Source organism: Pimephales promelas, chromosome 18, assembly GCF_988280905.1.
Source record: "Pimephales promelas chromosome 18, fPimPro1.hap1.1, whole genome shotgun sequence".
Lineage (NCBI taxonomy): Eukaryota > Metazoa > Chordata > Actinopteri > Cypriniformes > Leuciscidae > Pimephales > Pimephales promelas.
Window position 1 is genome coordinate 10,443,604 of NC_142786.1, and position 72,089 is coordinate 10,515,692.

A 72,089-nucleotide genomic window follows, 5' to 3' on the forward strand; every position below is an offset into this window, starting at 1 on the left:
TCCACGTTTACATTTTGATTTAATTTAATCATGTTACCCTCTCCCCTATGGAGGAAAGGTGTTTTATATCATTATTCTTGGCGAGAGGTGTGTGCGTTTGGCAAATGCAACAATGTTGCACTGTTCCTCGGCAACCTGTAGCCAGTCATCTTGTAGAAGAGGATCAAAATGAAACATCTAATCAATGAGTCTCTTAATTATACCTCAGTCTCATTAACAATGTACTCTGAGTGCATGTGAAAGCTGAGTGTCTTTTTTAATGCAGAAACCAATGGAACAAAGATACATTTATGGGTGTTGGATTGCTTCAATATATTAAAATATTGAATTATAATTATCTGAATAAAGCTGTCACAACTATTTAGTGTTACTTATAATTTACTTTAGCAATTTACAAGCAGCAAAGTACAGATGCAAATACGTAAACGGACATTCATAAAACATCTCCCATCAGCTGTTGTTTTTACAGGGTTCATCAGTCTAAAGCAGTGTAATCTGTGTTCGTTACACTTTCTTTTGAGTCTTCTATTTCAAGCATGTAGTCATGGACTTGAGTCCTGTGAGAGAAATCAAATAAAGAAATTTGTGTTATACAGAGAAATGTGTGCTATCTATCTATCTATCTATCTATCTATCTATCTATCTATCTATCTATCTATCTATCTATCTATCTATCTATCTATCTATCTATCTATCTATCTATCTATCTATCTATCTATCTATCTACTGGTGGGTGTTGTTTAATATTTCAGTTGAGAAATATCGAGCTTCTATACCTTTCTTTTGGAAATGGGTATTCAGGTGTGCGTGTGTACAGAGTCAAGGCGCGAAAAGGGTCTAAAGCGAAGATTTTCCTCCTCCCAAACTTTTGCGTGATTGTGGCTGAGGGTGCATTCTCTGAGCGCACACACATGGTGCAGGACCGGCCGAAACGCTGAGGGAGGTTGATGGTGGACTTGGGAGCACGGTCACCTGTGCCCGCCTGCTCATCCCGCCCGAACCGAAGCGGCAGGTTGGCATGGAGGTGTGCTGGTTTTGCTATTATGGGGTGAAGTCGCAGGATGGTGGGAGAGCTCACACGACCGCTGGTTGGAGCTACATCAAGAGCGAAGTCCTCTATATTCAGACTCCGGGGAATCAAAGCATTCTTTGACAACATGAATGTAGAAGAAGAGGAAATGGTACAGTTATTGGTGTACTACACTGATGTCAATTTCAAACTATTACAGTTTTTCTCAGTCGCTTTGGTGCATTTCTCACATCACTATTTACATTTGCACAACAGTTAGTTCCACCTCCACAACATTTAGACATTTGTGCACATCATAGTAGAAGTTTCTCATTCATTCCAACAAATTGCAAATGATTTTGGACATGCATCAATTGCTTTCATACAATTCACTGCTGTTTTATAACATAATCATTTGCTTATGTCATGTCAGTCAAAATTAACTATACTTGTGAATGCTGAATAGTCATTATAAAACTAATAGTCATTATTTCATTGCTTGAGTCATTCCATACAAAAATGTTGAACTAGTTGTCAAAATCTGTCAATTACATAAATTTTACACGTTTTTTAAAATCTTTTATTTCCCTGAACATGTCTCCTAAATTGAACAATTTCTCTCAGGTGAATCTCAGCTTTCAGACAGTGAGGAACGTCTGGATGTGCATGAATGATTACAGTACTATGTATGTTGTGTGTTCAGGTCCAACATGTCCTGCAATATTGTGTACGGTTGTGCACAGCTCGACCCAAAGGGAGTTTATGTGTGTTTTACAGTAAATGTATTTGTTCTTTTGCACAATGCTGTGAACAAATTAGAATTGCAAAGACCATATGCAGTAAAAATGTGAAACATGCAGTGTCTTGTACTCAGTTACCTCACTAAATACAGTAATGTGTAACTTTACTGTATTTTTCAAATGGCTGAGCAAATATAGTATATAGTTCTGTCTTGAGCATTTTCAGGTAGTGTCACCAATATCTGACTTTTTTGCATTGGAAAAAATGTACAGAGTAAACTGTCATAATGGAAACATGACAACGCCATTTGACTATCTTGTTCATAAACAACGGTGTCAGGACTTTTCATCTTGATGACATTGACACTTTCATTGACATGAATACTTGCTTTTGAGGAGTGAGCGATCCATTTTGAGCTAAATGTGTTGAGAACGCGTTGGAACTGCATGAACTGTTGTGCAAATGTAAATAGTGATGTGAGAAATGCACTAAAGCGACTGAGAAAAACTGTATTAAGATTTTACAGTATTTGAATAAAATCTATAGGCTATTTATAAAATATTAAAAATGGGAAAAGCATAAGTTAAGAAAGCTCTAACAGTCGCTGACCCATTCCTCACATTTCTTTACACTGTAGCAAGTGAAAATATGCATTGACACCTTACAGAAATATATCTGCCTGCCCTAACCATTAAAAAAATGTTTCTTGGTGCAATCTAATCAGGTTTATTCAATTATATTAGATATGAAGACAGGCAAAAAGGCATGATGATGATAATAATAATAATCAAAATAAAAGTAATGTATTATAAATTAATATCTTTTTTTTTCATTTTACATTTCAGGAAACTATTTTGACAGTGCATTAATTTGGCAAATTGTATATTCCAAACTAATTACTAATTACTACTATTTCAAGTAAAGGAAAATATAAAGCACTTACCTCTTGAAACTGTCCCCATGTAAATCTATTAGGATCACTGTCTATTGGAAGTGGCAATCTGAGAGCAGAAACCTCACTCAGCATGAAGCTGCTCAGGATACTGAGGGCTAAAAAGACAAGAGTGAAGTAGGACATCTTACAATCAATCACTGAAGTCCACGCACATCACATGGTTTTTATACATTTTGCCATGTGCAAATAAACATACTCACAAAGACATTCCTTATAATGTACTCAGCATACTTAATAAGCACCAACCTACATTCATTCAATAATGACCTTCAAATCAAGTGATGTTGCATCTCAACGAGATCCCAATTACCACCACATTTAGATTGTGGTAAGTAAGAATAATCTGGTAAAAGATGCATGACACATGAATAAGACGTTGACATGCTGGAAATGTTTGAATGAGTTGTTGTAGGCCCCAGAGCAGTTCTCATGAATGGTCTGGCATTTTGTTCCAAAGAATATTTACTAATTGCCATCACTGACATGCAGATGTCAGTGAAAAAAAAAAATGTTTCTTTAAATATATCTCAAGCTGCACATTAATGATCATAAGCTAATTAGTTGCAAATGCGCATAGCACATAATTTTGTAGGATCTTAGCAGCATGCTCACATAATAAGAAGTTTATTCAAGTGTGCCATTAGTATGCATCTTTTAAAGTAAAAATAAGTACATGTAAGTATATACTTCGCAGAAATATACTTACTCTAAGTATATTTGGACTGTACATGTATTCAATCTTTTGATCGAGATACTTAAAAGTATGATTAAATATTCTTGGCTTGTATTTGTGTTTAATGTTTTGACTGAATAGCCTATTAAATATATTTTTCATAGTTTTACATACTTATAAACTTACATTGTTTGGTTAATAGCTGCTTTTTTTCTTTGCATGATTGTGTTTATGGGGTGCAATATTACATGTATTCGTGGTTTTTCTTTTTTTAAAAGTCTTATTTTTCATAAACTTCACCTTTATTGTAAGCTGCTCTCTCCTCTATCCTCGAACGACCGGTTGACTTCCTGATTCTATGAAACCACTCCCTCAGAAACAGGCAGTGGGCTCAGATTGGTTAGTTTGGGCTGGTGTGTGGTGATTGGCTAAACTGTCGCTCACTGTTGTCCGGAAGGTTAACGCCCATTACCTTTACAGGCGAAACTTGCATGTCATGAGCAAGGGGGTAATCCATCAGCGGGAAGTTGAAGCTGCCTCCGGGGGTCGCCATTGTAGCGGGCTATCACCTGCTGTTAGCATCCCATTGACTCCCATTCATTTTGGCGTCACTTTGACAGCGAATAACTTTACATCTGAGGCGTCCAAAGACTCCATTTGTCCATTATTTATTTCTAAAGAAACACGACAATGTATAAAAGGCTCCATTACATTGTATGTTACGTTATGGCCCCGTTGAAGCGGTTTTTGTAAAAATAGGCTAAAAATTGCGTCATAACCACAGTAGAGAAGTTACCGTATAGACAGGAGAAGCTCGCACAGCCTCGCAGGCAATCTTTTACTGTCTAAAGTCACCCCATGGCATAAATAGAAGCAAAATGACAAAATAATTAATCAGAATACTTACCAAAAGTTGCTCGAGGCCGCGTTTCGCCATCTCTGTGCACGATTAAAATTTGTCATGGCACAGCTACTAAACGATTTACCACTGTCAGTCAGTTTGCTCACGTGACATCTAAGTCGTCAAGCTCAGTTTGAGCCTGCGCAGAACGCTTGGCTATCAGGAAGTGAGTGCCCATGTTGAGCTTCAACTCTCTCCGTTGAAATCAACGGGGTCGCTGTGTCCATTTCTTTTACTGTCTATGGTCATGAGCTCCGGTCCATTCATGTAAATAATGGTGTCGAACTGCAGTATGTTTGAGGCAGAATCAGACCCAGAAAACGGCGATGAATAGATTCAACCACACATAGCTCTTACTAATTGTTTCTGAATGATTTTTTAAACTTTTTTAAACTTTATACACGTTTGTTTAACACAATAGCATCTGACTGGCAACAACAGCAACTGACTGCTAATGTTATACTCAAACAGCGTTGGCATTAGTTCACGTTCTTGATCAAATCGAAAAATAACGTCATAAAGCATATTCACATGAAAAATATCTGGCTTAAAATATTAGCACTTATACAAAATTCAGGTCCATAATGTTTGTACACGTTTGTCATAGACACAAAATAGCATAACTAGTAGCCTAGTGGCTATAAAGCTAGCGCTGGCATTTGAAAAAAATAAAACACAAGGCTACATCTGGAATTATACATGCAAATACATTTAAAAAGATTAAGTCTTAGCCTACTTACAGGTTGTGGCCCAACAACTGCTGCCTCTGGTTTTAAAGTTGGAACTGCTTCATGTTTTAGTAACAGTTTCTTGTTGAATCCGGCATTGAACTCGTGGAGATTCTGGAAGCTGTCTTTCGTAAATGCGCAGCACAGAGAGCTAAATTACGATCGTCATTTTCAGGAACATAGTCAAACATAAATTGTATCCATTGTTGACGAAGTACAGCGTCCGTGGGAAGCTCGAACACAGCAGACCTGCAAATGTGTGGGTTAGTGACGACTAAAACCCAGCTGTAGTCCCAATCGAGTCATTTTTGTAGGCAATATACTTCCTGATTTTTAAAAGACGACATCTCTGCTTACACTGAACTTTCAGCGCTGCAACTTTGCAGATACTGTTCATGCACCAACAGCAACATTACACACTAATCATCGCAATTACCCCCCCCCCCCTCTTTAAAAAAGTAAATAGCAAACTACTAGTATATCAGCCCGTTCTCATCCCTAGGTGTCACCTGACTGACCAGGGTTTCTGCAGGTATCTTCAAATGAAATTTAATGCCTTTTTAATGCCTTTTTAATGCCATTTTTAAAAAAAATAATGCCATACACGACCCATGACCAACCACGGATATTTTATATATATATATATATATACACACAATTGTTTTTGTTTTTTTAAATAGACATGTCCCAAATTCTGAATAGCAACCATTTAGTTTGACGATGATACAATGATGAATCTATATCATTCTGAACTGAATTAGAAATGGCTCTTAAAACTGCTAAAAATGTCTATTTTATTTGGAGATATTTCAAAATTCGCAGGAACTCTACTTCTTTAAGTTGAGAGCCACAATTATTCAAAAAGCTTGCTTTTGTAAAAGAGTGTGCAAAACAACAAACCAGTAACTTTAACCAAAAACAAAAGTGCAATTATAACAAAATGTAAGCTCACTGCCACCTTAAGAGTTCAAAAACAGAATTATTTTATTTATAATTATTTTATAATCACAAAAACAGCTCTTCAATATGCTCAACTTTTTAAATGCTGAAACAATGTATTCAAAGTACATACATGTATGCAAGAGCTATAGAAATTGCATATAGAATTTACTGTGTAAACAAGTTAATTATGGCATGTGCCTTAATTTAGTCGATTTTAGTTCCAACTCTGACTCAACATTTTTTAATTCATCGCACTTTTCCTTGAATCTCCTCCTTAGAGTATTAGATTTTGTAATCATTTGAGCCATTAGTGCATTAGATTTGCCCTCAGCCTGCTCAGCTAGTTGATCAGCGTCCTTCTGAAGGCTGGCGCACACCACTGTCAACACCCCTCTTTTCTTTTTCAGTTCTTCCAGCTCATCTTCCAAAGCTTTTCTCTTTAATCCACGCATGGCACCCTCTCTCTTCCTCCTCTCCTCATCAAGGTAGATCCTGTATCTGGTCCTGGCGGAGGCTACAGAAGCCAGTAGTTCCTTTGTGAGGGGCACTTTGAGAACCCCCCCTAAAGCACGTACTTGGTCACAGACAAGTCTCTGGGCCTCAACAGTTTCTTCCTTTATGTTGCATGTCTCTACTTCCTTGTTCACGGAGAAGCCTCTCTCTACCGTAGCTTGCCCATGAGACAACAGCAGGAGGCGTTGAAGGAAACTTCGAAGCTCAGGATAAGATGCGTTGAGAGTTTGGTGAAGGAATGCATCAAGTCGTTGCTCCATGGGTTTGAAAGAGAGGAACTCCTCACTTTTCCCATGCAGAGAGAGAAAGCTATCAAACTGTTGCAAAACAGCATCACCTGCAATGGACAAACACAAATAATGAATCACATTAATGTAAATGGATGGTTATTTATATATACCTGGTACAGGATATTGATGTAAATATATTTATTTAATCTGAGTTTGAACATGAGAGGAAGACTAATGCATATAAAATATGTAACATGTATTTATTTACAAACTTAAAGTAATCTTCTAAATGTTCTTAAGATAAAAGTACTGAGAAGCATACAACGCTGTGTGAAACCTTTATTTCCCTATAATATTCCTACCAGCTGAAACTCCTCCTGTCAACTGCTTGTCCTGCAGAAATCTTTGAACTAGAGACTTCATCTTTCCCTTGCACCATTCTGGGTCTCTGCTCATGATGGAGGGGTCTAAGCATGCTATCTGCCTGACAGTGGGGTATTTCAAAGGGCTCTTTTCTTGCATTTTCTTAACGATTCTGGAGAGGCACGTTATGCAGTCCCTTCTAAATTCAAGGACAGTGAGGTCACCTACTCTGTTGCTTGATTTGCTCTGAAGAGCCTATCAAGGAGGGATAGCACACACACATCATGTTAGATCATGATATAATAATATATAAGGTATTAATGCAGTGTACTTTAAAGTTTATGTATACATATGAAACAGTAACAATGCATTACCTTAATGACAGAGTCAGCACCCAATCCAATGTCAGTGAGGCTTGCACTGACCCAGTTCTTCTGGTCATCAATGTCAAGTTTGGTCAGTTTAAAGGGAGTAATGTCCTGGAGTAGCTCCCTTTTGATGAAACGTCTCACCAGACTCTACAAAAAGGAAAAACAAATTTGTCTAATTATTTAGCATCCTGTTAACCAGCTTTTTTATTTAATTCTTTACTTTTCAAGAATTAATTAATTACTATTCAAGAAGAGTTATTCAATGTGGTATACCCACTTCAAAAGTAATCATGAAACAAAAAATAGCCATTGAAAAAAAGCTGAAATTAGATTATTACCATCATTAACTCTGTCAAGTCTCTGCACAGAAATGGCAAGACTGGCTCATCAGTCTGGTATTTCTTCAAGAATGGACAAAACGTTCTGGATAACGCCAAGAAAAACTGAAGTTTGGCTAAAATCAGGGGATCTTTACTTGCTGCTTCAATGGTATCAAATGAAGAGGTTCCAGGGTTTGGTAGTTCTTTTCTACGGACTGCTTCCACATATTCTTTCAGCTTTGGCCATACCTCAATGGCTCTCTCTGCAACAGGCAGATTTTCCACCCATCGGTGTCCACAGAATGAGAGCGGAAAAAGAGATGAGCCAGTGAGTTTTGTATAATCTTCCCTTCTTGCAGGGACATTGTGAAAAACAAAGTGCATTGCTCTCAGAAGTTTGTCAATATTCCATGTGGAAAAGCCAGTCTTGAATGAGTTGTGTACTGTGTGCAGTCCACAGCTCCCGACCGAAATTAGCTGCCGACCTCCATGTAGTTCACCATGTTCTTGCTGGAGATTATTGAGGAACTTTAAGTTCACGTTGGGCCCATCCATACTGATGGAAAGGAGATGTTTCAGGTCTAGAAGGTGCACAGATTTCTGAGAACAGAAATAAATAAATTATGAGTCACCAACAAAAAATGCTGAAAAGATGTTAGACATTATATTGTTATTTGCTTCAATAAAAAATTGATTGGAATTGAAAAATTGAAATAATTTTTTTTTATTTATTACTTGGACAACACTTACAAAAAATACAGCAAAAACAACTAGCCTAACTTAAAATAATTGCAAACATAATTACATTATAGACAATAAACATTCAATAATAATATAAACACAAATAAATAAAACTGAATAAACTGAACAAAAATGCAAATTAAAAAAAAGTGTTTCAAGGTCTTATAGGTTTGGAATGACATTAGGGTGAGTAATTAACGACTCATTTTGGGTGAACTAACCCTGTAGAGGTCATTATCTAAACTCCTAAACTTTTTACATATGGAGAACAAGTTATTCTGAGGAAACATGATTAATTTAATGGATTTCTGATGCTCTGTGCAGCAAATAATAAACCATCAAATAATAAAAAAAACAGCAAATAATAAACCATCAGACAACTGACAAAATTGAGGGTGCAATACTAAGGTTGTCCACTAGATGGTGGATAAGAAGCCTAATCTTTTTCCTTTTGGGTTTCAGTTATAATTACATAAATGCATGGATAAAAGAACTATACTTACTTTGAAATGGTGTAGTAGATCTTCACTCGTTGAATGTCCCATGAACTCTGATCCCAGATAACGCGACTGGACACAACCAGCTTCCCAAAATCGAACATGGACATCTAGTTGTTTATTTCTTGTTGATTGATTTAAACTCTCATCAAACATCAGCACAAACGGTCCTGCATTGTTAACTGCTGTAATCAATTGGTTTTTGAAATATGGGGCAAGTCCAAATTTTAACATATAGCTGGTTTTGTCCTTGCCACAAGAGAAAGACTTGGCGATTTCAGAATCAGGAAACATTGCCTGGAACAACTCAGAAACTCCCTCATTGGACGCGTAAGAGTGGTGATGGACCGTGGTGTTCAGACACCACAGCACCTCCGCCTGCAAAGTCGCATTCGAGCCAAACGCAGATCGAAGGTCGCTCGATTTTGCTCCACAAACGTTGGTGACTACAGCACCTGTTGTCGTCGTAACGTTACTTGTAGATTTGTCGGTCACTCCAAAGTAATTAGGCATCGTTGTTTGCTGTTTGACTCTTACCGCCGATTTGTGGCCGTCGCACTGCATGTGTGATTTTACGGCGCCGACGCCCATTGTCCCCAACTTAAATCCTTTTTTGCAAACGCGGCAAAATCCTTCATAATGTTTCCCAGCAACGGGCTGCAACCATGTCTTAAAATCTTCATTTTCCAGCCACTTCTGCTGAAATTTGCACTTTCCCATCTTTCGTACTTTCAGACCTGTCCACTACTGTGCAAAATGCCCGCGTCACCTCTGAATCACGGCAATTCTGCTCCGGCCGGAAGCAATTACCAAAATGGTTCCGCGTGTTTAGCATACTAACGTACATATTTTGCTACAAATTATTAATTATGAAGGCTATATTCAAATAAATTTGTATAACATTCTCTTCAAAACTATAAAAAAATTTAATGCCTGTAAGAATCAAATTTAATGCTTTTTAATGCCTTTTAAGGCCTTAATTTTCGTAAAATCCATTTAATGACTTTTAATGCTTTTTAATGCCCCGCGGAAACCCTGCTGACGCTTTTGACCATGCGTCTAAATCCGACGCACATGGCACCCTTTAGCGTCAATATGAGACGGGCCTCCTAGTGGTCTAACCCTAACCCCACCCCAGACCTAAACCTACCCGCGTCACCTGACTGATGCTAAAGGTTGCCATGTGCGTCGGATTTAGATGCATGGTCAAAAGCAGATGACACCCTAGGATAAACGTCATCTAACTGACGCTAAAGGTTGCCACGTGCGCCGGATTTAGACGCATGGTCAAAAGTGTCAGTTAGATGATGCCCTAGGATGAGAATGCGTTAGTATATTTATAAGTTCAGATGTACAGATGCAGTAAAAATGAGAAAAATATAGTTTTGGAATAGTTGTGCACTTAAAGTTTATAGTACACTTAAACATATTTTTATGTATGCTAAAAGTGGGCCAATTTAGTCTCAAGCAGTATTGAAATAGTACACTTACAAGTTTACGACTTGTACATTGACATTAGTATACTTAAGTATACTTAAAAATAAAATTAACAATTACTCAAGTATACTTCATAAAATTAAAGATTTGTCGTAAGGGTTAATGCATCATACAGTAATATAAAGTACAATAAATTAGGTATTTGATGATTTGGAACCATTAATGTCAATATTCTGAGAGAAGTTTTTCTTTTGTATTTTTTAAAATGATAGATTTTCTTTCCCTCTTAATTTGTAGCAGTTGCTTCAATTTGCTATACGGATATATAATACAAACATTTTGCCAAAGTGTTTTTAATTAATACATTTTAAACTGAATTTGTCTATTATTGTTATTATCTGAAATCCATCAATTAGACAGCTTTTCTGGGGAGCTCACTACACACCTAACCCAACAGGGGGCAGTGCAACATTATACAGTTTTTTTACAATCACTTTGTTATTATATTCATGATGTCATTTTCAAAACTCTAGACACAAAACTTACAACCAATGATCAAAATGCACATTTTTCAAAGCTCTAACCATTTTCTCAAATGCTTGGATACAATACACATACAACTTAGGTCATTTGTTCATTCAACAAAAATCATCTGTTCAATATGACACAACATCAAAGTACGACTATTTCAAAAGGCAACACATTATATTTCAAATGAGTGTTTATTCATTTCCTTACAATGATCTGACAATCAATTGATACAACTGCTCAAAATGATAACTGTCGTAGCACTCTTACAGTAATGCATAGACACACAATCTTCAATGTTCACAGTAATCATGAACGTTTCAAGATAACAAGATTCATTATCACCAATTAGCGTGGAGCATGAACCGATTAGACCACAATTAGACCATTGATGTAGCCTAATATTTTATATTTTTACTTTGATTCCAATGTTGTGATCGTATAATGTAGGCTAGTGTTTTGCATCAATATATTACACACTTTGTTCAATGATTCAACTATGTGTGTATTCTCTCTACTACTGAAGTGCTTTTACACAGATGTATTTACTGTGCCATAATGAAACACGGATCACCTATTTTTTTCTACAGTATTTAATGATCGTACAAACAATGACACAGTGTTACGTGAGTTTTATAATTAAATGTAATTTTTCATATTTACATAAATAAGTTATTAAAAGCAAATAAGTTATTGTAACAAATTAAAAGGGGAAAAAGTCAGTTACACTAATACAGTAATATAATAATATTGCAAATTATTATTATGTGGGGTATGACAAACTATCCTTACTATAGCCTGTGGGGAAAATGCTGTTTTCAGGAAGTAGCCTAAGCTTTATTTGTTTATAACTCTCAAATTATATAAAAACATTTACCAACGCATCCAGTGGCTTTGTTTTTCACCTCAATGTGTCATTCATCAGCTAATAAAGTTAAATTGAAGTTACTATTGATTTTTATAGTGATTTAAAAATAATAATGTGGTTGTTTTATTTAGATGGTTAGAGGATGTAAGCCAAAATGTCTTCAGCTAACCAGTCTGTCCCATTGTATTTGTTCCAATTCTGTCAGCTCCAGCCGATCAAAGACCTGAACAAACATCCACCCTTTACACTCAGACAAGAAGTGTAGATCCCTACTACACAACCTTAGGGTCGTCCAATCAGATGTCTGCCGAGGTCAGCATGTTTCGTCCAATTGGGAATGAAGCGGAAGGCTCTGATGAAGGATCAGGAAGCCAAGAAAATGGCCCCTAATGACAGAGGAGGGGTGTGTTTTCGCACATGTGTGTTTTTTACGCACATGCTATATGTGATTGCTTTATCTGACATTTCCTTCTGTAGCTTTGAACTTCAGGCCTCTGCAATCATGCAGGAGTGCAAGGGACATAAGGAACATAAAAACCAAAGGGACAAGGGTATAAGAGAGAGCGAGAGAGCGATGTTGTGACTCCGCCCACATGGGGTCTTGAACTTTGATCGCTAGTCTCCTCTCTCTGCAGATTCCTAAGATTTGGTTAATGGCAGTGATGGGGTCGAGGCCTGGATGATGGCTGGAGAAAAGTGCAGTCAGTGTGGGAGGATGACCTTTCACCGTTCTACGAAACTGAACTATGACCTCTAAGCTTTGCCTGACAGGGACAGCCTGAGCAACCCCTGCTGTTAAAACTGGACACGGCTTACAATGTTTTTTGCAATATAGTACACACACACACACACACACGGAATAATATTATTCTAGATAACTTTTCCGTATGTTGTTTAGTTTTAGGGCACATTTTTTTTGTATACTGTTAATTGTATATAAAGGCATAAAAAGAACGGTGTCTGGGAAAATATGATTACAAGAATGTGAGGCAAAAGTGGAGGGGATAACGCAGGGCCATTCAAGGCAACCGATACTTGATTAAAGTGCAGTTTGTCAGACAAACACAAGGCTGAGAATAAGCAGTATCAAGCAACCCAGACGTGCACATCATACACATTCATGCCATTTCCAGCAGACTGTATAAAAACAAGTGAGAGACAGACTGTGAGAGACACTTGACAATGGAGACGGAAACTATCCATGAACTTGAGCTGTAATTAAAACAGGCTGACTGATGACAGACAGAGCAGTTGCGAAACACATCACATCCTAAAGATTCGAATGTCTGTTTAAGACCATTCAATAACCTTATAATATCATATTGGCCAACTTTAAAATAATGCTAATAAAGAATTTTAATTTAATTAACTTTTTATTACATTAACTTGACTTATTTGTTTCAGTGTAAGCCTATTTGAATGCTGAGTGCCTTTACATGAGATATTTGTTCATATTTGATAAAAATTGTAATATAGGATTGTATTTACTGTAAAGGTACAATATGCAAGATTGTTTCGCCACCAGTGGTCGCTAACCTCTTACGATAACAAAAGCGTATGTTAATGACGTATATTCTGCATTAAGCATAATTATGGATCTTGTCGTCAAGCTGATGGATCTTTTATGGATGAGTGAATACATTGATGTTTTTAACATGACTGTGGTATGAAGCAGGGCGCGGTTGCTTGACGTATACCAGCGCCACACACAACACGAGTCCCGCGGATATAAAGGAATAAGGACATTGAATTCTACAGAACTACATGCTGAATTACTCACACAGGTCAGTTCATTAGAGGAATTAAACTTGAAGTAACGCAGCGCTACTTCACTTGCCCTAACAGCTTCACTATCACACTAAACGGCTTTTGTGTGTGTTGAATGTTGTTAGTTAGGTTGTTTGTTGGCTGTATGAGACTAAGTTAGATCAACATTAGAATACAGATCCGATTCTAACTTTTCTTCATATTGAACTACATTGCATTGATTAGTTTTATATACATTGATTTGCTCACCTGTTTGCTCAAGTAACATGCAACACATGTTACGCGTCTCTGTCAAGTCGAAGTCAATCGTGGACGTGGAGCTCTCGGCATCTCGAAAGATTTTGATCTTCGTTTTAGTCCTCTTTTTGTCTCAAAGTCTGCTTGCCATTGTTCATAATGTTTGAACAAAACCCTGCTAGGGACGCTCATGCTGTTGAGCATGCATAACGGGCATTACCGACCCAGTTGTCCACGTCCGTCGCCATGGTTACTATAGCAGTAACCTGGCGGAAACCGGGGGTAACGCGTATATGACGTCATTGACTGGCGACTCCTCACTCCTGCTCACACCCCGTTTCCTTGGTTAAAAATCGCAATTTTCTCACGATTTTTACAAATAGTTGGAAACATTTGGGATTTTTGGATATTTTACTGCAAAAATATGCTTATTGTACCTTTCATTATGTATAATAGGTTAATTATTATTTAGCACATGATTTATTTGTTTCAAATATTTTACTGCTGTGCCTTTACATGAGAGGAGGTAAGGAAAAACAGCTAAATCCTCGTTCCCATTCTTTCTCCCACACACACATCATTTTTGAGGTACGTCTGCACTCAAGTCTCTAATTCTCTGATCTCCTAAATTTCAAACACTAAGTCTCCACTGTTATTATTACATTTTGTTCGTGACAGCCAGACTTTCCAATCCTACATGCTCTACACCAGTAGACCAGACCTTTAAATCAAATCCCTGTAGAAGTATGTGTTTGCTAGGGCTGTGCAGTCAACTGTCTATGGCATTTTCCCACTGTGTAGTGATAACATCAAGGCGTTGAAAGGCACAATCTCAACTGCTGGCACCTGCCAAATGCTTGAACGAAAACCGCTCTGCTATGTGTTGAAAATAATTGGGACTGAGTGAGAAAAAGGATCTGAATAATAAACAGCTGAGACAAAAACTCTAATGCCGATTGACATTTTAAATCGGCTTAGACAAATAAAAATCAGTGAAAGAAACTCTTGCTTGATTGAAATTTTATGGATGGGTTGAGCAACCAATAGACATATACAGAATGTAAACCATGAAATGTCTGGTTAGGTCCCTTTAGGCTCAATTGGGTTTAAACCAGTGAGTGATATTGCAATGTTTTTTTCCTGTTTCAATTAGTCGGTGTTCATGTGAAAGTAGCTGTTGTTGTTTCTCAGTCTACAAAATACGAAATGTTATTGCCACAAACATTTATCTACTCTAGATTATCAGGCTGTCAATCATCCTGGCAATTTAGAACATCTGGAGCTGACTAGGAGATGAAAGTTTAGCAGATCTCGTAAAAGTAAGACAAATGGTCCATATGCATGCATTATCACCATCAATCATAAGCACATTACTTGCAACAGAAAACAAATGTGAGAAACGGTTGGCACAAAGAAATAATGTGGTTTTGAAAGAAATGTTAAATGTACAATAAGGTCTAACTTTAATTAAGGCAACTAACATGTTAAAGAATCAAACCTTTTTGTAAACTGTTACTGAAATGTTTATTTGTAATTGGCTAATGTAAGTGTCTCTAAGTTCTTTTGTGTTTCACCTCAGCTTCCAATAGCATAAATAGTTGGATTATTTGGATCTTGAGTTGGATTAGAACAACTAAATTTCCTTTCTTTCAGAGTAAGTCTTTGTCAAAATCCACTGAAATCCAGGGAGGAAAATCCATATCCAAAAGCATAATATATTTGTTGCCATGCATGCCATTAATTTACACTAGTTTAAAACAAACAAATAAGAAGTCAGAGAGATCACACAAAGCAACATGTATACAGAACATTTATTGTGCTGGAGAATCACATAACAAAACACTGGGGACTTAGAAGTCATGTGAGTGTGTGCATTTAAGTGGGAAGGAGAGAAATAAGCAAGAGACAGATAGAGAGAACGAATGAGAGAGAAAGAGCGGGAGGGATTTAGTTGCTGACAGGTATGACTGATGATATGTTGGGTCTACAGGCTGAAAGAGTAGATGGTATCAAGGAAAGTCAAGATTAAATCAGCCGGAACACACACACACACACACACACACACACACACACACACACACACACACACACACACACACACACACACACACACACACACACACACTTTCCATTTACCGTCGTTGACTGCTTCACTTTAATGTTGACTGTATCTCATTACATATCAAACATGCAAGATACCAAAGACTCATAGATTACATTCAGGTAAGCTAGGAGGGCGTTCATTAATAATGTGCTATTTCTTTACCTACATGGTCATCACACAAGCACACACATACAATTTTCCCAACAGACTCGTTAGACTTCTCACGCTTTCTACTAATTGGTCATTTTGAACACTGATGTCATTGTGCAAAAAATTGAGGTCACAATGATTGGTCTCTGAGAGAGGGCAAGAGAGACAGACAGGATGAGAGAGAGAGAGATAGAGGGAGAGAGGGGGGGGGGAGAAAGAGAGAGAGAGAGAGAAAGAGAGAGAGAGAGAAACAAAGAGGGCAGGGAATAAGAGAAAAAAGCAGCCAATTAAAGACACAAGAGAAAAGAAGAGAACCAGACTTAGGACAAAGAAAGCATACTCGGTTACTAACATATCCTCGGTTCTCTCTAGAAGAGCGAACGAGTACTGCGTAATACCTTAGGCTAGGGATAAAAAAACCTCTTTTCCACAAGATACTGAAGCCAAAAATGATCCTTAATTTTGAATTAATGTAAAAGCGCAACGCGTTCTCATCCCAAAGCGCCATATAGGACGCTTTTGCAAAAGCGTAAATATCCAACGCACATGGCACCCTTTAACGTCTAATGAGACGCTTCGGTTAGGGTTAAGTTTAGGTAAGGTGTAGGGTAAGGGTTAGACCACTAGGGGGCGCCTTCTGCCCAAATATATCTGCGTCCCATTTCACGTTAAAGGGTGCCATGTGCGTTGGATATTTACGCTTTTGCAAAAGCGTCCTATATGGCGCTTTGGGATGAGAACGGGCTCAAAAGCGTTGCGGCAGCATGCAGACATAGGCAAGATGGTTTGTGTGTCTATTGGCTGTCCTGCGGCAACTGCAGCAGCCTATCGAGAGACGCCCTTGGTGCCATCAGATCCAATGGGGGCGCTTTTCACCCACTATGTCACGTCCCGCCAAGACGGCTCGATGGGCTGATAACATACTGAGAACATACTTAAGAGGTTCTCTCATACTGTGTAATATCATAGGCTAAGGGAACACAATGTAAAACACTGTGCGTGCTGGGATCCAACACCAAGGGCAGGTACCCGGGGCTCATATAGTGCATAAAGCAACAAAGAGTCTGAGAAGAGAGGCAAGAAGCATCATTCCCAATAAGTTAGTGTACTAAGGTAGCTAATCACACAAGCAGTGTTCCACACAGTCAGGGTGAAATATTCGGCCTGAACTGGGTAACGGTATGGGTCTTACTTCTTACTTACGGTGCTCAAAAAAAACAAAAACAAAACGAGCGGTGCTCAAGTGTTTTCAGTATTCTGAGCCGAAGCAACGGAGCAGACAGTACTGATCTTTAGACTGAAAGTAGTTTAGCCTGTAAGGCGGGAACCTCTAGGTTACAAAACCTTATAAATGTAGACGGCGAGCCCCAGCCTGCCACCATACAGATATCCTCCAAGGTAATCCCGCTAGACCAAGCCCATGATAAGGCCATGCCTCTTGTGGAGTGCCCTCTGGCACCCAAAGGACACTGCAAGCCTTTAGAAGTGGACGCTAGCGCCATGGCATCAACTATCCATCTGGATCGATGTTTCCATGTGGCTTAGTATCTTAGTACGTCCACTGAATGAAATGAAGAGCTGCTCAGTCTGTCTGAAAACAGACGAGTGAGGAACATAAGCTCTTGATGGCCTGACTGGGCAAAGGAAGCCCCCGTCCTTTTCCTCGTTGTAAACCGGCAGGGCAGACAGGGAAATAACCTGGGGCCTGAACGGTGTGTTGAGGGATTTAGGCACGTATCCGTGTCTTGGTTTGAGTATGACTTTCGAGTCATTTGGCCCGAATTCCATACACGTCACGCTTACTGAGAGCGCTTGTTAGTCCCCAATGTGCTTCACTGAAGCAAAAGCCATAAGAAACACTGTCTTGAACGACAAATGTTTCATGTCTGATAAATGGATTGGCTCGAATGGGGTACCTTTCCTGGCTTCCAAAACCGTAGAAATGTCCCACATGGGAACAAAAGTGGGTCTGGGAGGATTCCGCCTCTTAGCGGATGACCAGACTGTTCTTCCCCAGTGTCTGGCCAGTCGCTGGTTTAGTTAACGCTGCTATGGCCAACACATAAAGCTTGAGCATGGATAGGGTTCTGTCCTTATCCAGTAGCTATTGAAAGAAGGAGAGAATTTCCATAACCCCACAGTAAACAGAAAACACAGACAATTTTGAGGAATAGAGTCATCTAGTAGACGGGGCTCTTACCTGCATGATCGTGTTTAACACTCCCTCCGGGTGGTTAGCTTGTACCCGTTGATGGGCCATGCATGTAGGGACCACAGCTCCGGGTGAGGATGCCAAATCGAGCCCTTGGCCTGAGAGAGGATTCAGCGGATTTCGTGGCGTGAAGTGCCAGGTCCGTAGTGCTTCTCAAATCTGGCATGCTGATCGCTTCCGGTCCTTCCTCATCCAGTTTACTGAGAAGGTCGGCCTGGAAGATTTGCAGCATGGCTTTGAGTGGAATAGCGAAACAGCCTGTCCAGCAGCGGTATAAGTGGGACCATGCATGGAGGAAGTAACACGGCAATGTTTAGAGGGTAGCGCCGTCTTAGCTTGCCGTCCATCCGAGGGTGGGCAAAGATGGGCCGCTACAGCTTCTTCTACTGGAGGAAGAGAGTGGTATCTTCTGTCTTTAGCACCGTCCACCACGGAGAATGCTGCTGAGACAGAGGTGCGCACTCTGGATGAGAAGGGCGTTCCAGGACTTTGCGAGTTCTTCGTGAAGCTCCAGTAGAAAAGGCAGGGCCTAGAAGACGGCGAGGCTTGCCACGGCCTGTGAGAGTAGACGCTTCAGCTCCGACTCGAATCTGGCCCGTTGCACTGACGACTCACTGGCAGAGGGGCCCAGTCCACAGAGCTCACCCAATCCTCACTGTCCGACGCCAGGATAGAGCAGCTGGCCTCCTCCACAGATGGTGGCCGCTTTCCGTCTATGAGCGATTCGAGTGAGGCTGGCGAAGCTGGCGGGCGAACCAGGGAGCTTTCGCGGCCTGAGAAGGCTCAGGGATCTGCTGAGTGTGGCTGAGTGTTTTTACGGCACAGCACTATAGCGGGTGGGGTGCATTCTCTGAGAAGAATGCCAGGCGAGTCCTCAGAGTCGCCATAGGCAGTAGCTCGCAATGATGGAAGCCACCATCAGCAAGCGCGAGAGCTGCGTGTTTCTCACCCAGGCAGGGAACACATATCATGTGGCGGTCCCCGTCGCTGAGTGGGGCTCGGCATGAGCCACAGGGAAGGGCCATATATAAAAAGACTCTCTTTTAAGAAAGAGAGAGAGAGTCGCACCAACTGAAGGCGGCCAGCGGCTTCAGGTACAAAGGCTCGTCCCACAGAAGGATTGCTCTCAGATGGCGTGGCTTCTTTGCTGAAGAGATGAAAAATCTGATTATTTCATTGATTATACGTTTCACATGCAATGAAGGATACAACAAATGGCTACAGCCTTTCCCCAGAATTCATTGTACACCAGTGACGAAAGGATTTTTTAAAATGATAAATTTAAAAAAAGTATTGGGTTTCCCTGGCCCAGTTACTAATTGAATTACATGTTACCTCATTATTACAACTAAATACAATTACATTTATTTTGTAACAAAATTAAATTATTCTAATCATCATTGTGTTCATTGTAATCTGAAGTTGTAAGGGAATTCTGAACCTTAAAAGTCCAGTGTTGACCATCAAATTGTAGAAAAGAAGCCACCTCAAAGTCCACCCCAAATTGTCTGGCAACCAATGTAAATACGTGGTTAAAGTAAAGGATTCTGGGAAATCATGGGAGTCATGTTCCATCTTGTTCCACAAAATTACAATTACAGTAAATCAAACTTAATTGTTTGTTCTGTGACTTTTAACATTAATTGCTGGGGGAAAACCTTTCCTGTTAATGTAATCTGTACAAGTATAGTTCAAACTAATATAATTTATAGAATATGTTAATGCATTCCTATCTGACATAACTTTATTGCTAAACACTTCACTTAAAACATGTATTTGGATTTCTTTGAATTTTTAATGAATTGCAATTCTGCTTCCTTTAATTCAAATCTGAATTGTAATTCTAAATCCTGTTTTTGACATCAATTCAAATTCAAGAATTGAATTGAAATTCAGGAGTCATTCTCAATGGTATAAACTCTACTTAACCCTTGATTAATTGGTCATTTTGAATGCACATTTTGTAAGATTTCTATGACGCATGTGTGAGAACTGAACAAGAAGTAGTAGAAAAATAACGTAGTTCTCGTGCATGCGTCATGGAAATCTCTTGAACTCTCATCTCAGGCCCAGATCGAAGGAAGAAAAGGAATAGTCGGATAAAGTCGTTATTTTTGTTTTTTTTTTCCGCACAAAAAGTATTCTCGTCACTTGATAAACTTAAAGTTGAGCCACTGTAGTCACATGGAATATTTAAACATAGACTTAAACTTCATTGACTTTCTGGGCCGTCAAGGAAGTTTCAATCCCTAGGGTGCCTATGTGGCAGTGATCCACCTCTCAAATTTAATCAAAAATATCTTCATTTGTGTTCCGAATGTAGGGGATCTAGAAATTTGTGATAAAAATTGTGAGGACTTTTATTTTGACGTTTGCTACGGGCGCCGCCATTTTGGGGTTATGACGAGTCGCACGAGGAGTGAGTTCAGAGAGAGAAGAAGAGCAGCGGGAAGCTGAAGATGAACGTCGACTTCGGGTAATCAGTCACGATAAAAAAGTCGAGTTTAGACCCGTGACAGACGTAGGAGTTGCATGACGTTGCATCTGAGTGTTCGTTTATGTGAACTAGGTTGTTTAAGTGAGTGTTAAAACGAGTTTTCTGCCGTGTTCGTGCGTGAAGCTGAGCAAAAGATCCGTTTAGTTTCAGTGAGTTTCAGTCGCGTATGATGCAATTACTTTCGTTTATTCTTTGTTTAAAACAGTTTTTGTTTCATTTGTTCAAACGAACTTGAAACAGTGAATGCTGCTGATTGTGTGAAGAAAAACGTTTGCTGAGTCGTCGGTTAGGGTCGTGTGTGTTCGTCTTCTCATTGCGTCCCGATCAGCTGGGATTGTGGCCTCGTTGAATCAAGCTGCCGTCGTCAGGATCGCGAGGACAATCGCTGAGGGTCAATGAGTGAAGAAACTGTACCCTGCCATCCATTGGTCATCATTCAGCACCTCATTCACTAACCAAGAGTGGTGATGTACATTATTTTCTTCTTTTCCTTCTGAACACTGGTAAGCAAACTATAATTCTGTCAGTGAGTCATCAGAACTGAATCGTTCAATCGTGCAGTTGTTTTTGCTGGAACTGTAATCAGTGAATTTTCCTGCAAAGGGATTCATAGACTTTGTTCTGTTCACACAAACTGATTTTTTTTGCCCTGGACTCATAAATGGACTGAATATAACTTTATCCTTTCCTGGATTTTTGAATCGGATCTTGGATTTTTGAGCCTAATTGAAGTGAACTCTAAGCGAATCAAGTGAACTTCATTTGAAAGGTTGAGTGAACTGTGAAACGTTTCAGTCTATTTACAGAAAGTGAAACTGATTGTTCAGAAGCTGAAACATTTGTTGATTTTTCTATTTTTATTATTTTCCACATTTTTATTTCACTTTTATTGATCTGCATTTGAAATTGTTTTACATTTCCTGTGAAAACAAAGCAAACAGAATCATTTTAGTTTGTGCAACAAACAAACATTTATTTTTGTTTATTAAACTAAAACTGTTTATGCTAATTTTGAGTCATTTATGCTAAGGAGTGGGGGCGTCTTACCTATCCTGTTAGATCTGGGGAGGGCGGGTCTTGCAGTCAACTAGGTTTAACTCCTGAGTTTTCTACATATACACACTTCAGGTGGCTGCCGTGTATGTAAATCCTGAAGCCCACCTTGCCGACTCTTGAGCATTACACATTGCAGCAGGATAGACACCACACACAGCAGGGTTATCAGTTGTACTAAGACTAAAAGCATTGGGTGGGGGGACTAGGATCCTGTTGCTCACTCAGTCTTCCTTAGCATAGTGTTAAATATTTCCCCCACAAGGCGGTGGCATATATCCCTCCGCCACATATTGGCGTCACGAACAGGATAAACTAACGAGAATTCTACTTAAGTACAAGTTTCTGGTCTTTGAGACAACGCTATGGCTGAAATGGAAGAATTAAAAAAACAGTTTGATGAGATGGAAAGGAGGTTCGGTGAACAGGCGGACATGTTGGCACAGGCCAGAGCTGAACAGAGAGAAGCGCTTTCACTGGCTAGAGCTGTTATCGATCAACAGGCAGTAGCTCAGAGAGTTCCATCTACTGTTTACATTCCAAGAGACCGTAAACTTCCAGACTTCAGCGGATGCCGTTCCAGGCCTGGTGAATCAAGTGTAGAGGATTGGATAAACTCAATGAAGTCCGCTTTTAAAGTAATGAAGATTCCTGAAGAAGACAAAATTGAGTTTGTTAAGCAGTACCTCAAAGACGAAGCTAAAATGACAGTTAAGTTTATGCTTAATGGAAGAGAGAAATCAGTTGATGAGATCTTTGATGCTTTGGATCAGACTTATGGGGACAAACTTCCCATCGGCAGCAGACTGAAAGAGTTTTATGACCGCAAACAAATGCCTGGAGAAACCATCCGCTCTTACGCTTATGACTTGCAGGAGAAGCTGAGCATCATCCAGAACCGGGACCCATCTAGAGTTCCTGATACTGATGGTGTGCTGAAAGAACAGTTGGTGTTAGGTCTCAAGGATGACTCGCTGCGTCGTGAGATGAAGAGGAGAATCAAAGCTGAGAGGGACCTGACATTTATTAAGCTTATGCAGGAAGCGATCACTTGGTCGGAAGAAGAGGAGGTGCAAGTTCCATGCAATTTGAGAAGCAGTACTCGTTCACGAGGTGTCGTTCAGGCTACCACTGCAACAGATAGCTCCTCAGCTCCTCTCACTCTGGAGAATCTTCATGAAGCTATTCAACGGATAGCTGCCAGACAAGAAGAGCTCTTTCAGATGGTGAATAACCAAGAGAAAGTGAAACCTGTAGAAAAGGAGGGCAAAACTAAAAGTGAACCTTTGAAAGACAGTGAAGGAAGATACATCTGCTATACGTGTGGTAAGCCAGGGCATACTAGCCGACGCTGTAATCAGAGCAGAGAGAACTCAAGTGGAGGCCAACCTCTGAAACACAAAGTGGAGATGGTAAAGGTAGCCGATCAAGTTCCCTCGGTGCTAGAGAGTCCGGGTCCATCCGTTATCAGAAGTCACACTGCTGACTGCGATGCAGAACATGTTTCCAAGGCCCTCTGTGAAAGTGCTTTCGGTGACTGTCTTACCATTGACCTGATAATTGCTGGTATTAGGACTGTTTGCCTCTTGGACACCGGGTCAGAGGTGACTACTATCACAGAGTCTCATTTTAAAGCTCACTTTGGAGAAGTTGTGCTGTCATCTGCCAATTGGGTCCGACTCACAGCGGCAAATGGACTGGACATTCCCATTATAGGATGTCTGGAAGCAGACATTGAGTGCATGGGGAAGACGTTGCATGGAAAGTGTGTGTTTGTGATAAAAGAGAACAATCCCAATGGAACAGAGCTGAAAGGATTACCTGGCATTGTTGGGATGAATGTGTTGAGTGACCTCAAAGATCTATTCATGGCCACTGGAGGTATGAAGAAGATGGACCGGCATAACCATGGTGTCGGGGAGGCAAAAGTTCAGCGGGTGTTGGCTAACATTCAGATGCAGACGGAGGCTTTGAGCTGTGGAGATCAGATTGGGTTTGTGAAAGTTGCTGGGAAGCAAGTAATCACTATCCCTCCATTCAGTGAGCGTGTTCTGGAAGGTCGCTGTAGAATACCACCGAAAGTAAACTGTCAAGTGTTGGTTGAGGCCTCATCAGAAGTTAGCTTACCCAAGAGTGTTTTGATTGCTAATGTGCTCGCCAAGGCAACTGATGGTAAAGTCCCAGTCAGAGTGTTGAATTCTAGTGAGAGGGCTGTAAAACTCATGCCACGCTGTAGGATAGCAGCACTGTGTAAGCCACAGAAGGTCGTTCCAAAAGTGCTTGTCGAGTTTGAGGAGAAAGAGGGTGCTCTGCATGTTAAGGCTGTGCAGCAACATCAGGTAAAAGTGGAGAGAAGCACCACAGAGCAGTTGCCTGTTGCAGTTCAAACAAATCTTGAAGACCTCACAGAAACTCAACGTGAAAAACTCAGAGACCTACTGGCAAAGCACAGTGACGTGTTTTCTAAGAACGAATGCGACTTTGGTTATACAACAGCTGTCACACACAACATCCCTACAGGAGATGCTCCTCCCATTAAGCAAAGACATCGCAGAATTCCACCCCAGGTATTTCAGGAAGTGAAAAAGCATGTTCGAGATTTGGTGTCTCAAGGTATACTCAGAGAAAGCTGCAGTCCATGGGCTTCTCCAGCTGTAATTGTGATCAAGAAGGATGGCAGCGTGAGATTTTGCTGTGATTACAGACGGCTGAATAAAGTCACCTGCAAGGACGCTTATCCCCTTCCACGTGTCGAGGAGTCACTTGATGCCTTGGGAAATGCGCAGCTGTTCTCAACACTGGACCTAACTTCAGGCTATTTTCAGGTGGCCATGAGTAAGGAGGACCGAGATAAGACCGCTGTCACCACTCCTTTTGGTCTATTTGAATGGACCAGGATGCCTTTCGGACTTTGCAACGCTCCTGCAACCTTTCAACGTCTGATGGGAGTGGTGCTTGGTGATCTGACGTTTGACATATTGCTCATCTATCTTGATGACATTATTGTCTTTTCAAAGGACTTTGATAGTCACTGTCAAAGACTGGAAATTGTGTTCAACCGATTGAGACAACATGGATTGAAGCTAAAACCCAGCAAGTGCTTCCTGTTGAAACCTGAAGTGAAATTCCTGGGTCACTTAATTTCCTCCAAGGGAATAAAGGTGGATGGAGAGAAAACTCGGGCATTGGAAACGTGGCCTGTACCCACAAATGTCAGGGAGTTGAGACAAGTCCTGGGATTCATGAGTTATTACAGGAGGTTTGTGCCTGGTTTTGCTCAGTTGGCCCGGCCACTTCATGCTCTGGTTGGTAAGGGAGTGAAAGGGAAGATGATGGAACCTTTTAACTGGACACCTGAGTGCCAGACTGCACTTGACAGACTCAAGCGATGCTTAATGTGTTCACCAGTCCTCGCATACCCAGATTTCAGCAAGCCTTTCGTACTCACAACTGACGGGAGTCTGCATGGTCTTGGGGCTGTATTGAGTCAACGACAAGGTGAAGTTGAGCGTGTGATCGCGTATGCGAGTCGGGGCCTTCGTGGATCAGAAAAGAACGATCAGAATTACAGTGCTTTCAAGCTTGAGATGCTTGCCCTAAAATGGGCGGTGACGGAAAAATTCAAAGAATATTTGATCTATTCAAAGTTCGCTGTGGTCACCGATCACAACCCTTTGCGCTATTTGGAGACGGCAAATTTAGGCGCTGTTGAACAACGGTGGATGGCTCAGTTAGCGGAGTTTGATTTTGAAGTCTACTACAAGCCAGGACGACAAAACACAAACGCTGATGCATTGTCAAGGATTCCATCAGTTGAGGAGCCAGAACAGGAAGACTCTGCTAAAGACTTCATTAAGATGAACTCAGAGGAAGTGCGCACATGCTTATGGCCAGTCTCTAAAAATCAGCAGAAAGTACAAGCATCAGTACAGGTGTCAGTGACAAGGAAAGTTCCTGGACATAGCTGGAGTGAGATAGAAGAGCAACAAAAGGTTGACCTTAATATAGCACCTATCTACCGCGCTGTACTTACTAACAAGAATCCAAGTCTGGTTGAGCAGCGAGACATGAATGCGGAATCGAAAAAACTTGCTAGACAGTTCCAACGACTCAAGCTTAAGAAAGGATTGCTATTCCGAACCATCCATGATCCTCGAGATGGAGAAGAAATTTGTCAATTGGTGGTTCCGGAATCCCTACGTTTCAAGGTGTATGAAAGTCAGCATGATCATTGTGGACATTTTGGAGAAAGAAGCACTCTGGAGCGCATGAGGAGAAGCTATTACTGGCCAACAATGATGAAGGATGTTCAAAGTTGGATTCATGAGTGTAAGAGATGCTCTCTTGCAAAGGATGTTTTCCCTAAAATTCGAGCCCCAATGACATGTACTAATGTTTCAGTCCCACTGGAAGTTCTCGCAATGGATTATTCTCTCTTGGAGGAATCTGTGGGAGGATATGAGAATGTCCTTGTCTTAACTGACATGTTCACTCGCTTCACGGTGGCAGTACCAACCAGAAATCAGACTGCTCACACCACGGCAAAAGCACTGGTACAGCATTGGTTTGTCCACTACGGTTGCCCTGCAAGACTGCATTCCGACCAAGGTCGATGTTTCGAAGCTAATGTCATCAAAGAGCTGTGTAAAGTCTATGGAATTGGAAAGAGTCGCACAACCCCGTATCACCCACAGGGTAACGCCCAGTGCGAGCGATTTAATAGAACTATGCACGACATGCTAAGGACATTACCTCCAGAAAAGAAAAGGAACTGGAAGCAGTATCTCCCAGAGTTGGTCATGGCCTATAATAGCCGAACTCACACTTCCACCGGCTATTCGCCATTTTACTTGATGTTCGGGAGGGATGCTCGAATGCCACTGGACATTCTGGGTTGGAGAGACTGGGAGGACAGTGGAGTTGATAATCTTGATGATTGGGTGAAAGACCATCATGACAGATTAAAGACTGCTGTTGAAGTGGCCAACCATGCAGCACAAGAGGCTTCAAGAAAAAGGAAAAGAGCCTATGATCGCAGATCACATGGAGCACTCATGAGACCTGGTGACCGTGTTCTATTACGGAACCATTCACATAGGGGAAGGAAGAAGATACAAGATCACTGGGAATCCTTGCCTTACATTCTGGTGAAACAGAATCACGCAGATACTCCGGTCTACACAATTCGTCCAGAGAAAGGGGGTCCATGTAAAGTGGTACATAGGGATCAACTCAAGCCTTGCACTTTTCAGCCATCACCACTGCCCTGCACATCTAGACATAAATCTAGAGAACATACAGAACAGGAACACACTGATTCAGAAGATCCTTATGTTCTTGCAGTTCCTGTTGCTACATTTGCACCTGATACAGGCACAGGGTGTCGAGGGGAAGATGGGGATGGTCTAGAGTTAGACACTTTTATGAGGGATCATGGCAATGAGGTGTCAGCTGAGGGTTCAGTAGGTCAGTCAGTAATTGGGTCAGTAAATTCAGGTGAATCTGATACTGAAAGTGAACATGAAAGCATTCCTGAACCTAGACGTTCTCAACGTCATAACAGAGGTACATTACCTGTTAGATATAGGACTGACTATGTCTTAAAATAATTCTAGGCGAAACCTGAATGTTTGGGAAGTTTCTTTTAATGTGAATGTTTATCAAACTTTCTAGTTGTATAACTTTGAACATTTTCATGGTTGTATTGATGTTTTGCACTGTGAAGAACTTTAACCTGCTATTCTCTGTTATATATTTTCAGGGACTGAGTTGCTGAATGGAAGTCTGATGGTATGGCAGGGTTTAGCAGGGGGGAATGTAGGGGATCTAGAAATTTGTGATAAAAATTGTGAGGACTTTTATTTTGACGTTTGCTACGGGCGCCGCCATTTTGGGGTTATGACGAGTCGCACGAGGAGTGAGTTCAGAGAGAGAAGAAGAGCAGCGGGAAGCTGAAGATGAACGTCGACTTCGGGTAATCAGTCACGATAAAAAAGTCGAGTTTAGACCCGTGACAGACGTAGGAGTTGCATGACGTTGCATCTGAGTGTTCGTTTATGTGAACTAGGTTGTTTAAGTGAGTGTTAAAACGAGTTTTCTGCCGTGTTCGTGCGTGAAGCTGAGCAAAAGATCCGTTTAGTTTCAGTGAGTTTCAGTCGCGTATGATGCAATTACTTTCGTTTATTCTTTGTTTAAAACAGTTTTTGTTTCATTTGTTCAAACGAACTTGAAACAGTGAATGCTGCTGATTGTGTGAAGAAAAACGTTTGCTGAGTCGTCGGTTAGGGTCGTGTGTGTTCGTCTTCTCATTGCGTCCCGATCAGCTGGGATTGTGGCCTCGTTGAATCAAGCTGCCGTCGTCAGGATCGCGAGGACAATCGCTGAGGGTCAATGAGTGAAGAAACTGTACCCTGCCATCCATTGGTCATCATTCAGCACCTCATTCACTAACCAAGAGTGGTGATGTACATTATTTTCTTCTTTTCCTTCTGAACACTGGTAAGCAAACTATAATTCTGTCAGTGAGTCATCAGAACTGAATCGTTCAATCGTGCAGTTGTTTTTGCTGGAACTGTAATCAGTGAATTTTCCTGCAAAGGGATTCATAGACTTTGTTCTGTTCACACAAACTGATTTTTTTTGCCCTGGACTCATAAATGGACTGAATATAACTTTATCCTTTCCTGGATTTTTGAATCGGATCTTGGATTTTTGAGCCTAATTGAAGTGAACTCTAAGCGAATCAAGTGAACTTCATTTGAAAGGTTGAGTGAACTGTGAAACGTTTCAGTCTATTTACAGAAAGTGAAACTGATTGTTCAGAAGCTGAAACATTTGTTGATTTTTCTATTTTTATTATTTTCCACATTTTTATTTCACTTTTATTGATCTGCATTTGAAATTGTTTTACATTTCCTGTGAAAACAAAGCAAACAGAATCATTTTAGTTTGTGCAACAAACAAACATTTATTTTTGTTTATTAAACTAAAACTGTTTATGCTAATTTTGAGTCATTTATGCTAAGGAGTGGGGGCGTCTTACCTATCCTGTTAGATCTGGGGAGGGCGGGTCTTGCAGTCAACTAGGTTTAACTCCTGAGTTTTCTACATATACACACTTCAGGTGGCTGCCGTGTATGTAAATCCTGAAGCCCACCTTGCCGACTCTTGAGCATTACACATTGCAGCAGGATAGACACCACACACAGCAGGGTTATCAGTTGTACTAAGACTAAAAGCATTGGGTGGGGGGACTAGGATCCTGTTGCTCACTCAGTCTTCCTTAGCATAGTGTTAAATATTTCCCCCACAAGGCGGTGGCATATATCCCTCCGCCACACGAAGATGAACGAAGGTCTCACGGGGTTGGTACAGCATGGGGGTGAGTAATTAATGACTTAATTTTCATTTTTGGTTGAACTAGCCCTTAAAGTTTCAGACAATATGCCAAAAATGGTCAGTTATAAATGACGAGACACTAAAATATGCATCATATTGGCACATACTCACATACAAAAATAGTCTAGTCTCAATTCTATTTATGTGTCTCTATTATCTAAGCAATTTTTTGTGACATCAATGAGAAGTTGGATGAGTTTCCATTTCCAGGATGTCTGTGGTTGGTCCTGAGTACCTGAAAGCCATACACAAAGACACAAAAGCACATAAAAGGCATCAACTATCAGTCTCTCTTCACAATCATGACTGATTCTTTCTCTTTTCCTCTCGTTTTATCTGTCTCATGACGAAAGACAGGCATGGCGCAAATGAAAGAGAGCAGGATTCTTTTTACACCTTTCAACAAATCTACGGTTGGAGCTGTCAGAGTGGAAACACTTCACCGACCACTGGTCTCTCTCTCTCTCTCTCTCTCTCTCTCTCTCTCTCTCTCTCTCTCTCTCTCTTTTTCAATTCACATCCACACACAAACACAATAACAAAGAAGAAGGTTTTTTCCTTTACATCTAGGTTAGTTTATGCTGGCTACTGTTGCTGTTTTTTCCTAATTTTGTGATTTCAGACTTTATTCGCTTTTATAGGCTTTTGGGTATGCAGTTACAGAAGAGGAGACTCCTGGGAAAACAGACAAACCACAAAAAGGAATTGCTAGTTCTCAATGTCGCTGTCACAATGACAATGTGTGCGACTGTGGGCAAGAGTGCATTCTGTCAGAAGCCCAAAACCCACACGGTTTCATTATAACTAGGACCAACTGACGCGTACCAGGTTGCGTGTGACTTCTCATTTCCTTTCCTGCTTTGAATGCAAGCATGCACTCACCCTCATCTGAGGGAAAATGGCAGCTCTCCCTCTGAAACATGGCAGGTATCGGCAGGAGGGTTATGAGTGAAATCAGTCGGAGTTGTTGCTAATTGTGTCCACCGACTAGACGCATGCGGACATCGAAAAATGAAACCTTCACCTGGGAACCATCAAACCTAAACTGAGGGGGTTGCAGGCTAATGGCTTCCAGACATTCAGTGTGTGTGTGTGTGTGAAGAGTAATTGAAATGGTCACATTAGCTCTTATTCTGTCAGGCGTTTCTTTGGCAGCCCCTCTGAAGGACCCCAGTTGCCACAGAGCCCTCATCGCCAATAAAAACTTCATTTGAGAACAAATCCCTTCTTTTCTTTTTGAAGCAAGAAAGCAAGAAAATTAAAAGTCATATAAAGAATAACAAGATGCAAAGCGAAGAGTTATAGGTAGATATGCAATGAGCTGGAGAGCACCACGTGATGTCACGCCTCATTTTGCTGCCGCTCTCAGTCAGAGCCCAGGAGCCACGGTTTGATCTTCATCATCTTCGTTCATTTTTTATTTCCATATTGATGACAAAAACCGCTTACTGTGAAATTGAAGAGAGAGAATGTACGATCGGCACACAAACGTTCACCAAATTGCGTGCGCCTGTGTGTGCGTACCTGCGCGGATGTTGGATGGAGATTATATGAGCCAGCGGGAAGCCTTCTGGGTAATTGAAACTTTCTACAAGCCTAAAATGGCTTGTCAGAAAATTAAAGGGAGGGGGTGTTGGTTTGAAGTCGACCACGAGAAAAGTGTTCTGGTTCTTTTCAACAGTTAGCCTGTGTATTTCAGGACGATGAGGATTTAGTTTAGTATAATTTGACATAATTAGGGTATTTAAGATCATAAATTAATCCACACTATTTTGACACTCCATAACCGGATGCCAGAAGGAGAATAGCTCTTATAACAAAAATGTCAGAGTCAGCATGCAATAGACTGCATGTGTGTGGTCAGGCATTTTCCTGTCTATGCATGCGACTGACTTTCCAATGATGAGAGAAAAGAAGAAATCAGCATGATCGGCTATTTAATAAGACATGCATGCTGTCAGTGGCTGTGTATGAATCAGTGTGTGTCTTAGTGTGTGAATCTGTGTATATGTATCTTATATTTCCCCCCTGTCAAATAAATTAGGCTCCTCAAATGAGAGAAATGAGGCTTGGCATTGCCATCATGGTAACCGGGGCCCACTATTGTTGCCGGGGTAATGTGATGTGCCGCCTGTGCCAGATGGATGATGTTGATAAATGCTGCGGATTTGGAATAGGAAAAGCTTGGGAAATGTTGGGGTTTCTCATGGTCTCCAGAAAAGAGTTTTTGTAGCTTTTCTTACTGACAGAGATTACATCTAAATCTTGTCAAATTCTTGTTGTTTAACTTTAAAATTTAATAGCTAAAAGTTGTTTTTTCATAGATGAAAAAGTTTATCTATATCTTGGTTTTCATCTTAAACATCTGCTTTTCTTAGTTTAAACTGTTTGTGTGTGTGTGTGTGTGTGTGTGCGTGCGTTGTGTATATGAGTAAATGTAACCGAGCCCACAGTTTAGACTTGATCAGATAGTTTCTTTGTGTGTAATCCTGTACTTGATTTGGGATATGCATGTGTGTGTGTGTGTGTGTGTGTGTGTGTGTGTATCCCTGTCTCTGATTGCTGTTTGTTTGATTTGCATTGCTCCTTTAATCAGTGCCGAGGCCCCTAAAGTGAGCGGAAGGAAACCCCTTCAGACAAGCCTAGTCTCCTAGGAATAACCAAGCTACTCATTTGAACCTGTGGCTGTGCATGTGAGACAAAAGCATTACCATATTTTTTGGGTTATTTATTTTATTTAAATATTTTATGTTATATTTATGGTAGATATAAAAAAATGCTCTCATTACTACTAATGATGTCATCTGTTGAATAATATTTACACTACCATTCAAATGTTTGGGTCTTAGATATTTTTTTAATGTTTTTGCATGTTTAATGCTCACAAAGGCTGCATTTATTTACATTTACATTTATTCATTTAGCTGACGCTTTTATCCAAAGTGACTTACAATTGCTATATATGTCAGAGGCTGCACGCCTCTGGAGCAACTTCACTGTCAGAAAAAAAGGTACGAAAGCTGTCACTGGGGCGGTACCTTTTCAAAAGGTACACTTTTGTACCTAAAGGGTGCACATTGGTACCTTCATGGTACACTTTTGTATCTAAAGGGTGCATATTGGTACCTTCATGGTACACTTTTGTACCTAAAGGGTGCATATTGGTACCTTCATGGTACAATATGCACCCTTTTGGTACAAAAGTGTACCTTTTTGAAAAGGTACTGCCCCAGTGACAGCTTTCGTACCTTTTTTTGGGGTTAAGTGCTGCTCAGGGACAAATTGGTGTCTCACTGTGGATTCGAATCCGGGTCTCTCACACCAAAAGGCATGTGTCTTATCCACTGCGCCATCACCACACCCCCAGTCAATATTTAATGAAACGTTTTGGTAAAATTTTAATTAACTGTTTTCTATTTTAATATATTTTCAAATGTAATTTATTTATCCTATGGCAAAGCTGAATTTTACCTTTGCACCGTGTCATAATTACCGTAATTTCACGATGACAACATTTTGTGAGCTGTTCATGTCCCTGGGCTGGGAATTATACCTTTCTATGGCAACACACAACCTCCAAATGAAACTAATGTGGTTCTTGTGCAAGTAGGAGCTCTCAGAACATTCCCAGTTTACAAGCTGTAATTACGTGCTCTATGAGGACGTGAGCGCTTTGCATATGCTGAAATCTCTTAAAGGGATACTCCACTTTTTTTTGGAAATACGCTCATTTTACAACTCCACCAGAGTTAAACTGTTGAGTTTTACCATTTTTGAATCCATTCAGCCGATCTCCGGTTCTGGCGGTACCATTTTTAGCATAGCTTAGCATACATCACTGAAGTGCACAAGACCATTAGCATTTCTCCCAAAAAAATGACCAAAGTTTTTCGATATTTTTTCTATTTAAAACTTGACTCTTTTAGTTACATTATGCACTAAGAAAGACGGAAAATGTAAAATTGCGATTTTCTAGGCTGATATGCAGGGAACTACGTATACTCTCATTCCTGCGTAATAATCAAGAAACTTTACTGCCGTACCATGAGTGCAGCAGGCGCGATGACTACACAAACTTAGTCCTGGTCACACTGTTGGCTATTTTCAGGTGCTGCGTCATAACATTATGCCTGCTGCACTCATGGTACGGCAGTGAAGTTTCCTGATTATTATGCAGGAATGTGAGTGCATAATAATTATAATAACTATGCTAAAAGTGGTACCGCCAGAACCAGAGATCGGCTGAATGGATTCAAAAAAGGTAAAACTCAACAGTTTAACTCTGGGGGAGTTGTAAAATGAGCGTATTTCCAAAAAAATAGAGTATCCCTTTAAATACGGTAATTGTAACATGCACTTTTTCAGCAGCCATACTCTTCAGTTTCGCATTATCCTTCAGAAATCATTCTAATATGCTGATTTGATGCATAAGAAACATCTCTTATTATTATCAATGTTGAAAACAATTGTTGAAAACAATCAGTATTAGTATATGTGCTGGATAGCAACTGATTACATCTGGATTGTAATCCAAAATTACATGTAATCCGGAATGTAATCCAAGAATTTGATTCTAATTTTGTCATTTTACAAGATGACATTTTATTCTCAAATTGCCACAATGCCAATGATTCTCAAAATGATTCCCCCATTTCTTCTTTTTTTATCTTATACATTTTTTTTTCTAAAAATATGTTCAGAAGGTGTTTCAGGTTGCGGGACTGCACGCACAGATCAGCCATTAGTCATGTGACTATCACTGACAACTGAGACACACAGCATTTGATCAAAGGGCTAGCAGAAGTCATTTCACTTTAACAAGTGTTTTCTCAACATTTCAATATTGCATATCTAATCAGCTCCTTACAAACACACAAATTAGTATTTGAATTATCACTTAGTGAGTCATTTAACCAAACTGTCTTTGGAAGGCTTTTGTATTTCAAACACATTACAATGTATACAAATTCACATAATTTCATATTTACATGCAATTCAGGGATTCCTCAACTTTTTTTGTAAGCTGAACCACTTTGACCTACTGTAATAGATAATTCATTGATGTACCCCTTGAGATTTTAAGTTGATGTTGTACAATTTTTGTCATGCAATTTGGAATCTGTAACCGATTACTTGAATAATCCAATCTTCTCTTGTTTCTGGTGCTTTATAATTGTTCCCACCTGCAAGATTAAGATATAGAGAGAGGTCAAAAAAAGGTGAGTAGCTGAAATCACTCCTCTTGTCACATCAAATGAAATTTCTCATGACTCCCACTTTCTCCAGAAATTCTGTGATAATCAGGAAAGATTTCTGAGCAGCCTCGTGCCCTTGTGACCAGTGCATCAGGAGTTCAAATCTCTATAGTCAGCTTTTCTGTGATTCATGTACTGTACAGTTCATGTACAAACCCAATTCCATAAAAGTTGGGACACTGTACAAATTGTGAATAAAAACAGAATGCAATGATGTGGAAGTTTCACATTTCAATATTATATTTAGAATACAACATAGATGACATATCAAATGTTGAAAGTGAGACATTTTGAATTGCCATGCCAAATATTGGCTCCTTTTGGATTTCATGAGAGCTACAAATTCCAAAAAAGTTGGGACAGGTAGCAATAAGAGGCCAGAAAAGTTAAATGTACATATAAGGAACAGCTGGAGGACCAATTTGCAACTTATTAGATCAATTGGCAACATGATTGGGTATAAAAAGAGCCTCTCAGAGTGGCAGTGTCTCTCAGAAGTCAAGATGGGCAGAGGATCACCAATTCCCCCAATGCTGAGGCAAAAAATAGTGGAGCAATATCAGAAAGGAGTTTCTCAGAGAAAAATTGCAAAGAGTTTGAAGTTATCATCATCAACAGTGCATAATATCATCCAAAGATTCAGAGAATCTTGAACAATCTCTGTGCATAAGGGTCAAGGCCGGAAAACCACACTGAATGCCCGTGATCTTCGGGCCCTTAGACGGCACTGCATCACACACAGGAATGCTACTGTAATGGAAATCGCAACATGGGCTCAAGAATACTTCCAGAAAACATTGTCAGTGAACACAATCCACCGTGCCATTCACCGTTGCTGGCTAAAGCTCTATAGGTCAAAAAAGAAGCCATATCTAAACGGGAACCAGAAGCGCAGGCGTTTTCTCTGGGCCAAGGCTCATTTAAAGTGGACTCTAGCAAAGTGGAAAACTGTTCTGTGGTCAGACGAATCAAAATTTGAAGTTCTTTTTGGAAAACTGGGACGCCATGTCATCCGGACTAAAGAGGACAAGGACAACCCAAGTTGTTATCAGCGCTCAGTTCAGAAGCCTGCATCTCTGATGGTATGGGGTTGCATGAGTGCGTGTGGCATGGGCAGCTTACACATCTGGAAAGGCACCATCAATGCTGAAAGGTATATCCAAGTTCTAGAACAACATATGCTCCCATCCAGACATCGTCTCTTTCAGGGAAGACCTTGTATTTTCCAACAAGACAATGCCAAACCACATACTGCATCAATTACAACATCATGGCTGCATAGAAGAAGGATCCGGGTACTGAAATGGCCAGCCTGCAGTCCAGATCTTTCACCCATAGAAAACATTTGGCGCATCATAAAGAGGAAGATGCAACAAAGAAGACCTAAGACAGTTGAGCAGCTAGAAGCCTTTATTAGACAAGAATGGGACAACATTCCTATTCCCAACTTTTTTGAGATGTGTTGATGCCATGAAATTTAAAATCAACTTATTTTCCCCTTAAAATTATGCATTTTCTCAGTTTAAACATTTGATATGTCATCTATGTTGTATTCTAAATATAATATTGAAATTTGAAACTTCCACATCATTGCATTTTGTTTTTATTCACAATTTGTACAGTGTCCCAACTTTTATGGAATTGGGTTTGTACACTGTGTGTGTCTGAATCATGGACATCATGATAACCATTCAAACACATAGCCATGAATGCTTTTCCTTGGCCTTGTATTGAACATAAATAAATAAATAAATAAAACATTCATAAGGTTTATAATGTTTTCTTTTATGAGTTGGGTTTAATTCAGGGTTGGTCAAAATTCTGAATTTAAGATTTGGGAAATGAAGTGTTCTTCCACCATAAGATAAAAAACAAATCCAATTTAGAAATATATATAATTTAATACTTTTCTTAGCAAATATGTTTTAAATAGAATAAATTGACGATTTCTTAATCCATTAAAAAATCCTGAAAAAGTCTATCATGTATTCTACAAAAATATTGAGCAGCCCATTTTTCAACATTGACAATAATACAAAAGTTTTAAAGACTAAAGATGGCACCTGACTAACACCAAAAGAGTAATTTAACTTTTTAAAATTTCAATATTTCACAATATACAATTATGAAATAAATGTAGCCTTACTGAGCCTTCTCTCAAAAACATAAAAAATATATTAACATATTGTAAAGTATGAAGATAATTTATTTTGTATTATAAATGAAATTAATTACAGCAAATATAATGAGAAATATTTTTAATAATATTAAAAACAGTACAAAAAAGTTCCTATAGAAATAGCTGGTATTTTATCTTTCTTTCATAACTTTCACAAGACATCCTCAAGCCAATAATCAAAGTTTGTCTCTATGACCTTCCCTTTTGAAACATTTCAAATCCAACCCAGACTGTTAAATCAATCATATTTGCTTTAAATCATAATAACAGGTTTAGGAGTAGGATTGGAGTATATCAAATACACTGTAAAAATTAATATGCTTTATCTAATCCAAAAAAAAATGTGGCAACAGATTACAAGCAGTATTATTAATTACATTTGACAAATTAGAATTGAGTAATAATTAATCAAATTAATTCCTTAAAAGTTAACCATTTAAAATGAGTAAAACGTGCAACAACAATTTTTTTAAGTCAAAAACAAAAAAATTAAGTCACCATTATGGTGATCTGTGTTTGTTTTAAAACTACGGTTTTCTCCTTCAGTGATTCTGCTTGTTAATATCAGGTGTCTTCAATTTTGGCAATATAAAATAAAGAGTTCTTAATTCATATTTGACGTCTGTCTGTTAGTGAGACATTTTTTTTTGTAAACTTTACTCGTTTTAAATGGTTAACTTTTAAGGAATAATTATTACTCAATTCTAATTTGATCAATTTAATTAGTAATATTGCTTGGGATCTGTTGCCACAATTCTATTGATTAGATAAAGCATATTCATTTTTACAGTGTACTCCAGAGGTCCTCACTAACGTAGCTTGTGTGTGTGTGAGTTTCTGCTCAGGATGTAAAACCAGAAGACATCTGTTGTTTCTTATCAGATTATCACTCAAACACAGATTTAACATAATTAAGCTAATTAACATTATGTAAAGCCCATTGGAGCATGTTGAAGATTGTGGAGTCATAAGTCACGTGACAAGTTTGTTGAATGTTTAACACTTTTCTCTCTCTCTCTCTCTCTCTCTCTCTCTCTCTCTCTCTCTCTCTCTCTCTCTCTCTCTCTCTCTCTCCTCTCTCTCTCTCTCTCTCTCTCTCTCTCTCTCTCTCTCTCTCTCTCTCTCTCTCTCTCTCTCTCTCTCTTTAGATAGTTGTGCCATTTGTCCCCATAAAATATTGTGCGAACATGCATAGCACCCAGAGCTAAATGCTAAATATTTATAAATGCTGAAGAAAGATAGAATAGAACATCGAAGGATCACTGTGTCAGAGTATATGTTGAGATACACACTTCAAGCCATTCAGACATGAACAGACATTATGTGCTACACAGAATGTGAGTTTTGGACTGACTGATGCTATTCTGTTAAACCACTGAGTTGTCAAAAACCCCTCACCCTGCCGTCCGGTCAAACTGTTCCACATTCGTCTCACTGTTAATCTGATATTTTCATCAAAATAACTATTATATTCTCTAGCATATCTCTGTCATCAACAGAAATTACCAGTGTTTTTCTTTGAGTAATATGCAATCAAGTCTTGTTTTATTCTTTTGTGGGTGTTATCGTGGAGTGAGTCGTATTTATTTTTCCATGCACATTTCTGCCAAAGTAAAGACAGTACAGCACTTTCCTTTTGATTTTTATTATTGCACGTCTTAACAGAGACTCAGAAATAAAACAGTTCACTGTATCTCTCTCTTAACTCAAAGACAACAACCCCATATCCATATGTTTACAAGAGAAACATTGTCATGAGCAACAAAATCCTATTTTCATTTTATCCAATGCGTGACGTGAATGTTGCTAGTGGTTTTGCATCTGTTTTAAATTAATCTGAGGTTTTCTTGTTTTCCAACATCGGTACAAGAGAATAAGTCATACAAATAGTCACGGAAGAGGTCAGTGCTTTGTTTTTCTTACTTTAAAATAGAGTAAATGGAATAGAGGGTGCCAGCCGCTGATTGGCGGGTTAGATTAGACAGTTCAATTGATGTTCAATGAACAGTAGTAGCCAATGAGAACGCGTGCTTCTGCAAGAATAGCAATATATACCACTGGTGATGGATGTTTAGTTGTGTTTCTTGGTTGCTTACTGATTAAACTTATGTTATCGTTAAAAAGTTTGGGATTAAGATTTGTTGTATTTCTGAAAGAAGTCTCTTTTGCTGCTGAAATACAGTAAAACAGTAGAAATATTGTTACAATTTAAGATAACTGTATTCTATTTTAGTATATTTTTAAAATATATTTATTCCTGAGATGGATAATCTGCATTTTAAGCTTCTTTACTCCAGCCTTTACACGATCCTTCAGAAATCATTCTTATATGCTGATTTGGTCTCAAAAAAACATTTTTGAAAACCATTTTCAAGGAGTTGAAAACACTTTTTTTTAAACCAATATTTTTTATTTTCAAAAACATTTTTATAAAGTTGAAAAGAACAGCATTTATTAAAAATAAAAAATATCTGTAGTGTCACTTTTAATCAATTGAATGCATCCATGCTGAATTGGATTCAATTACTTAAAAACATGTTACTGATCAAAACACTTAAACATCAGCCTATTTCTATTTCTTTCTTCATATCTGATCGTTTTGACTCCACGTAAAAAAAAAAAAAAAAAAAAAAAAAAAAAGACAAGAAAAGTTTGTGATGATAGCAAAGTAAAAGGAGGTTTGGTGTCAGGAAACTAGATTTATAAATAAACCTGATTGCCCAAACCTCTTAGTGCTAGAAACACTAAACCGCTCATGTCATCTGCACACAAGCGTCCCTCAACACACTCTCTTTCTCTCTCTCACACACACACACACACACACACACACACACACACACACACACATGAGTTTTTGTATACTTTGTATAGTCTATTCTATGAATTTTTACAAAAATTTGTTGACTAAATCGGTACTTAATAGACAAAATAATATTAATGTTGTTGTATCCTTTGGTTATGTCATAACTTCTACCCCCTTTTAAAAATACTTTTAGAAAAATACATTTTTAGTACACACTATTTTTACTGTGATATTATCTAAATACATTTTGGACATGCTGTTTTTGTCTTTATGTTTAGAAAGGTAAATAATATTAACTGAAAGCAAAATCTGTTAGATACTGATACTGCACAGATACAGATATGTTTAAGATATGCTTTGAGTCAGGAAAACATTGGATAGAAAGCATTACTGAAAAGACATTGAAATCAAGTGAGTCAAAAGATGACAGAACAGGAGATTAAACTACTTGATGAAAGGTTAGTCTCTCAGTTAGTCAGCAACCCTTAAACATAGGAAAGATGGTGAACTCTCGTTGGTGTCACTCAGTCGTCAATCTAAGTGGCAGGAGAACCGCAGGGGCCCATGTCGCCGGGCGGAACTTGTCTTTCAACCACCCAGCAGCTGCTGGGATATCATGACAAGAACTGGAACACAGCCCAGCTGCCCTCACACACACACACACACACACACACACACACACACACACACACACACACACACACACACACACACACACACACACACACACACACACACACACACACACACACACACACACACACATCCCAAACAATCTTGCACAATCAAAATATAAATATACTACAGACACACCCAGTCTATGTCAACATCGGCACTCACGGAAGGAGTCACACACATACACAATTTCACACACATACACAATAGGCACACTAAACATAAATATTTATGTTACTTTAAAGTTTAGACTATTTATTTATCCATACACAAAATGTCAAGTCTAGTTTTTTTTTTGTGCATACACTCTCACATACACATTTTGTAAAAGAAGAAAAAAGGCAATTGTGTGGCACTTGTGGCCAATACAACACAAATATGTGTTTGTGAGAAATGGAACCCACTGATATATCAGACAACGGACATGAAGAAATTGAAAGAAACCGAGCTTTTTTAATAAACTGTATTGATGATGTGGGAGTGTATGTGCTATTTCATTTTTATATTTATACAGTTTCATTTTTTTTCAAAGTGCATTTGTGAAATTAAAGAAAGAACAGGGGGAAAAAAAGAGTCCATATGGATCTATAGAGAGGTCTGGAGTCTGGAGTCTGGGTGGCTGGAGTGTATGTGTGGGAATGGGAACCCGAGGCCCCTTTTCCAGCTGCTATCCTCACTTTTCTTTTCTTCCTTTATTGGCCTCTCTTTTGTGGTTCTTCCTTTTCTTTTCATCCTTCTTATGGGTGCTGATTTTGCAGACTTCTAGTGTTTGAAAGGCTTCTCTCAATGAACCTCAGAGCAAGAAAGAGACTGAGAGGAGAAAAAGATTAAGATAATGCTTAATTCAACTTGCCTGACTATACTTGCATACACTGAATTAATACGCACGATTCATTAAAACTTAAAAGATGCAGAATTTCTTTCTCATTAAAATGTTTTATGAACAGAGTATAATTTTATATACTTTTGAGTATACTATAAGTATACTTTTGAATATTCATCAGAAGCCTTTTTTTTTAGAAGTTTTATTATTATTTTTTATTTACATAAAGCATAATTGCCTCATGGGGACAGGCTTATTGAGAGTTTATCTAAATAAATTCACCAAAAAATATTACAAATTTATTAAAAATAATAATTTAATGGAAGATAATAATAATAAAAATAGTAAAAATAAAATTTATTCCATGAACAAAGGTGTTCGATTACTGGGGGTTATTTATTGAGATAAACTCTGAAATGAATCTGCAATGAATCTGATTGCAAATCAGGCATTACTACAGTGGCATCAGTAGGCCTAACTGAAAACATTTTAATTGTTGGGAAAATTTACTTTTAAAAGTAATGCATTACAATATTGCATTATTCCTCAAAAAGTGCTGCGTCACTGAGTTACTTTTTATGGAAAGTAATCTGACACTTTTGTGTAACTTTGTCGTCTCACCAATGGATGGGCTTGTTTTTTTTTTTTTTTGTCACACCCACTTTTCACACCAAAAGCTAAATGAATTAGTCTGAAGAAAAATTAACAGCTTGCACCAGCGCAAACCCTCTTTTGGTGATTCACTAAAGTCAGAATTTACTAAGGATACGCAGTAAAAAATAAGCACCGAAAAGGTGCGTCCTCACATTTATTTTTGCGGCTGACCATTAGGAGTTTCCCTTTCAGACCCAAAATTTACAGGAGGAGAGTAGGCCTATTTCAATGAATCATCCAACGTGATTTACCAAGGTCGGCGCTCGGCAATTTACTGGTGTTTGTGCCACTATTTACCTTTATTTATTATGTATGTGTTAAACCAGACGCTAAATGGAATTGCGTAGCTCATTATGGAAATGATCCGGCTGCGTCTGTGTTCTTTAATTTGTTCATCGTCATTAGATCACGCGTGGAACTTTCCAACCCCATCAGTGTTTTTATAGAACTGCGCTCTCAAGCATATTCTGAGTTTTTATTTCACTGTTTTTGTCCATTATGAGGAATACTGCATCTGTTTTTGTGAAAGGAGTAAACGCATGCTCACATTTAGTCTAAGTATATGTGTTTACAAAACGCTTCAGCACTTCCGATTTCTCTCAACGTGGGAACAGGAGAGGTGTTAGTGAATAAATGTGAAAAAAACTATTATTTGAAAAAATCAACTGAGATCATTTAAAAGTAATGTATTACTTAACTTTTAGTTTGAAAAAAAAAAAAAAAGTAAATCTGATAACTCGTGTTACACCCAACATTTACTTTTGTCTTTTACATTAATGTCATACTGTGCAACAAAAGCAAAAAATTACTGATTGCAACTTTAAACCCTTTAAAATCCAAATAACATTTCTAATAAGAACATTTTATTTTTGTCAATTTTCATGTCCACAGACTCACAGACACACATGTCATGCCTTTTCTCTTTGGCGCGGTGTTTAAATGGCTGTGGGTTTGATTGCGGTTTTCAGATCCTGGTTATTCCCTTGACAGTTACTTGATGATGGCTTAATTACATATTTTCAGGGACCTAGGTAAAGTAAAAGTCTTATGTGCTTGTCAAGGCATTGAAAAATAACAGAGCTGACACGATTGGTGTTGGACCGCTAGACATTTGAGTACGCTGGAATCCTGTGTGAGTGTCTGACGGTTTCAGTGTTTCAAGAAAAACATTAACACATAACAAATTCCACCCCCTCCCATAAAACATCTGTCAGTCATTACGGACCCTTCCCCCTCACCCCTAGGCAAGAGCTCGAGAAACAACTTTTGACCTCTGACCCGAATCATAGAGCTCCACTTAATGTTGCCCCCTTATTTCCACACACAGACATTCTCTCTCTTTGTGTTTCTCTGTTACATGAACACAGAATTATTTGTAAAATAGTTAAAAAAGACATTTATATAATTGATGAAAAAACTAATTTGTCTTATTGAGTCATATCCTTTTGCTTTCAATGCCACATGAGTGTGACATTGGTATTAATATTTTTTAGTATATTCAACATCTTTTTGTTAGAAAGACTTTAAACTGATTCATATTTACAGTCACCCTTTAAAGTAGCTATTTATGAGACCTCTATTTATATTTTTACATATTCATTTCTTAGTCCTATTTTTTCTTTAATTTTGTGTTATGATTTACTCCCTATTTATTTTATCCACTTTACCACTCTCATCTCGTTCACTTTGACTTATTGTCTGTATCCTCCTTCTTTGAGTGCATTTCATTGTCTCATTCTACTCACCCTCAAATCAATAACAGACACATTAGCGTTTGGTGAGGGGGAAGAATGCAGGTGATCCTGTATCGATCAAGGAGTCAAAGACAGACAAATGCTCTTTCATGCACACGTGCACAATCTATTGAAACAGATAAAGTGCAGTTCAGGGATCCAGCTATCCTTCTAATGCCTCATAAACAATCCCATCAGAAAGAACAAGCTTAAGAGACCTCGTAAACAAAATGACAAACAAATGTAGGCTAAAATGGAAGCTGGATTCCAACACGAATTCTCTGTTTAAATAACTTTCTGCTAAGAGTCGCCAGTTACTTTTTGTGCAACATTTCCGTATCTTAGTTTTTGTTTCTGTTGAGAAGCCTTTGTGGGCAAACATAGTTATAGAGTCGGTCATCAACAGACTGTCCCCCACCAAAAAACCCAAGCTTCAATGCACACTGAGACATTTCCAGACCAACATCTAATAAAGCTATGCACACAAGCAATGGATAATGTTTGTAATTGCAAAAACGTTAGGAAATATTTAAACACTTAAACTAAGTTCTAGGTGTAGAACACCAAGAGAATGAATAGTGGAAGATTCATTTCATATCCACATATTATGTTAAACATATTTGGCAGCGACTCCTTGTGGCAGTAAACTGCTCGCCCTCGCTCTTTCAGGAGAACTGCAAAATGTTTGAAACTAAAAAAAAAATGCATCCACAACGGGGCGCTAAAGAGTTTCCATCTTGAAAATCGTCATATCCGGACATATTCAGGGGAATTGTTTGCCATTGGCTATTTTGAGTGATGACGTATCCACATTGGACCATTGAAATTGTGCTAAACCTGCGCAGCTCTGATTGGATATGGTTGATCTGTCAATCAATGCTTGCAATGCCCAAAGAAGCATATGTCGTCAGTTGAAAATGTGGAAGGCTAGAGGCAACAACTCAGCGCTCTAAGGCAGAGATTTAGTCAGAGACAGTTAGATATTCTTTAATTGAAAAAAAGTATTTTACTAAAATCATATTAATAAAACAACAATACACAATTTGTTTAATATATAATTAATACAATATTTTAATAATATAATTAAAATATTTGAATATATTTAATTTTAGATTTTAGTGCATATTCTAAAATACCCTAACATAATAATAGGCCTAATAATAATAATACATTTGTTTGAATTTGAAATTATAAATAATACGTTATAAAATTATCAATTGCGAATTACCAATTAGTTGTCACAATCAAAAAGACAACAGCATTAGGCCTATATCTACTATCGGCCTATTTGCTATAACTATATTATTATTTATATTATTATTGACTGCATTACTATAGTATAATTGTTGTATAAAATATTGCAAAAATTGATTTCAGAGTTATAAAATAGAAGACATAATTATTAAAGAACATGCGCGCACGTGTGTAAAATGACAAATAAAAAGTATAATAACAAATGGGTTAAAATATGTAGGCCTATAGCCAATTGAACGCACAATGTTCAAGTAAAAGAGTCATAATGTTAGTTTTGCAGGTTTTAACTCAAAACTAGGTTAAGTTGGGCTTTTCGAAGAATTAGGCCCTATAAACATTTGCCATAGGCTATACGCACAACCGTTTTTGCAAGTTTTAAGACATCGGCCGAACAAAGAAGGGGCGTTAAAATCCAAAACAAATTTAAGTGTGCTTTTGAGCATGTAGCCTATGGTATCTCATCTTGTTTAGGCAGGGAATGTCACATTCCTTCTAGACGGCAGTCAACGACTTCATTTTCGCTTCTCCAGCATTCATTTGCGATCCCAGATCCCACATCTTATATGGAGTCAATGCACGCTTGTGCGCATGACCTGTTCGTTTGTGACGTCGAACTTATTTAACCTATCCTGGAACTCCTAGAAGCTCTCTCTCTCTCTCTCTCTCTCTCTCTCTCTCTCTCTCTCTCTCTCTCTCTCTCTCTCTCTCTCTCTCTCTCTCTCTCTCTCTCTCTCTCTCTTTCTCTCTCAAATAATTACGATTGTATATAGTGAAGTTTATAAAAGTTTTGCCTCAAAGTTTTTTTTGCCTAAATATAAATTGCAACTGGAAATTGAAATAGCCTAGTCCATTTATTCTAGCGAACATGCTATAGTCAACAATTAATAGGCTAGACGGTAAAATTAGTTAGCTTATAATCGGGTAAATAAAAAAGATGACAAATATGAATGATGTGTTTGTGAAGGTAGATGGCAAAAAAATGATTGTCACTGATTGTAAGGGAGTGAGTGTTAGTGTGATTCTAGCTCCTCCCCATTTTCTCTTTAGCCTAAATGGGAGAGTTCACAGAAATGCCAAACTACGAAAGTCTCACTTTGTAACACACACACCGCACGATTATGTCATTTCACTGCCAAGCTGAAGTTTCTAAAGGATAACACCTTATTGGACAAAGCTGGGGGATGTTAAAGGCTGTCCGGGCTGTGAACGAGCATTAATGTTATAACACAATGCAAGTATATATTTTTTTCCAAACAATTGTCGATTTACAGTTTGATGGCAAGATTACGTAAGATCTCAGATGAAGGATTTTACGTCATGTCAGTATTTACAAGAAGATCAGAAGATGGAATAAAAAAGATCCTGAGCTGAGGTCTTTCATTAGCTATAATTATAATAATTATTGTTGTTACTGCTGCTGCTGCTGTTGCTTTCCCCCCTCTTTCTTATTGTCAGCTTATAGCAATTTTAAAACTACACAATACCAAATAGCCTACATGATCATGTAAATAAATCCTCCTTTCTCTTTTTTGCATGAATTTCACTAGTAGCCTAATATTATAGAATCACATCCACAGTAAAATAATCTGGATTTCTGAAGTGATAACTAACACAAAATATATCTGAGACTGAAATGCACCATAATCTGCACTGCCATTCACCACCTCTTAATAATCACTTCACTTGTTCAGAGCAGAAAACAGCTACCAAATCAAGATAAAATAGTGTTTAGCCTACTTCCCCTTTTAAACAGTAGAGGGCGGAGAAGGATGAACTAAATTACTTTAGTCCTTTGGAGTCCGACCTGTGGCATGTTTTTATCTCCTGAAAGTGTTTTTAATCATTGCAAATATCTCTCAGACCAAATGCGACTGTGCTATTAAATGTCTGAAGAACAAATTCACAACAATTAAGAGTCTGTGCATTACAATAATACGTTTTGAATTTCAATGGGACAAATGTGCAACACACGTTTGTTTTATCGTTCGTTCGTTCGTTCGTTTGTTTGTTTGTTTGTTTGTTTGTTTGTTTGTTTTTATGTAAAAAAATGTATTGTATTGTCTGTGTTGACAGATAGATAGATAGATAGATAGATAGATAGATAGATAGATAGATAGATAGATAGATAGACAGACAGACAGACAGACAGACAGACAGACAGACAGACAGACAGACAGACAGACAGACAGACAGATTATCATGCTCTGTAATTGTGGTATTTAACCTTTTCCCATGGACAGTTACATGTAACTTAGCAATGACATCTAAACACTTGTTTTGTATAATATAATATAATTAGGGCTGTGAAACGATTAATCACATCCAAAATAAAAGTTTGTGTTTAAATAATATATGTGTGTGTAGTGTGTATAATTATTTTCTATATATAAATACACACACATGTATTTAAGAAATATTTTCATGTATATACTTTATATATGTATATACAAATTTAATATCATACATAAATGTAAATATTTGATATATTAATAACACATTTTTCTTAAATAGGCCTATATACATGCATGTGTGTGTATTTATATATACAAAAAAAATTACACACTACACACACATATTTAAACACAAACTTTTATTTTGGATGTGATTAATCTCGATTAATTGTTTCACAGCCCTATATATATATAGCCTACCTATATATATATATATATATATATATATATATGTGTGTGTGTGTGTGTGTGTGTGTGTGTATATTGCTATATTATATTATTATAGGCTACATTATATAAAACAAGTGTTTTACGTAGATGTCATTGCTGAGTTACATGTAACTGTCCATGGGAAAAGATTAAATACCACAATTACAGTGTCTGTCTGTCTGTCTGTCTGTCTGTAACTCCCAAGATTACTTTTTTTATCCAAGAGAGGAAAGGGTTAGGAAGCGACAGAGGCACTGGGTAGCGACCATAGACGGTAGCGACAAAAGCATGTCTCTTTGGGATTGGCTCTTCAAATGAACGACAACAGAAATGGCCCAATCAGAGCTTGTTGCGAAGGTAATTCCGTCGCATGTGAGTGGGATTTGATGAATTATGCAAATTTGAGCAGTTGTTCCCCTCCTCGGATGAGAGGCTCGATTCAGGATAGCCGGGGACTTTTATTGTTCTTTTAGTAAGATAAAAAAGTTTCATTTTGTCTTTCGCTACAGAATATATTAGATGAGAATGACTCCTTGTGTTTTGAGACATTAGAGGAAGGCACTATCTCCGCATTGGGATGTTATAGGCCCGGAAATTATGAAAAGCCGGTAGTGTAAGTGCAGCGAACAGTTTCGCCGGTCGGGGCTGCTCTTTGTCTGACACAGAGAGTAGTCAACGCGTGCTCTTTTGTTTAGGATTTTGTCTTTGTTTAACTGCAAACGGGCAATCTTTGTTCTCGTTCTGGCCTCACGAGGTTGAAATATTTGTTTTGAAACATGCATCATATGAAGAAGTATTTCACCGAGGGACTCATTCAGTTTACGATTCTGCTTAGTTTGATAGGTGTTCGCGTGGATGTCGACACTTACTTTAGCGGCTACTTTTCGCCGTTGATAGAAACGGACGGAGGGCCGAGCTCGGCTTTTATACAGACCCCTTTTCACCACTATCGGGACACCGCGGCGGGCCATCAAGTGCATCCAAAATCTACCGAGCTGGACTATTTTTTCACCAGCCGCAGGCTGCTGAATGAAGTGCGTGCGCTCGGGTCCCCGGCCCGCTTCCCCACGCATGTCAGCGCATGGTTGGTGCACCTGGTGCCTGATGAGGGTTCCGATGTCAGTGAGCCACACGACCTGTCAGGGGACCTTGATGACGAGAACGTAAATACCGAAAATCATCGGGAAGAGGGCGATCACAGGACTGGAGAGGTCTTCGGACGGTCAGTATCTCAGGACTGCACCGTTTCAAGGCCTTGCTGTGCAGCTGGTGAACTTTCCAAAGAGGTAACAATGCAGTGCATTATTACACCCTTTCCATTCTAACCAGTTACATTATGTTGTTTCTCATCACGGGGCACACACACACGGGGCCACGTGTGAACAGCTTTCAGTAGTTGGTGTTTGTATTTTGCTGAGTTAGCCTGTTAGCTTCATGGGTAGTGGTGTTTTTGCACTCGTGAGCATCTAACGTTAGGCGAAAGCGAAACAATAAGTGACATATCCTATCAATAATGGAGTCACGTTAAACCAGTTTAATAATACTAACGTTAAATGGTGTTATAAAGATATTGTCAAATTAGATCGACTTGTTTGAATTGATCTGTTCTGATCTTTATGCTATGATTTTGTTTATTTAACGTCACGTTGTTTTTCATCAGCAATTTACTGTGGAAGTCTTTGTGGGGAAATAAAATCGTGTTTTAGAGTTAACTTTTCTGTTCACTTAGTTTAAATATCAGTTACCATGGCAACTAGGTGTACAGGTGCGTCAGGCAAACGTCACATTCAAACCATAGGTTTAAACGTCCCTAACGTTAGTAGGCTATGGTTAAAAAAAAAAAAAAAAAAACCCAAAAGACTATTGTCAAAGTACAGTGTTATAAAATAAATTACATTATGTTTATATTATAAAATATTTTCTTTTTAATGGTCAAATCGTTTGTTTTGTAATAGTTTGCCTGGAGTGGTAAATTACCAGTTGGTCCAGCCCAAACCTGTCTTTCTGTAATGTTCGTTGTTAACTTGATCATGTATTGACAGTTCTAGTTTCTGAAATCCGTTAAGTCATGTATTCTCCCTAGAGCCACCTTTTAAACCGTGCATGTTATGCAAACAGTTCTTCCTTTTAACTAACTAACACAGGTGAAAGTAAAATTCATAAAGTTCTTTGAATAAATTTAATCTATTAAATGAGTAGCAGAGAAATACATTTGTCCTAAACAGGTGCATTATAGTTTATGGAGTATTTCTTTTCTCTCTTGGAAGTAGTCTTAAATGTACTGTTTAATCACCATATCATATTTTATGTTTCTTTTCTCTCCAGGAAACTTTACTGAAGCAAGAGAATGAGGAGGAGGATGAGAAAGATGAGAGAGGGCAGGAGGAAACCAGCCCTGCTTCTCTGAACCAGCTGACTCATAGCTCAGCATTAGAGCAGGAGGTAAACAAACTTTACTACCTGTCTTACAAGAATGGTGTGTCTATCCGGTTCGATGTAAAACTTAAAGGTCCACTGCCTAACTTTTTTTGCGTTAAAATTAAAACGATCCTTCTTTCAAAACATGTTTTTGTCTTACCCTTATTTACTGTGGTAAGCCGATTATAAGTGTTTATATTTTAGAGCCGATAGGGTGGTTTTCCCAGGAAATTGTGTCACACGTCAGTGCATTTCTTGTCATATCTGTAAATAGAGAAAAGTTTCTCAGGCTACTTTGAAGCATCATGTATGGTGTGGAGTGGCATAGGTTAGTTGTCCCAACGAGTGAGAAAGGTTGACATGGAACAGCTAAATCTCCAACTTGGGAGCACTTCAACTCAGCGCAAATCTATCTATGGACTTGGCACAGTAATATCATCACTCCGGAGAGTAGGGGGGGGAGGGGGGGGAATTTTCCCGAGTGATGATATTTCTGCGCCGAGTCGAAGTGCTCCCAAGCACTTAATATAGTTATCCATTTTACACACTTAGAAAAGCGCAACGTTTTATTTTGTGTCACCGTCCTAGGTCGAGTTGTACTGCTCGAGTAACTGTATTTAAATAGGGAAAACGTGGATGTGTTTGGTCACTTCTCTGCTTGGCCCATATTGAATGAACTGGGCTAGTTAAGTGCGATCAAAGTGTCTCATGCACTAGAGCCATTGAGTGCACGCACTGAGACGACAGAGGTATGCATCAACTCGTCTTAGTTAATATGAAAAAAAAACGGTGGAGTATTTCTTTAAGGACACAAAAGTGAATACAGGCTGGAACGAATGGGTAAATTGTGGGATCCTGAAATTATTGCATAATGTTACATAACAGGAATTTAGTGAACTGATGAATGAGAAAAGTTACATTTGGTTATGGTTGTTATATTTGTGGTCATTAAACTCCATATTAACTCTTGATGGAGTGAGATGTTATTTATTTATTTTTTTATCTTTTTTTTTTGCTACTTCTCTTTCCAGGATTTGCTGAGTAGTACCCTTCCTCCACCTCTTTCTGGGCTTGAGCTTCCTCCACAGTGGCAGGACTTCCTCTCTGAGTTTGATGTAAGTGTGGATGCTTTGTCCTCCATTCAAGATTAAGGGAATATTAATCTTTCAGTACAAATATATCGACATCAGTTATGGTAGAATGATTGCCACCGAAAATATGACTCATATCATTTACTTCTAAGTGTTTTACAGTTACTGTAAGTTTGAATTATTTTTTAATTTTTTTGTAAAAAACACTTTTATTTTTAATTGAAAATGGCCATTATGCATCCAATGCTGTTAGTAGACACTGAAAATACTCCTAACAAAAAATAACTTATGGCGCTTTTCCTCTACACAGTACCAGCTCGACTCGCCTTTGTTTGGTTTTCCACTCTGTAAAATTTGTTCCTGTACCTGCTTTCGGGTACTTTTTTTGTATCAGGTTCTGAACGAGCTGAGGCGATACTAAACGTGACGTGAAAACAATGCTGCTGATTGGTCAGAGAGAATCGTTACCATTCACTGCATCATCATTGCACATGCCAGATGGAGTATCCAGAATAACCCCGCCATTTTTAAATAGTTTAGCCAGTAGTTACTAAACTTACTACTAATATTATGGCAAATCGGAAGAATACGCCGTGGTCAAATGAGGAGATGCAGACTTTCCTTTGTTTGGTTGCCGAAGAGAGGATCCAGCAAAAGCTTGATGGGGCAAAGAGGAACGATCGGGCTCTATTTGTGGCGGTACTGTCTGCAATAGAAAACGTAGCGAAAAGCGAGTCGAGTCAAGCTGGTACTGGTAATGGAAAAGCGCCATTACAATACCAAACCAATACATTAGTTTTAAAACTATGGGCCATCTCTATTTTCTAATTCTCGTTTGTTGTGCACATTTGCACTGAATAAGAATTTTGAAAATGTTTACATTGACAATATTTTCCCCTTCCATTACAGAATTTTGACTCTATGGTCCCCCAACACATGTCAGATTTAGAAGCCGACCTTCCTAATCCCATCAGCTATGATGTAAGCCTTCAAGATGCCATGGTAACCAGGGGAGATTCAGCTAACTGCAGGCCCGCATCTTCCCGAGCACCCCTCTTCCGTCTGGAATCCACAAACTCTTCTCACTCAATCCCACCTCAGACCTCAGCAGGGCCAATTCCTTCATCGCTCTTCTGTTTGTCCGGGAACAGCTCTCGTAACGAAACCTCCCCTACGCAGATGGGAGGCTTTCTAGATGAGGCTGTTTTTGAGCACATCAACATGTTGGATCTGGGTAATCTTGGCACGATCGACCCTGAGATGCTGGATGGCATGCAAAGTGAGATGGACACACCATGGCTGGAGGATTCAGACTCTGGGCTGTCTTTGGAGAGCAGTTCTAGGAGCGCCGCGTCCCCGTCTACTACGTCCGATTCGTTTTGCGAGGATGAGGGTGGAGCTACAGGCTATAGCAGTGAAGTAGAGTCTCTTTCTTCAAAAGGCGGTGCTTGTGCAGCTGCTTACCGTGACTGGTCGCCTGTGAACCTTCATGACAACATTTGGCATGATCATACCTACTCAGCCCCACAGGCTCAAAATTCCACACCGTCTAGCTGGATCACAAATATCAAACAGGAAGTGATGAGCGAAGATGAATCTGAACCTGAAGAGATAAGTCGCGACGAACGTCGGGTGCAGGCGTTGGGTCTTCAATTTTCAGCTTTTCAGATTGTCAACATGCCTGTAGAAAACTTCCTGGAGTTGCTTGACAGGCAGAATCTTTCAGGATCAGAAGTCACACTCTTGCGTGATGTGCGGCGAAGAGGTAAAAACAAGCTTGCCGCTCAGAATTGCCGCAAGAGGAAGTTGGATGCGATCCTGGGCCTGCAGGGTGAGGTTGAGGGCCTTGCGGAGCAGCGAGATGCTCTTCTGCGCCAGAGAGCCCACACAGCCAAGTCACTTTCTGCAGCCGCTGAACATTTCGAGGCGCTCTCGAGGACAGTGTTGAGTCATATCCGGGATGAATATGGACATCCTCTGAACCCTGAGCACTATACGCTGCACTGCAGTGCTAACGGACGGGTGATGGTTCAGCCCCGCACAAACACAACGTCAAGGACAATGGCTGGTAGCAAGACAGTGAAGAGAAAGAAGGTCAAGAAGCCCTAAGAAACTTTGTGTGTGTGTGCGCATGTGTTTGTGTTTACAAACAAATATTTTTGTTTTCTGAAAGGCGAGTTTTTATCCTTGAGACAAGATGTGTTGGAGCATTTTTGGCTCTTCTTTGTTCCTAAAAGCCATTCGTAACTCAAGTGGAGGGCAAAAAGAATACTGTAAAAATACTACACTTATGGTTGGGAGCAGCCTTGTTCGCTTGCTGGAGAGAATGTACTGAAAACACTGGATGTTGTGTATAGTAAGAGTTCGTATAAGGTGTATTTCTAAAGAGCACCTATTTTGCTTTTCTTTAACTGTTCATTTAAATGACCAGTTACTAAGTAAAGAATGTTTGTAGATGGTCACTGGAGGACCATGTTAAAAAGTGTGCCTCGCTATTTCTCGCAGGATAGAGCTACCCATGAATGAAAATGGTCATTTACTCACTCTCATGTCGTCCCAAACCTGTATTACTTTTTTTTTTTTTTTCCCTGCAGAACACAATGAAAATCAGTCCAATGTTGTTTGTCATTTTCTGTCATCTTTTATGTTTCACAAAGCATGCAGGTTCGGAATGATATGAGGTTGAGTTAAAATGTTTGGGTGAACTCTCTTTTTAACACGAACCCCACAGAAATGACCCAAATTCAATTCAAACCGTTTGCAAACATTAATAAAATATAACCTCCATCCAAAAAGACCGCTGCGGTCTCCTTCACACCTTGATTTATGTTTTTCTCGCCACTGAGATAAATAAAACGATACACAGTTAAAATAATGTGATTTTATTCATGACAAACAGGATCCCGCTGCTTAAACTGTTCCTGTATATTATTTTACTGTCAAATTACATTTATGCACTTGCCTAACAAGAACAATTATAATGCGTTCTAATAGCTTTTTATAAAGGCTTTATAAGGTTGGATTGCAGTTATGTTTTCAACTTGGTTGTCCTTTTTATTTTTTACACACCGTCACATATTAAATATACATATAGAAGTGGTTATCTCTGAAGTGAAGTGAAAGTAAAACAAAACAAAAAAAACAGAATTGACAAGTTTTGGTCTACCTCATAGCACGGTTATAATTTGGAAAAGGCAAGTACTAGATCAGCTATTAGTGAATTAGCATAAAAAGTTCTGGGCCCAAGCAAATGATCCTCATGTTTTCTTCCTTTATTGGCAGAGTGGTTTGATTTGTGTTTCTCTCTCGCTCTTTTTATTTCTTCGGTTTTTCTATTTTGTGTGTTTTTGAGCATTTTTTTTTTTTATGTATGTGTTTGAAAGGGGTTGGAATACCTTTAACTTTAAACAGGGATATTCAAAATCTAGCTCTTTTATATCTTTTAAAACGAATAAAGGAGGACAATGAAGTTACTGGTGACGAGTTTATTCTTTTAATTGTATTTTTGTTTTATGGATCATAGATGCAATGCTGAATTTAATAAAGCAGTGTCAAACTAAATTCTGTTTTCTAAATTTTAAACTGCACAAATTGTTAATAGTGCACAAGGTAACGCTTTAGATTACAGCCCGGAAAGTACTGTGTAATTTACAGTGTTATAGTGTACCTATAAAGTACTTACATGTAAGTATAAGGGTACAAAATGTAAGGTTATAAAGGAATAAAGGGGTAACAACCAGGAGAACTAAAAAATGCTTTATACTGTAATTATTATATAACTAAGAGGAACTTATTCTACTATTATGATTTGGGAGCATTACATTTGCGAGCAATTTAGCGAGAACATACACTGCGTACCTTTTTGTAATAATGTTGTCCAATACACATTGTAGGCTTTTTATAAAATACAGGGTACATATCTATCTATTTATACAGTTAAACAAAAAAACAAAAACAAAAAACTGGGAAATAATACCTTTGTTCCATGTTACAGGTTAAGTGGTGCTTGTTACCCTCTTGTTTCAAGTAGTTACAGGGTAAGTGTGATATTTCGGGCCGTAAATTAAAGTGGTGTTTGTTACCCTCGGCTTCTCTTCCCATGTTACAAGGCAAGTAAAAATACATACACATAATCTACTATCACTGAAATATCTAATATCACAGAAACATTATTTGAAAAACAACTTATTACAGTTTGTCTGAAGAGATAGTCTAAAGTTTAATTTTTTTTTTTCTTACAAACACTTATCGTTGCCCTTGACATTTATCTATCCATTGGGGTCGAATGGATTAATGCAGTTATTAGCAGTATTGATGCTCCACCTTTTAGGAACACATGAGCTTGCATTATAAGTGAATTAAGTTGTTTTTCAAATAAAAGTTTCCTGATGATATATGATGATGTGTATTTATCAATGATATAAGATGATGTGTATTTATTTGTGTTGTACCCTGTAACTACATAAAACAAGAGGGTAACAAGCATCACTAATGAAACAAGAGCATCTTTCCCCAATATTTAAGCAAACGTTGCAATAGTTTTAGTTGTCAGTGCACTTTCGTTAAAAAGATTACAGAATAAATGCATAGATATGTACCCTATAATTTAAAAAAAAAGTCTCTACAAAATATGTATTGCTACACCATTATTACAAAAAGGCATGCATTGTATTGCTAATTTGCTTCCAAATGTGAGATTGTTGTATCATAATAGCAAAATAAGTTCCCCTTAGTTATATAATACTCACAGTATACATATTTTTTTAATTCTTCTGGTTGTTATCCCTTTATTTCCCAAACTTTACATATTGTTCCCTTGTAATACTTTATTGGTAGCCTACACTATAATTACCGAAAGTTACACTGTAAAATTACTTTAATTACGCAGTACTTTCCGGGCTGTAATCTACAGTGTTACAGGGTTGTACTTGACGATGTTGTGTGGCATAATGAGACTAAATTCGTGCTCTCTGGCCTGAATGCAAACAACACACAAACATAATCATCAATATAAAGTTGGTGGCAATAACATGCACAGGTTGAATTGTTTTTTTTATATATAAATTAAGGATTTTGAAATGTTGAATTTGTGCTGATGAAAGGGAAAATGTATTATATGGGACAAAGGTTAAAAAAAAGTTCATTTAATAATGTTCAAAATACTGGTCGTTTGTTTACATACTTTCATAGTGACTTTAAGGGGCTCTAAAAAAGATAATAGGTCCCTCATAAACAAGTGACAATAATGTACCAACAGTGTTTTTACTGTGTAACTGAATCCAACTGATTAGTGGATTAGTTTTTTTTATGGGTGCCAGAACATAGTGTGATTAAAGACAAATAAATCGATACATTAGCTAAGGGCTATTTAAACCAGGAAATAGTGGCCTGGTTTCACCGACGGGACTTGAGCCAGGAGAGTAGGCCTTAGTTAAATTAGCATATTTAAGTAGCTTTTATAAACGTGCGGGGGAAAAAATGGTGTGGATCTTGAGGCTAAACAATGGCAGTGTGTGTTTCAACATGGTTCGGATAGGGAATAAAATATGACATCTTAAAATATGTTTTAATGTCTTCTGAATTTACTGCCAGGAATAGTTTTCAATCCTAAATCCAGAAGAGTGCAAAAATTTTGTTTAATATGTGTAAATTATGTGTATTATAACAACATGTGTCAAAACAACAAAACACAAACTTTATGTATACTTATAAATTGAAGATCTTCTCTTCGTCGGTATAGCCTAGGTCAGTTTGATATATTTTTTTTTAGGTCAGATTACAAGGGATTTGTTAAAGTGTTTTTAACCCTGTTCCAAAAAAATAATAATTAATGTTAATTAATTAATTGACTTGCAGTATTCCAAATGATTTTGGAAAACAAACATACACAAAAAAAGATGCAATATAACTGACATCAGCACTATTTGAAGATACTCACAGGAATGTCCATGGTGGGAATGGGCTGTCTTCCATATAGAATCTCTTTAAGTGTGACAATTTTGAACAATCTGAAGTGCATTATACATTTAAATACTTTCAGACTGTTGCACTCAGTTATTTAAATCAAGGAATGCAATCAGTCTTTCATCAAAGAGTAGGCCTATGTGTGCTGTTCACAATCTGGATGTAAAACTATACAATGAACGAACAGATTAATAATATAGCCTACTTTTATATTTTAAAGAGTGTGTGGACCTTAAAGTTGATATCAGATTGGCTTTATGCACAGCCCCACTACTTCCTGAACTTAATCCAGTTCCTTGTTTCCTATCTGCCATTATTGGCCAAACTTGATTAATTCAGGTGTGTCTGATTATTGTTGCCGTTGCTACTGAGGTCAGACACACCTGGATCAATCAATTTGTCCAATAATATCAGACAGGAGACAATGAGCTGGCTTAAGTTCAGGAAGTAGTGCAGCTGTGCATAAAGCCCACTTCTCTACGTACTGAATTAAATCACGGTTGCCCCGCCTTCTGAAAAAAAAAAAAAAAACCCTCATTGGACACACGTGACCAGTCGTAGGCGTGGCTTTACGTCCTCGCGTACGATTCGGGCTGGCCTTCGTCGAGCCTCAGTCGATTTCTCTTCTATTGATTTATAGTGCACTAAGAGGGCAAACGTTTTTAAAGTTTGTGTCTCGTTAAAGTGCGATACATCGCCGCTGTAGTTTGCAGGTCGAGAAGCGTAAAGATTTGTAAATCACATCTTGATCCTTTTCCATTGTGAGGGTGAGTTTTCCCGCGCATGCTTCTCGTGCTGCTGCGCCGTTCATTGTAGTTTGCTGTTACCTCATTTGTTGCAAAACGTTTTTGTCTTAAATCTTTTTTATTACCTTTAATCGTTTCAGTTTGCATGGATGTACCGTGCTCAATATTATATAACACACTCATATGTTATTGCTGTGTTTTTGTTGGTTTGTTTGTGTGTTTTCAACTAACTTAGCGATTAAGCTAACTGGCTGACTTTATCTAAAGCCAGCGCGTGTTTTAGCGAATATTTATTAAGCAACAATTTTGTGAAACAGCCAGGCGTTATTTCGGACAACACAATTATTTATGTGGTATTGATAATGAAAAAATAAACCCTAAATGTAGTTTCAACTGCGTTCGTGCCTGTGGCCTGTTCATGCGTGCGTAGTTTGTGCGTTAACATAGCCTAACGTTACGTTAGCACACATAAACGGTAAGTTACCACATAACTAACGTCATCTAGTTTGAACGTTTATTGTATTCGTAGATTCTTAATGTCAAAGATAATTCATGAACGGACTTGAGCTAACGTTAATCTTTCTGTAGCTAAATGTGCAAACAATAGCCATTTTAGCATTATTGTGCAAGTCATAAATGTGGCAATTATTTTTAAAGGAACATGCCTTTTAAATTAGTTAATCTCTAATCAGGTTCCTGATTCTGAGTCTTTTGTACGTTTTAGGTCGCCATGGGCAAGAAGCAGGGAAGCAAATCAAAGAAAGATGTTCAAGAAGTCGAGGAGTTTGTGGTGGAGAAGGTGATGGACCAGCGAGTGGTCAATGGAAAAGTAGAGTTTTTCCTCAAGTGGAAAGGCTTCACAGAGTGAGTAATTTTTAAACTTCATTTGATTTCTTACAGGTATAATGAGATGAATGATTGCTTGGGATTTTTATTAAAAAATTCTGCTGCATGTGATGAGTAACACGATATGCTAATGTTTTCTTCAGTGCTGACAATACCTGGGAGCCTGAAGAAAATTTAGATTGTCCTGAACTGATTTCTGCATACCTGGAGGCTCAGAAAGGAGTGGTTGAGAAACCAGAAGCTGTGAAAAGAAAATCATCCACCGATGAACCAGAAACCGAGGAGAGCAAGGCAAAGAGAAAGAAGGAAATGGTTTGTGTGTTGGTCATCAATTTATTAGTTTGTCCTATGAAGGCTCTTATCTAGCAGGTGTAATAGATTTTAACATTTGTTCTTATTGCTAAAACTGATGTTTTGTTGCAGTCTGACAAGCCAAGAGGGTTTGCAAGAAACCTTGAGCCAGAGAGGATCATTGGAGCGACTGACAGCAGTGGGGAGCTCATGTTCCTCATGAAGTGGTAAAACTTGCATGGTTTTCTATTTTAATTTACTGGATATGAGACCATAACCGTAAAGGATTATTTCACCCCAAAATGAATAAGATATTTGATCAAATCCGAGAGCTAGATCACTCTACCTTAGGCTTCTAAGGGATCGAAACTGGCCAGCCCAGAAAAGTAAAAGACATCATTAAAATAGTCAGAGTGGCTCAATTTTAAGTTTATCAAGCGACAAATACTTTTTGTGCAGAAAAAGACTTTGTTCAACTATTTATTTCCTTCTCCGTGGGCCACGAGAGCACAGCACTTTTGTACGTCACACACATTACCAGCATTGGCCAAAAGCAATCCTACATATGACTTACAACCTAGAAGCGCTGCGCAGTTTCTGAGATAGTTCACACTATGTGATCCATCTCATGGCCCATAGAGAGGGAAATTAATAGTTGAATAAAGACGTTTTTCTTTTGTTTTTGTGCACAAAGTATTCTCATCGCTTGATAAACTTAAAGGAGAACTCCGGCGCAAAATGAACCTTTGGTCTAATAAAACATCGGTACCTTGTCAACCGTTCTCTGACATTTGTTTTCATGATAATCGAATCTAAAGTGTTATCTCTAAAAACTGTTTAGCGTATAACGCTAGTAATGGGGGCATTTACTAAGTGAAAAGAAATCGCTAGTTTATACTACTAACAAGGCTCAAAATAGCCCCACACTAACAGTAACATAATGAGGGTCCATACATGCAAAACGAAGCATTGAGAACTTTGTAAGAGTACAGACCGTTTAATAAGAAGATACTTTATAAAGACAATTCACTTCGTGTATGCAGACAGGAGCCATCTTGGAAAACAGTCACAACAAGTCAAACCACAAACGACGTGCTGAGTGATCTGAACTGTATGAAGTTCAGCGAACTTCTGAACTGTATGAACAGTGTTCAGGGATCAACTTATCGAGACTACTTTCTAAGAAGGCTCCTGTCTGTATACACGAAGTGAACTGTCTTTATAAAGTATGTTATCAAACGGTCTGTACACTTCTCAATGCTTCGTTTTGCATGTATCGTTGTGTTTCTGTGTCAGTGTGGGTCTATTTTGAGCCTTGTAAGTGGTATAAACCAGCGATTTCTTATTACTTCGTAACTGCCCCCAGTACTAGCGTTATATGCTAAACAGTTTTTACAAATAAAACTCTTTACATTCGATTATCATGAAAACAAATCTCAGAGAACGATTGACTAGGTACCAATGTTTTATTAGACCAAAGGTTCATTTTGTGCCAGAGTTCTCCTTTATGATTGAGCCTCTGTAGTCACTCAAAATTTCAACAATGTTTTTAACTTTTCTGGGCCGGCAAGTTTCGATCCCTTAGAAGCCTATATGGAGGAGTTATCCAACTCTCAGATTTAATCAAAAATATCTTAATTTGTGTTCCGATGATGAATGAAAGTCTTAAGGGGTTTGCGCAACATGAAGGTGAGTAATTACTGACAGAATTTTAATTTTGGTGTGAACTTTCCCTTTAAATGAAATTGCCGTTTCCTCACCCCTGAGTTTCTACAAACCTGTATTTTTTTTTCTTTTTTTCTGTGGAACACAATTTCTTTTTAAAAACACAATTCCCCTCCCTCCCAATCACATCTTTGTTTTCCAGAGAAGGAAGTCATACAGGTTTGGGACAACATGGGATTAGTGTTTTTGCTTTTGCATGAATCAATTTAAGATGCTTCTAAAGGCCTGTAGGGGGCAGCAAAGCTCTAATTGTCATGTTATGGAGTCTGTTTCATCTTATAGCACTCTAACCAGAGATATGTTTTGTTTACAGGAAGGACTCTGATGAGGCGGACCTGGTGCCTGCACGAGAGGCCAACACCCGTTGCCCACAGATAGTCATCGCCTTTTATGAGGAAAGACTAACTTGGCATTCCTGTCCTGAGGATGAGCAGCAGTAGCACCCCAAATCGAATTAAACCATACGTTAGTGTCCTCCACCTGTACGGTATTAGCAGAAGTGTTGAGAGTCTGATGGTGGAGGAATTTTAAATGTATTGAGATTTGGTTGGAAGCTATGTGCATGACTGTAGTGAACCAATGAAAATATGTGCAAATGAGACGAGTGTTTTTAAAACTTGCTATATAGGATGCTTTGACCGTTTTTTTTTAACTTGGTGTTACAACAGTGCTGTTTTTCATTAATGCACTGGCTTGTGTTTTTTTTTTTTTTTTCTTCTTTTTTCTTTCTCCACTCATCTCATCCTTTGTAACCATGTTCATAGTTTCTTTTGGTTGTCATTATCGTTGTAGTTTTTCTTTTAATTATTGTTTACATGAATAATGGAAGTGTTTATGTAAATGTTTGTGTAAATATTTTGTTTTTTAGTTCAATAAAGGTCTATATGCCTGCTTTTAATCTTCTTGCATGATGTGTCTTGAATATCCGAAGCAGATGTTTTGTTGGATATTTATGACTGAAGTCTTTACTACTGTTACTTGATCAAAACATGGTTATTTGGGGCTGTTGGCATGCGAAGTGCTTTTTTTAGGGCTGTGTTATAGGGAGCTGTTTTCCACCTCATGTCAATTGAGTGGCTTGACTTTTGTTCTTGTGTTTGACAAACTTTGGAACTGCTATTAAGCATACTCAAATGTACTCTTTGGACAAATATATAATAGATGGTTATCTTTGTATTAAATAGGGGAACCTCCTAACATTCACAAAACATCTGTTTACCATTGCCTGCTTTAATTCTTTGTCATGGTAGGGAGTAGCTTTGTAAAAACTACAGAATGACCACAGAACAAGTGCCACAGCTGTCTTGTAGTTCAAATTTGTTTTGCAGTAATAATGGATTTTAAAGGTACTATGCTGAGTGGTCCAGTACTTGCCTGACTCGTCATATACATAAAGAAGTAGCTCCATCTACAATGTCCTTCCACAAGTTGCTTGCAGTTAGTACCAAGTTACACAGTCTACATTTTAAATAGACCTTACCAATTGGTAATTAAGAATGAGAAAGAGCCTTTTCCCCATTCTTATTTTGCAATGCATTTGCTTCCACTCTGGGTAACCTCTTCTGTATTGAATTTTGTTCTTTTTGTTATCTTTATTGGAATAAGGTGTCTTTAGCAAAAAGTTATGAGTTTGTCAGTATGTTACTTTCATTTGAATAGTCTCCAACAGAATTGTGGTTTGCTTTTTTTTTTTTTTAAGATTTCTGGTTGCCTTTCCTGTTTGTCTTTTGTGATCTGTTCAGAACACAAAATACTTATCTACAGTCATTTGAGAATTTAGGAAGTAGATAAAAAAAAAAATCCACATTTTTGTAATCACAGTGACAAATTACTTTGAAATGTTTAATTGCACAATTTAGTAAATTTTCCAGTCATAATCATTACACTTCTGCTCGTTTTGTCTTTCAGAGGTTTTCAGAGTGTCAATCAGACAATCAGTAATTGCTTTTCAAGACATCAGCTGGAATCTGTTAAATATTTACAATGTGTATCTAAAATACACAGAAGTGGTCCGTTAACTATGGAAAAGCAATGAGACCAATACAGATCCTGATTCCTGACCTCATCACTTTCTTGCCGTCAGAGTTCACGAGTTCATGTTCTCACTTTATCAGACGTGGGATGCAGGTGGTGCCAGATATTTTAAAAAAAAATAATAATAATATCTGTAATTTGGCTTCTGATATGCAAATAATTTAAGAAAAAGCACTCATGCACCATATACATGACTCTTATTTGGTGATGATATCTTGAAACAAACAAGAGAAGTGAAAAGTGCTGCCTCACGTCTGTAACCTCACTGCCTACTAACTAAGGATTATGACCACAGAAGAGACATTTATTAGCCTTCCATTTGCTTTGCTGGTTGCAGGTCTCATGACAAAGATTAGCGGTATAGAGATGGACTTTGAGTTCTGAGGCTTTTTCCTTTCAAGAACCTGTTTTTGTAATGTCATCCTGAAACAAGCAGGTCAGATGACAAACTGAAAAAACACTTTACAGGCATAATAAGAAAACAAAATAACTGCACACTGGTTGGCTCACGTATGTGTGTACACAGGCGGCTTAAAGTATAATCCGTATGTTATATAACATTTTGACAGACAGTCTGGAGTGTCTCTGTAACAAGGGTACAATCCAATATATATATCCTTATGGTCACAACAAGTACTTTACTGATTTCTGAATTAGGAAATCCTTTTGGGTGTTGTGGTTGAGATGTCTCACAGTGGCGGACTGCATTATGACAGTCTTTGGTATTGATAAAAGTCCAGCTTCCCACCCTACTGGACCTTTCAGTAAATTATCAATATAAAACAACATAATTAGTTATATTTTGTAGATACACTTTATTAACAATCATCAGGCGATTTTAACACCCCCGCAGAGCCGAAAATGCTTCTGTGAAAAATGACTTTGGGGAAACCAACACGTTGTTGAGGGGGGGATGTCAAAAACAACAGAGATCTCAAGTTACACAACTTAAATTTTGACTTCATGCCCCACCTGATGGGGCTGTCCCTTCCCCTTACATATATTTCAGTCAGAAAACAGTGACGTAAACTTACTCGCCTGCTGAGTGTGTCAAGGCATGCTGCAAATGAGTTATTTCCCATTTAATAGGATTTCCCAGACAGGGTAAGAAAAGTACAATTTCAAAATTAAAGAAGCAGGGTCTTAATGCTTCAAACGTGTGCAGGTATCTAATTATTAATGAAAGTGGAACATAAGTCTCTCTCTCTCTCTCTTTTTTTTTTTTTTTTGCATAGCTGAAGAAAATCTGAATGTGATAGACTATGTCAACAAATAAACCTGAGAATTCGGGACAGCAGCAGAACGATCAGCTCTTACCAGAGAGGAATTCTGCAAGCAGCCAACCACTGAAAACCAGTCACGCACTTCAGCACATGGAGGATCAAGACAATGGATGGTAAAAACTAATATGTCAAATATGAAAGTATATAAAAATTAGGGCTGTGCAAAAATTAATTGCGATTAATCGCATCCAAAATAAAAGTCTGTGTTTACATAATATATTTGTGTGTGCTGTATATAATTATTTTGTATATATAAATACCTATGCATGCATGTATATATTTAAGAATTGTTTGCGCTTAAATTCTGTTTATATAAATAAATACATAATCTATATTATATAAATATAAATATTTTATTTATGAATAACACATTTTCTTAAATATATACATGCATGTGTGTGTATTTATATATACAAAATAATTATATACAGCACACACAAACATATTATGTAAACACAGACTTTTATTTTGGATGCGATTAATCGCAATTAATTTTTGCACAGCCCTAATAAAAATAAATGAAATATGCTAAATCTGATAAATCTAAAATAAACAGAACCTCAAATCTTTCTAGCTGTTTTAAATCCTACGTCAGTAAATGTGCTATTGTTTAGAATAACATTTTTTTTTTATCGTAATCGATAAATCTGCAATGTGCAGAATCATGGATTTTAAATAGAAAACATTTATTTGTATTGCCCTTTTCATACGTGGAATGCAAAAGACTTCACAAGTATAAAAACAAATACAATTTCACACATATATACAAATAATCAAAAACAACTATATAAAACTAAAATAAAGACACAAAACAAACGTTTACACAATATCCATTACTCATTAGCAACTTAAAAAACGATGCTGTATGTCTTATGCCTTTTAACAATGAATGCTATAGCCTCTTGGGTTTAATTTTAATAAACAATTCCACATTTTTGGAGCTTATAGCTAAAAGAAGGGCCACTGTATCACTTAAGATTTGCTGTATAATGTGTCAGAAAACCAGCACTACAGATCTTAAACTATGATTTGGAACATATCTTGACAGACAGTCAGCAATATATAAAGTTTTTATAAACTAATAAAATAACCTTTAAATCAATCATTTGGTGAACTGGCAACCAAGTTCATTTGTGTTATATGCTCTCATTTTTATTTGCATTAGTACTGCTGCATTCTGTATCAATTTTAGCTTATAGAACCCAAATAGAGCATGTATGAAAATAAAAGTGGCCCAATAATTGATCCTTGAGGAGCACCATATAATATTTCACGTCTTTGATATAAAGTTATTAACTAAGAAGTTCATTTCTGTATATTACATTAATATGCATAATAAAAATATATGCAATTAGGAAACAACTATTTATGTAGGCTACATTGATGTTTATTTTTGTTTATTTTGTAGACCTAAAATAAATGATTTGTTTTGCAATGCTAGCACTTGTTTGGCTCGTTTTGGACACTTTCACATTTCAACAATTAAAATGTTGAAAATGAAATGCCAAATGAAAATGTCAGGTCTTGTGCACTCACCACAGTAAAGAGAGGTGCTGAGTTGTTTGTCATATGCTAGTCGCAGTCAACACATTGCGGTGACTGTCATGTGATCTGGCTTCTGACATTTAGTAGATTTTAATAATGAAACTGAAAGGATTAAAAGAGACATACTATTTCTCCGTCCAGATTTTTATTTATTAGTGGCCATTTTTGCTTCTATACCAGACTATTTAATATTTCTGTGTATATGACCTCTATGACTGTCTAGTGACTTTGCATGTAAAGCAATAACGGTTATGGGTTGTGGCTTTACTGTCTGGTCCCATTTTTACAATGTTCCATTGTCTTTGCAAGGCCTGCATCACATTGTCACAATTTAACACAAAATCAGGTCAGACTGATCAGGGACACGGGTAAATAAAATAAAATAAAATAAAATAAAATAAAATAAAATAAAATAAAATAAAATAAAATAAAATAAAATAAAATAAAATAAAATAAAATAAAATAAAATAAAATAAAATAAAACTATAGGCATTTGTGTCTAATGCTGAGATCCCCGGAAGGATATGGGCAGAACTTCAGAATGATTTCTCCCGCATCAATACCAACTGGAATTATTTATCTTCACTGGATGTTTGTGATGAAGTCATAAGATGGAAATATGGAAATATGTTAAATCATTACCATTTTTGTGTGACTTAGTTCCAGGTGTACTGATTGAGGGAGCTTGTCATTGTGAATGTTCAGCATGTCTGTATAAATGATATTTTCAAAAGAGCAAAACCTATTTTTCCAGATATGGATTAACAAATGATGAGCTGGTCCCATGCCATGGAACAGTTTTCGAATATAATTTTGAATATACTTTTCTTTTCTTTTTTATTGAGCAATTGGCAATGTCAGTGTTAAAAATTAAAAATAGATTAAAAACAGCTGTTATATTTATAAAAAGCTTCTCTATATATCAAGGCAAATTTTCCAAAACAATACCAACGCACATATTTTGTAGCCTAATTTTATTTGATAATAATAATATTAATTATTATTATATTTTATTAGTGTAATAATAACGGCGAAGCAGCTGATGATATTATCATAGACAGCAAAAGAAAGGATATTATACATAAACAATAAACGTAGGTGTGAGAAGTAATTTCAGGGTTGAGAGCCGCGCATGCGCACATCAGAGTCAAAGTCCGGAAAAAAAAACTTCATTTCCCTAGGAATCCCCTCAAGCAAGCGAACTTGTCGCCACTTTAATCACAACAGTCTTTCTCTCATGAGCACCTGGAAAGAGCCGGAAGAGTTACAAAACACCAAGGCATAAAACGCGGCAGAAAAGGTGAGAATAACAAATTAATGTAGTTTATCTCATTATATATGACGTGAAATTATAAATAAAGAAGTTAGGCTTTACGAATGTTAACGAAACAGTAGTGTAGAGAAACGGCAGAAAACGTCTGTGTTGTTGACAAACCGTTCAGCGAGATTTTCTAACCGCAGCATGGTTGTTTTTCCACACTGTATTTTTTTATTTTATTTTATTTTTTGTAATTGAATGACACCACTTTTTTTCTTTTCTTAAAATATCTTTGATTATGTTAAAACTATTCATTGATCCTTTTTGCTGTGCATTGAACGTTTATAGCCATTCGTTTGAAGTGGTTTATTTCTAAGTGGTCACATGTAGTAGCCTATAAATCTATTTTGCTTAGGGTCACTTGCTGTCAATTAGTCTGGGATTCAACTAAAGAGTAATGAAGTTATCATCATAGTGAAAATCATAACAATTATTTTGAGTATAAATGAAAGTCGCAGATGGAATGTTTGTTTGGACTAATGCCATTGGACTTCCATTTTAGGATGCACAAAAAATGTGGATTGATTGCTTTATGGTTCACATTAAACGATTCAATCTTACTCAGCATGCCATTACTAAGCATGCACAGCAAAACAAAACCTGATTTAATTGAAAGATTTGAAATTAATATCTGGGTTTCCTGATACGATTGACTGATACTGTTTTAATGTCTGACATTATCCCATTGGGACTTGTTGCTCAATATAGAAAAGTTATCATTGCTGCTTAACCACTTCAGTGGAATGTTTGGTAGCACAGCACATTGATTTATATATCAGGTCGATCAAACTGTTTTTTCATACCTTTGTTGAGCTCTTGAATCACAGTTGGTTTGGCACTGTAAAAATTGTTGGTTGTTATTTTTAGACCAAACAATCCAAGTAGCCTATACTAAAATTTCCCAACACTCAAAACCAGTCTCCTTCTATTTCCAGTCAAATCTCTGAGATGGAAAACGCAAGCCTTGTGAATAAGGTCAGTGTCTTGGTTTTCTTTACATTTCATGTTAATCTGTTTTTTTTTTATTATTATTATTTTTTATGAAAACACATATTCAAATATAAATTAAGACTACTTTTAAAATTAAATGTTTGCAGCATTTAACTTGGAACTTTTTATCCCAATGCCTTTTTAGATCAATGTTGATCATTGTAAGAGAGAAAGAAAATGAAAGCCTCTTTGGTGGAATTGGAAACAAGTTTTTAATTACATGTTGTAACTGAAATGCAATTGCATCATGCCTTTTCTCTGGAATTTTTTCAAACGACTATTCACAACCTTTCAATACTATAAAGACTAGTTTTAATCAAAATTATTTATATTTTGGCAAACGTTTATTTAAAAGTAAAAACTTTAATGAATGTATCTAAGATTAGGTGCAATATGGGTTATGTGCAACAAACCTCTGTATTCTTCCATAGTCTTTTGTGTGCTTTAAATATAGAGCTGTTTTGCTCAACATGCCTTCAAAGGAGCAAGCAAAGATGAGCCTAAACAATGGTCATTGCATGCATTAACTAAAAATAATGTATTCTTCTCACTAACATTCAGATATTAACTATAAAAATAACCAGGTTAGCTGATTTCCATTGATTTCGCATTCAGTTCAGCTGTTAACACTTTTTCTAACAAGCGGATACGATGAGACCTGTTTGTTCATATGACATTTGGCATAAAGCCTATTGATATGGCTTGTATTGGCTGTGGGAAATTGTTCCGTTTTGCTAGTAAGTTCCTGAAAACTCTTTGAAATGTCTAAGAGGGTATTTTTGGGAAGTGTTCTGTTTGACCTCAAATGGGTTTGTTGGCTGTGGTACAACATAGTGTGTTGATTTGAGAAATTCCAATTGCACATTACAAACAAATTCCAAATACCCCCCAAAACTCCGGTTAGTGTGAAAGGTGGATGGAAGAGCCTGAAGCAACACTTGTAAATCTGTTACTCATAATAGGAAAAAGTACAAGCACACTTTCTGCTGTGCTGCTGAGTCACTTCCTTGTTCAATTTGAAACACTTCAGTGACCATAAACGCCTAACACTAGACTGTTTCTCTTATTGCAGGAGTTTATAACTGTATGGGTTCGAGATCCTCAGGTACACAAGGAGGATTTCTGGCACACGTACATCAACTATGAGATCTGTCTTCATGTGAGTGCAGCACCCACATGTTTACATTGCACTGTTGTTACTGGGGAATGTTATTGATCAGACTCGATTTTCTAATGGAATTTTTGCTTGCCCTCTGTGTATATATTTTTTTCCATCGCCCCATGTTTACCAATGTGATCATTAGTTTCAATATATTCGTCTTAATTATAGACCAATAGCATGTGTTTCCGAAAGAAGACCTCTTGTGTGAGGAGGAGGTATAGTGAGTTTGTTTGGCTGCGGCAGAAACTGCAGAACAACGCTCTGCTCATGTAAGTACATTTGAGGACATTATTATATTTTTATTTAAAATAAAAAAGTAATGCTGAAACCGAAACGTCATTACTTCATAGGCATTTTGTCTTATTAGGGCCCTGTTTACACCTGGTATTTTCATCAATCTGATCACAAGGGTTTGAACAGCCACAAAAGACGACCAAAATCACAAAATCTTTAACACATTTTTAATAATATTTGGAAAAAGGATGAAGATGATAATTTTCCTAGGCTAGAACTCTTTTTGCTACTACTGTATGGCAGTTCATTGGTTTTCCAACTGATCTTCAAACCATGTGGCAAAAGCAAGCCACTTTATGAGGATTGCAATCTTTCCGAGATATATCCAGCTGCAGACCCGCAGCACACCAGTTTCAGAACCCCAGCGCCAGAACCGGAAGTAAGGGGCGGAGTTACGTTCTAACCAACACCAGGGCCAGGAACGTAACTGAGGGGCGGAGCTTAGGTTTGAAACCTAATAACGCCACCTAACGTAATTTGGAGGGTATTTTACAAATGAAACAGCTTTTATTGAACAAGAAACGTCCTACTCTCTACGTATGTATGTTATGATACTACATTACAGTACAATATATAAACATTTTAAAACATTGATTTTGTGTAATATAATTGTAAATGGTTTCAGTTATTCGTTTCAGTTACTTCCTGATCATGATGGTGAAAAAATAATACTTGAAACTTATGGGCATTTTAATGTATAACAGTTTAATAATTTTAGTTAAGCAGTTTATACATAGGCCTACGTGTAGATTTAGGAAGGTAAGACCTTTGTTTGTTTGTTTTTTATGAAGGAGTTAACTTTGTATGATAAAGCTTTGAAAGATATAAAACAAGACAAGCATTGGAGGTTTTCAAAATTATACACAATTTGATAACTCATTAGACCTCTGTGATATTTTATGTTCTATTTATTTATTTATTTATTGTGGTTATAAGATGATTTTGATTGTTTAATAAAAAAAACGCATGGGTATTTTTTTATAAAATATACTTTATTTCACAAGAACATGTGCAGCATGCATTTTTCGTGTAAAATAATAATGTCAACATCTAAAAAAGAGAGAAAATTCGGCATTGTTTTGTTAAAAATCTATACAAAATGACCAATTCAACCCAAGCTAGGCCTGTTTTATCACAACAATCTTGTATAAATTTAACTTACAATGTATCAAATGAGGAACTCACTCTCAGGCCCATTTTGTCCTTACATTCTTGCTAAAATAATTATAATGCAATAATAATAATTCTGCCCCTCCCTCACTTCCGGTTCTGGCGCTGGGGTTCTGAAACTGGGGTTCTGAAACTGGTGGTGCTGCGGGTTTGCAGCTGGATACTATTGATCTTTCCAGGAGTTGTTGGAGCTATTGATAGAACTCATGTTCACATCATTGCTCTAACTATAAATTAAGAGACGTGTATACTACTCGGAATATGCAAATTAGTCCCGCCTTCACTCACTCATACAGGCTTGTCTGCAAGTAGATGCATATAATGCGCTTTATGTATCACTCATTAATGTAATTAGCCTTTTGCTTGACTACGTTATCAAAGTTAATAATGTGTTGCTAATGTTACACCAACTATGTTCCCTTTCACCATCTCAGAGTTAGACAGCTGCCTTTTATAACTTGGAATCCTTAGAAATGCTTTGAATGGATAACCTGCCTTCTCTTGAGCGCCCACTGCTTCGAAGCATAGTAATAATGATGATATGCTAAATCCTGTCAGCATAAGGAACACTGGGTCTTTTTTCCCTGCAGTTTTCTCAGCAATGGTGTTGTCTCAAAGCATATTAAAACACCACATTAACATATACATAACATTAAAAACACAACAGAGGGCGGAGTCTTAGACTTAGCTGAAAGTTGCTTTTTCCCCTCATCTAGTTATCTCTGCTTGTGATCCGATTGACCAAAACACAAATCTTGGTGTAACACCAGGTGTAAACGTGGCCATAAAGTCACTGTATAAATTTGATGGTTAAGGATATGAGTGTAATCTCTCACTTTCTTTGTAATATGTCTTTTGCTTCTGTAGAGAGTTACCTAAACTCCCTGCCCGAAATCCTTTCTTCAATCTCAATAATGACACCCAGATCACCCAACGGATGCAGGGGCTGCAACAGTTTCTTGAGGCGTGAGTTTTTTCTGTCACTCTTTGACACGGTCTCTCCTTTTTTGGTAATGAGTTATGATTAAGAATTCTGTACATTCAGCAATTAATACATTCTATTCTAGATTAGACATGAAGGAAATCAAAAGGTATTTTTGCCATCTAGTGGTGGCTGTAAAGAGAGACATTCCCTGTAAACCTTTAGATAGAGTAAATATGTTTTACTCAAACATAAAACATATAGTATATATTTTTGCGATATTTAATGGTATGGAAAATAAAGAAATGAAAATAGATAGCAATACAATGTTTCATTGTATCATTATTGTTTTATTGGAAACCTTTTTATTTGTTTCTCTTTTTAATATTTATTCTATGTCAAAATTAACAGTTAAAGGAGTAGTTCACTTTTAAAAAAAACTTTTGCTGATAATTTACTCACCCCGATGTCATCCAAGATATCCATGTCTTTCTTTCTTCAATTGAAAAGAAATTAAGGTTTTTGATGAAAACATTCCAGGACTTTCTCCATATAATGGACTTCAATGGGAACCAAATGGTTCAAGGTCCAAATGAGAGTTGCAGCCCAGCTTCAAAGGGCTTTAAACGACACCAGACGATGAATGAGTAATGTTTAAGCTTTACATAAGCACAAATACTCGCCTTGCTCTGTTCTGTGATGAGCGTTCCTGACCCTCCTGTTGGAACTCGTTCATCAAAATGAACAAATCTTTTTTCGAGTCATGACTCGAAGGGTCCTAGATAAGAGTCTTATTCATCGTCTGGTGTCGATTAAAGCCCTTCGAAGCTGCACTGAAACTGTCTTTTGGACCTTGAACCGTTTGGTTCCCATTGAAGTCCATTATATGGAGAAAATCCTGGAATGTTTTCATCAAAAACCTTAATTTCATTTCGACTGAAGAAAGAAAGACGTGGACATTAGGTTTTTGATCAAGCGAAATGATCGGTCATTTAAAAAAAAATTTTTTATACGCTCCT

General features: G+C 37.8%; 5 protein-coding genes across 6 annotated transcripts in view; 3 read left to right on the top strand and 2 right to left on the bottom strand.

Annotated features, from left to right (window-relative positions):
• Positions 1 to 213: 213 nt before the first annotated feature.
• On the bottom strand, positions 214 to 2,963 carry npvf (neuropeptide VF precursor). Its single transcript, XM_039679001.2, has 3 exons — positions 2,694 to 2,963; positions 777 to 1,147; positions 214 to 557 (listed from the first exon to the last, which is right to left on the bottom strand). The coding sequence occupies exons 1-3, from the start codon at positions 2,826 to 2,828 to the stop codon at positions 476 to 478; spliced, it is 588 nt and encodes a 195-aa protein (XP_039534935.2). The 5' UTR covers positions 2,829 to 2,963; the 3' UTR covers positions 214 to 475.
• Positions 2,964 to 7,752: 4,789 nt separating this feature from the next.
• Positions 7,753 to 9,590, bottom strand: LOC148970911 (uncharacterized). The gene is made up of 2 exons (XM_089123101.1): positions 8,991 to 9,590; positions 7,753 to 8,346 (listed from the first exon to the last, which is right to left on the bottom strand). The coding sequence occupies exons 1-2, from the start codon at positions 9,573 to 9,575 to the stop codon at positions 7,753 to 7,755; spliced, it is 1,179 nt and encodes a 392-aa protein (XP_088979227.1). The 5' UTR covers positions 9,576 to 9,590.
• Positions 9,591 to 47,721: 38,131 nt separating this feature from the next.
• Positions 47,722 to 53,032, top strand: nfe2l3 (nfe2 like bZIP transcription factor 3). The gene is made up of 4 exons (XM_039678970.2): positions 47,722 to 48,557; positions 49,597 to 49,713; positions 50,721 to 50,804; positions 51,690 to 53,032. Exons 1-4 carry the CDS (start codon positions 48,048 to 48,050, stop codon positions 52,887 to 52,889), a joined length of 1,911 nt encoding a protein of 636 aa, XP_039534904.2. The 5' UTR covers positions 47,722 to 48,047; the 3' UTR covers positions 52,890 to 53,032.
• A 4,227-nt stretch (positions 53,033 to 57,259) lies between these two features.
• Positions 57,260 to 61,250, top strand: cbx3a (chromobox 3a). Its single transcript, XM_039679002.2, has 5 exons — positions 57,260 to 57,511; positions 58,215 to 58,354; positions 58,480 to 58,648; positions 58,760 to 58,854; positions 60,666 to 61,250. Exons 2-5 carry the CDS (start codon positions 58,221 to 58,223, stop codon positions 60,790 to 60,792), a joined length of 525 nt encoding a protein of 174 aa, XP_039534936.1. The 5' UTR covers positions 57,260 to 57,511; positions 58,215 to 58,220; the 3' UTR covers positions 60,793 to 61,250.
• Positions 61,251 to 63,409: 2,159 nt separating this feature from the next.
• LOC120483770 (sorting nexin-10A) overlaps positions 63,410 to 72,089 on the top strand; it is a 10,308-nt gene continuing 1,628 nt past the window's right edge. The window contains exons 1-6 of one of the 2 annotated variants that reach the window (XM_039678993.2): positions 63,410 to 63,490; positions 63,622 to 63,782; positions 67,468 to 67,507; positions 68,595 to 68,681; positions 68,853 to 68,953; positions 71,016 to 71,114. In XM_039678993.2, the coding sequence (XP_039534927.1) occupies positions 63,649 to 63,782; positions 67,468 to 67,507; positions 68,595 to 68,681; positions 68,853 to 68,953; positions 71,016 to 71,114 (461 nt within the window). In that variant the 5' untranslated portion in view covers positions 63,410 to 63,490; positions 63,622 to 63,648. Of the gene's footprint in view, positions 63,491 to 63,621; positions 63,783 to 66,377; positions 66,515 to 67,467; positions 67,508 to 68,594; positions 68,682 to 68,852; positions 68,954 to 71,015; positions 71,115 to 72,089 lie in introns of those variants that run through there. The other variant, XM_039678994.2, reaches the window with a different exon arrangement.

Excerpts from the sequence above, each read along its gene's own strand:
- nfe2l3 (XM_039678970.2), top strand. The coding sequence starts at position 48,048 with ATGCATCATATGAAGAAGTATTTCACCGAGGGACTCATTCAGTTTACG. Across the intron at positions 49,714-50,720 it reads GCTCAGCATTAGAGCAGGAG|GATTTGCTGAGTAGTACCCT; the intron begins GTAAACAAACTT and ends TTCTCTTTCCAG. Across the intron at positions 50,805-51,689 it reads ACTTCCTCTCTGAGTTTGAT|AATTTTGACTCTATGGTCCC; the intron begins GTAAGTGTGGAT and ends CTTCCATTACAG.
- LOC148970911 (XM_089123101.1), bottom strand. The coding sequence starts at position 9,575 with ATGGGCGTCGGCGCCGTAAAATCACACATGCAGTGCGACGGCCACAAA. Across the intron at positions 8,347-8,990 it reads ATCTACTACACCATTTCAAA|AAATCTGTGCACCTTCTAGA; the intron begins GTAAGTATAGTT and ends TTCTGTTCTCAG.
- cbx3a (XM_039679002.2), top strand. The coding sequence starts at position 58,221 with ATGGGCAAGAAGCAGGGAAGCAAATCAAAGAAAGATGTTCAAGAAGTC. Across the intron at positions 58,355-58,479 it reads AAGTGGAAAGGCTTCACAGA|TGCTGACAATACCTGGGAGC; the intron begins GTGAGTAATTTT and ends TGTTTTCTTCAG. Across the intron at positions 58,855-60,665 it reads CTCATGTTCCTCATGAAGTG|GAAGGACTCTGATGAGGCGG; the intron begins GTAAAACTTGCA and ends TTTTGTTTACAG.
- npvf (XM_039679001.2), bottom strand. The coding sequence starts at position 2,828 with ATGTCCTACTTCACTCTTGTCTTTTTAGCCCTCAGTATCCTGAGCAGC. Across the intron at positions 1,148-2,693 it reads CATGGGGACAGTTTCAAGAG|AATGCTTTGATTCCCCGGAG; the intron begins GTAAGTGCTTTA and ends ATGTTGTCAAAG. Across the intron at positions 558-776 it reads TACCCATTTCCAAAAGAAAG|GACTCAAGTCCATGACTACA; the intron begins GTATAGAAGCTC and ends TTTCTCTCACAG.